The sequence below is a fragment of the Manis pentadactyla genome, chromosome 2 (genome assembly GCF_030020395.1).
Source record: "Manis pentadactyla isolate mManPen7 chromosome 2, mManPen7.hap1, whole genome shotgun sequence".
NCBI classification, from domain to species: Eukaryota; Metazoa; Chordata; class Mammalia; order Pholidota; family Manidae; genus Manis; species Manis pentadactyla.
The window spans coordinates 127,952,251-128,024,339 of record NC_080020.1 but is presented as its reverse complement, the minus strand read 5'-3'; the positions used below and the strand labels follow the sequence as shown (position 1 = coordinate 128,024,339).

Below are 72,089 nucleotides of genomic sequence, written 5' to 3'. Positions count from 1 at the left end.
ACATGAATGTTACCTTATTTGGAAAAAAGGGACTTGGCATATATATTGACTTATGGATCTTGAGCTGGGGTACCCATCCTAGATTAACCCAGTAGGCTCTTATAAAGGACACATGTATGAGAGATGCACCAAGGAGAAGGCCACGTGGAGATGCAGACAGAGGTAGTGATGTGGCCACAAGCCGGGGGCTGCTGACAGCCACCAGAAACTGGAAGAGGCAAAGAATAGAGCCTCCAGGGAGTGCTGCCCTGCCAACACCTTGGTTTTGGACTTCTGGCTTCCAGAGCTGAGAGAGAAAACACATTTTTGTTGCTTTAACGCCATCAAATCTGTGGTAATTTGTTAAGGTAGCCACAGAAAACTAATAGAGTCTCCAGTATTCTGAGACAATATTCAAGACAGTTCCTATGGGTGCTAGCGAGTCACGTTCCCACATTCAATGTTATTTCCCAACTGTCAACATCCCACTGCACCTTTTCAATCACCGATCGCTATTTGTGATTCTAAGTTTTGCGTTTTATTTGTCCACTTACGGGCTATGTCTAGAATTGGAGGCTTCTGTTTCTCTACGAATCAACAGAAAATAAATTGGTTTACTTCCAATTCACAAATTTTGGAGCCACAGCCTGGAAAACTTGTTATTGAATAGCTGGATGTCTTAAAAAGAAGTATGAATCCTGTGGAGGTATTTCAGAGTAATTAATTTCGATTACACTCTTGCAGCAGTTAGGGTACGGTCTGGAGCTAGACTTCCCGGGTTGGAATCCAGCTTTTCTAATTTAATAACCTTAAAGCACTCCCTTGGGGTAAGGACATCAAGACAGTGCTCCTACAGGTGACCCTGAAAATAGGTGTTAAGCAGAATTACATGTTCTAGGAGCGTTCAGTATACTCATAAAGCTAATATTGTGGTTTATTTTGTTGCTAGCTGTATTTGGCAGGGAGTGTAAGGACAGATGCCCTCTCTTACTAAACAAGCCACACTCTCTCAGTTCCTCATTCTTTGCAGTACTTCTCAAATTTATTCCATTATTTCAATTGAAGGGCTGATTAAGGTTAATCTCATTTAGGTGGTTACTGCTTCATGCTTACACTATTTTAAATATTCATAGAACCCATCCCCATATGACTGATTTTTTTCCCTCCAGCAGAATTTTAGTCACAGCACTGCAGTTCCCATCAATGGAATCCCCATCATCTACAGCAGTGGCCTGAGGCTCTTTTGAATCTTCACACAATCAGTGGGAAAAAAATTAATAGGCCATATAAATAATATGCGAATACAACTGTATTCATACTTACGTGATAAAATACACGACTACAGAAAATCTTAAAAGGCGAGTTTAAACTGAAATAGGAAGTGTTTTTAGATGTCCTGTTGGTCACGGTGCCTGATCCTGTCATTAGCTGCCATCTAAAGACATGCTTTATACTTAGGGTGAGGTTCTTCTTGAATAATAGTCACAAACCCTCATGACAGTGCATCATTTAAAACTTTGTCTAGCTTCGTCTCAGAGGTGACTTGGCTCTTGTTGCTTTTACCTCATGCTGAAGTGCAGGTGTATTTGCTGTCACTTTCTTGTTGCTTGTCTGTGCTTCCTTTATTGGTACCATGTTCAAGGTGCCATTTCTTTCCAAGAATCTTTTTAAGCCACTCGGTCATTTTCTGAGGGTTAATTAAGCTAAAACATGAGCCACCTGGGCTGCAAAACGTCATAATAAATAGGCAGCAGAGAAATGGGGAGGGGACCCTTCTGCCACCCACACCACTTTGGAATAAGTTCACACACTCATTGGCCATCTGAAATACAGGCTGAGTGAGGACCTTAATGTCCATTTCTATATATAATGTTGACAAAAGAGAAGACCCAGTGTGTTCTTGCTGCCTCCCAGTTTGTGCCCCTGCAGGGTGGACATGCATCTCTAGGGGGATCAATGTCTATACATAAAGTTCAAACTTCTTAGCCAGGCTTCCTAGACCCTCCAGCACCTGGTCTGCATGGGCCTTTCCTGGCCCACTGGTTGGTTGGACGGCTCCTACAGGATCCAAACAGGACGTATGCAGTTAGTCTTCAGTCTGAAGGGATTGCTCACTGTCCCCCATAGCACCTTACTTTTGCCTCCAAGGAGTCCGGAGACTGCCCTGCCCATGTTCAAGTACATGGTTCTATCTTTCCAAGAAAGCTGCTGTTGTCTGAATTTCCTTCCAACTTCCAACATCCTCCTGGGTAGGTAACATCCTTTTTGGGTCCCATGTACTGCTCCTGCTTAGTTTTAACTCTCATTCTGTTGGGGTCTGCAAAAGTCTGAATATGCCTATTCTGCCTTTATTTTGTTGAATAGATCGGCTGGGTATAGAGTCCGAGACTGAGAACAATTTTCCACTACAAGTTGAAAAGATTTATCCTCTTACCTCTAGTGTATATATTCCACTCCCTGATTCCATTTGTTTGCTTCCTCTCTGGGAGGATCTAGCACCTTGCCTTTTATCTCTGACATTTCAAGACCTTTACATTCATTGTGCTAGGCACTCAGTGTACCCTTTTCACCTGGAGGCTTATGGACCTCAGGTCTGGGGAAAAGGCTTTTCTATAATCTCTTTGATAATTTCTTCCTTTCTGTTCTCCTTTTGGAATTTCAGAAATTTTGGACTTTTTGTTTTGAACCTCTTTCTTTCCTATTTTCCATTACTTCGTATTTTTGTTTTACTTTCTAGGACTTGTTCTATGTTACGTTCTAACTCTGTTGAAATTTATATCTTGTTATCATATTTTAATTCCCAAGAAATCTCTCTTCCTTTCTGATACTAGTTTTGTATCTATCTTTCTTCTCTTATTTTATGAATAAACTTTCTTCTCTACCAGCTCAGTGGGCACACACACACACACACACACACACACACACACACACACACACACACAAATCCTGTTCCTGCATCGTCTCTATTTCCTCTGGAGTCATTCCTACCAGTCCCCTCTAATTCATGTTGCAAGTTTTCTTAAATACCTGATAATCCTTGGCTGTCCTTTTATAATTCAGATTAAGATGCTTGAAAGGAATTAGCAAGCTCTCTGTGTGAGCAGAGCTGTGGACAAGTGGGCTTCACAGCAGATGCCAAACTAAAATTTTGGCCTTTTTGTAGTGACCCATTTCTCTAGAGCAGCCTCCAATCTCTTGTTGGGGAGTATTTTCCTGGCTGTGGCCTTCCGGCATCAGGTTCCCAGAAGTGGGTTGGATAGTTTACCATCATTAAGCTTTCAGTTAACCACCCTATTTTCAAACCCCCTACCTAATCCTATCTCTGTGCTCATCAGTAACTGTTAGATTGGCGCCTCTTTCCTAGGGCCCATTTCCAGCCAAGGGTTGGGGGCCAGAGAGCATGGAGGTGGCTGTCTGTATTGAGCTACTGAGAGAGAATATGCAGGTCTGTTCATTCTACATGGAAGCTTTCAGCCCATGCCCTGCACGGTCCCGTGGCCTTTGGGTATCTTCTGACTCCAAGTCCTTGACTTTTGAAGGTTCTGGAGGGCAGACCGGCTTTCAAACCCTCCTGGAAGAAAAAAAAGGTTTACAGTTTAAACCCACTTTCTTTTTCATTAAAGGAGTCAACTGAAGAAGTATTTTGTGAATTTTCTGCTGGGGTGGCATCTGTGGTGCTTGATCGAGCTGGGCTGAAAGAGTAAGCAGGAACCACAGATCAGAATCGACCTCACTCAGGAAGTGCGCTGTTCACAGGCAAACATTCAGAACACTAAGTTGTCACCCATGTTTAAAGAAATTTGTATTTTGGGGGACATTAGAATGCATTCATGTAGAAACATTAGGCAGATGTAAAAATAATGCTAATTTGGCACCAGATGGCTTGCTTTGTTGCTTGCCCTAGGACAGGTAGGCGCCAAGAACTATTGTAAGTAGAGGGAACAAAATTATTTAATGGGATGGTATTTAAAAACTAGGCTATCTTAGGTTAAATAATTTCTTTCATTTCTTGTATTTAGCAGTCAAAGATACGTGCCTCTTTATTGAATTCTAAATCTCATTTTCAATCTCTCAGTGATGCCAACACCTTGTAATGCAAATTAGATAAAACGTAAATGTGTTTTTAGCATGAACATGGTAGGTAAAATGCATAAATCAATTATATTACTAACATTTTCCATTGCTTAATTAATGCCACTCACAGGGCTAAGTATTTTATAAGTGTTAGTTCACTTTTCTTACATACACCATATGAGATATGGTGTCAGTCAACTTAGACTAAGTCAGTCATGCGGCAGTAAATAATAGCTCCCAGATCTCAGAGGTTTATAACAACAGATGTTTATTTCTCACCCACACATGTGCGTTATAGGGCTGCATAACTGGGAACCCAAAAGGTGGAGGAGTACCTGGGTGGAAATTGCTAGTTTCAGGTGAATGGGTAGGGCGGGTGGTTCTTAAAACTTCTGTTCAGAAGGGATGTGTCACTTTTCCCCTTGATTCAATGGCCAGAGCAAGACATGTGGTCACTTCTGACCTCAATGGGTCAGGGAGGTTTTATTCTATTTCACAGAGGGGCATCTTAGGTCACCTGGCCAGCTTTTTGTATCAGTGGGTGGGGAGATACAATCCTCCACCAGGGAAGGCAGGAAATATTTTGATAATACAATCTACCATAGACAAAACAAAACCCACAAAACAAAACAAAAACACAGTGTCAAGGAGTTAATTATACAGAAATGTTCGAATCAAATCCTGTATACCACTTTTTTAAAAAAAGAATTAGTTTTCACTTGTATGTTATTATTCCAGGGCGTAGTTGGGAAAGAAAAACAAAATGTTAAGATGTTATCTAAGAAGAGTAGCACCAAGACATTTTCTTACAAAAGGGCCAATCTAATGTTATTTAAACAAATGAAATTCAGGTTCAAAAATCTAGATTTTGATGCTTAGGTGGTCTCAAAGAGGATCTTGTTTCACTTTGGAGATTCTCCAGTGTTTCCCATTCGTTCGTGTGGCAGCGAAACTTGCCAAATGTAAGATATAGTTGAGAGGCAATAAGTGCTATGGTTTTAAAGGGAAGTAACTTTAAGAGGAAATAATTTTACATTATCAGAAGAATTATCTTAATCTCCTGGGTTCCTAGCCAGTCTTTGCATTGTATTTCCTTTCTCATGGTTGCATGAAGTCTTGTCTGTCACAAAACAGGTGAGTAAATACACATCCCAATGGTGTAACTTGTTTTCTAGTTTATTATAATGTTCAGTAAAAGTAACCACTTATCTGGGATTAACATTTATTACACTTTAGAAATTAGCCAACCCAGGAGGCCCTGTGTTTTCTTGAACGAGCCTGCCACCTGGTGGTTATCTGGAAAACCAGAGTTGGCAAAACTAGTGCTCTGAGTACTTGATATAAATGTAAAATTATATAAATATAACATTCAATTAAATATCTTTATGTATTGAAATAAATATTTTCTTCAATAAATATTTTTTGAGCACCTCATGCATACCAAGCATTGTTCCAGGTAGTCAGCTTACAACAACAGAGAATGAGGTGGACAAGAATCCCCACCAGCATAGGGGCTGGTGTATAGAAGTTAAAATTTGGAAATGTGGTCCACCTGCATAAGCTACTAACCTGATATCTTACCCACAGTGTGCCGCATCTTCTCTATATGCTATATGAGAGCGATATATCCCTGCTCCTATAAAGGTCAGCTCTTTCCTTTTCTGTTCTTTGGATCCAAACACCTTTTGCTTTCTCAAGGACTCCAGGACTTGGCATCTATAATTATCTCTTCCTCCTACATTCTCAAAAGCTTCCTCCCCCTGGAACATCTCCTTCAACATATACACTTGCTCCAATGGCTTCCATTAAAAAAAAATTCTTTCCTTAATCCCAAATTCTCTCTAGCTAATACTGCATTTCTCTGCTTCCCATAATTATAAACTTTTCAACTTTTGTTTTTATCATTCATGCCCACAAGAACCCCATCTGCCTGGTTTATTGTTAAATACCCAACACTCAGGAATAGTTTCTGGCACTGAGTAGGTGCTTGATAAAAATATTTAGTTTGCATATGAATTCATACTGCAAAGTGGTGGTGCCCACCTGGCCCTGGTCTATGGGCACTCTAATCTGCTGTTTGGAAAACTGAAAAAGGGCACTAAATTGATGAGAATCATGCTTAGCACTTGGGAAGAATCTTTAAACCTGTGGCTTCCCAGTTTGTAAAATGAGGGGTTGGTCTACATTGGGGGTGACAACTACATATTGGCCTTGGGGTGAGATCTCATTGGCAGTGGTATCTTGGTTACAGTATCACAAAGAACTTTTGGCCACAGAAAGAATGCTGTGATTGTAGCAATGCCCCCCCTAGATGTGGGAAGTGGTGCTACTTATGATTCCTGGTCCAAATATGGTTTCCTCTGGCTCTAAACATGAGTGTTTTAACAGAATCTCAAAACATTGCTGTTTGAACTGCATTTTAGATTTGAACTAGACTTAAACCTTTGAACAGTTCTCAGCATTTAATCAGAGTAAGAATTAGTTAACTCAGACTCAAAATTATGAATGACAATCTCAACGAATGAATCTGAGAGTAATGGAAATGGATCTGCATCTATTTATTTCACTGGAGTTCATTGGCTAGCCTGTATCACAACGGAAAAGTATTTCATTGTGGAAGGTTTAAAAACGTTCCTTTCAGATAAATGACCTGCACTGAGTCTGGTATTTATTATGCTTAATATCTTATTTCCCTCTCGGATGTGTCTCTGCTTTTCTTCTAGTTAGCTGCCTTTATTTGCTTTCTTTTCCTCCATTTCGCTTCTCCACAAGAAGATGATGCCAGACTAGACTGACAAATATTTCAAGCTATATTTCAATTACTGGGACAATAAATGTGCACTGAATGCAATTAAAATAAAGTAAACCTCACAAGGGAGCCCAAGCCCCTTTTAATTGAAATGAGGATTAAATGTAAATTTTCATCATCGATGGGTCAGTCATAAAGGTTTTGAGTCGATGAAAAAAACGTCTGAATGGACTTTAAGATTTAAAAGAGTGTATAGAGTTTATCTTAGTGAAAATAAAATGATTTGAGAGTATAGAAGTCACATGACATTCTGTATATAGCATGTTAAAGATTTAGAGAGCTGTTTTATTGCTTGTGTTTCTTGCCCCAGAGTAATTTCTTAAGGCAAATAAAATAATGCATGTAAAAAGAATTTGAATTTTTGAAAGGAAGCTTCAAATTCACTTTATTATAGTCTAGGTGTGATTTTAGCAGGAAGAAATTACTAATGCTCTAGATCAGGGATGGGCAAACTGTAGTACTTTGTCAAAGCTGAACTGCTGTTTGTTTTTGTAGATACAGTTTTATTGGACCACAGCCAAGTCTATTTGTTTCTATGGCTGCTTTCCTGTGACAGTCGCAGAGTCCAGCAGTGGCACCAGAAACCTTATGGCTTGCAAAACATAGTCACTATTTGGCCCTTTCAGAAAAAATTTGGTGACACCTATTCTAGATTATAAGCTTCTCCATTATACTGTATACTTTTTAAGGCTGGGCCTCTATGTTTAACCTTGGTTTTTAATTTCTCTGAAAAGTATCAGTATCAGTAGATGATTGGTTAAGAACAACTTTAAGAAATAGGATGTAAAATATAAATTAATGCACTGGGTGGTCTTTTAAAACTTTTATATCAAGTAGTTGCATGCATCCCTTAGGCCAACCCTATATTTCTCAGCCCTTGGAGAAAGATGTGTGCCCTCTGCTTCTCTCTCCTCAGCCAGGTTCTTGAGCATGCCCTGCCTCAGAAGGGAGCTCTGCAGGACTTGGGGTCCATCACCTTCCAGTCTGGATCATGACCCAGTGCTCCTCAAGGGCTACTTATGGCACCTCTGAGTCCATCCAGCTGGGTTATAGGGAACAACTGCCCTCAGAATTTCTGGCCTAGGCTGCCTCTTGCATCCTCAGTGCTTCTGACCTCTGGGAATTCCAGCTGACAATCTGCGGGTCCTTGGGCAGATTTTAAGCAGCTGCCAACAAGATCTGGGGGTGTCTGTTGCCAGACTCCATGGCACCCCTTCGGGCAGAAATTTGGCAGCCCTTCACCTGGCCAAAATACGAGTTTAAAAGAAGAAGAAGGAAAAATATTTAAAATACAAACATTTCTTATGATTTTTCTGAAAGCACAATACTTGAGAAGTCAATTTTTGCCCTGCAGTGTTTGTTTAAAGTTCACACCAAAATGTCTGGTGTTTAGTGAGAAGGAGCTAAGGGTTGGTGGCGGTTCCTATAGGAGTCTGGGGTTCCCAGGTTGAAACCTCTGCTGGAGACTCAAGGAGAGAGGGAGCAGCAGAGCCGGGGGGTGGGGGTGAATGTGTATTTTGACTTGACTTTGCTCCCCCAGCGGATATTGTGCATAGTCCACAGAGAGGCTTCCTGCTTCTTCCCTCCGCCCTCTACTCACCCTGCATTCCAGCACAATGTTACCTGTCTGGACCACATTATTTTTATGTTCCCATAAAAATACTTCAGCCCATAGCAACATGATTTATTATAATATTTATGCAGTTCATGCGGTTGCCAGTTGATATCACGAATGGCCTCAGGAAGAGATTTCTATATCTCCAGTGAAAATCATTGAGAAATTGTCCTTTATGAAATTCAGTATTCTTAACATAAAGGAACACATTTGTTGCATTCTTCTTATAGTGATTACTTAGAAGATTTGTCCCTCTGGACACACGAGAAACATTTTTTTTTCTTAGATGATAGTTACCAAGCTATATAATATTTTGACTTTTTTCTTCTTGACTGCCAGGAAGCTTAGAGCTAAATTCATTGTGCAAACTTAGTTACATGCTGTGTTCGGGTTTTCTTTATAACTGTCTGCACCCTCCCACCCTCTCTGATTCAGTACTTAACTCCTGCTTTTTCACCCCTTCTTTAGTGGCAGTCCTATTGGTAGTGTTACAAAACCGGCTTCTTTCGGACACATTTTCTGAGTGTGTTTAAATAATTGGTTATGGGATTTAAATACATTTTCTTATATAATCCTCAGAACAATCCAGTAAAGTTGGGAATATTCCTGTTTTCCAGATGAAAAGACTAAGACTAAAAGAGATGAAGGACTGTGCTCAAACTCATAAAGCCAGCTAGCAGAGACGAAGTTAGGATTTGAAACTATTACTACTTAAAAACCAAACTTCATATAAATCAAGTATAAAAATCAAACGACTATCCATATTTGACCTGATTGTTCATAGTTCATAATGCATGATCAAAACCGAAAGTTTCTGTGATGACTGCCCTTGTACTGTTCACCATGTAAGAACTTATTCACTATGTAAGAATTTGTTCACCATGTAAGAACTTGTTAGTTGCGCTTCAGAAGATCGGAGACTGATGAGAATTAGGCTTGGGGTGGATTAATGATTGTGCATCGAGTACCCTGTACAGAATTTTATTGTTGTTAACTGTTAACAACCATTTGATCAATAAATATGAGAGATGCCCTCTCAAAAAAAAAAAAAAAAAAGGATAAACAACGGTCTAGCATTTTAGGGATATTTACTATTTAAAAAAGTCTCATTATAAATGACATCTATCTATATATTTGTCAGGCCCCGTTTGATTTGCAATCAGAAATATTTTGTATACAGGCTATCTATACAACTGTGCATACTTAGAAAAATAATAAAACTGATTTTTTTTATTAAAAAAAAAAAAAACCAAGCTTGTCCACTCAGCCACTAAGATGTACTCTCTCTCCTAGTCATATTTCAGTGAGGTTCAACAGATGTCAGAGAGAACTGGTCAGAAGGACCGAATCAAGTCCCAACTGAAAAAGTGATTGAAAGGATGAATAGTTAGAAGACTTTTATCAATAGTATTGATATTAACCCTTCCATAGGAGATGAGACCATTATATCAGATGAATTAACATGGGGGAAGCAAATGTAATCCTGTCGTGATTGAATATACGTGACTTAAAACCATTTTGCACCTATGAAAAGTTGCAAAATATATTGGTGTTGGAGCTCTGGAGAAACAAGTTCTCTTAGGTTCTTTTGGTTGCACTGAATTTGGTTAAACTTATTGGAGGGTAAAACCCATAAGCACCAACATAATGTTGATTGATGGATTCCATTTCTAGAAACTTAAACTGAGGAAATATTTCAAAAGACAAGGACTACGTGTTTAAAGCTGTCATAGCAGTATTATTAGGAATGAAAAACAGAAAGGTAATTGGCTTTCAATAAAAGATAAAATGTTAAAGTGATTTTGAATCAGCAGCAATGCTGTATATTAGATCATTCAAATATATAAGGAAGACAGATAAAACACTATGAGGAAGAGATCTTTGCATATGATATGGGTCCACCAAAGCAAAAAGTAAGTTAATACATGGATGGTGTAGTAGGGGCTAACTCTAAAGTCTTCCTGTTCCTGCAATTGCCTCGAAAGCTGGGTGGGGGGTGGTCTTTTGCATTAGAAGTTGACTGGAGTGAGCCATCCAGAGATCTGGTCCATCAGCTATCAGGGGAGTGCCAAGGCTGTGACCACATTCTTCATCCAATCAAGCCACTAATTTAAAAGTGAAGCAGCAGACAGAAGTAGAGTGTTAAACCTCGTAGTGCAGGGAAAGTAACGAGAAGGCAGTCTCCACATAATGATTTCTCAGCCCAGGGCAGGCCTTCTTGACCAAAGTAATGAATGGTCATTGCAAACACACTCCTTCAACATAGAACTTTATAACATGGTATTAGAAAGCTGAGCAACCCTGCACCCCACCTCTGAAATGACACCAATTTCCAGTGAGAGCTACAGGTAAAATCCTGCAGACACTTTCCCATGTGCTATTTATAGCATAATGGGACAATACTAGATGGACTGCTGAGCAACTTGGTTTAGGCAGCTAAGAAGTTGTTTGTGACATCTCTCCATGTTTGATTTTGATCATAGATGGCATCTGGTTCCCCTTACAACTACTGACACAACAGCTATTTTGTTTGTGGATATCCTCAACTGCTTATGCCAGCTTTTAACCTGATTCATTTTAAGTCTTGGCTCTCTCCTTTCTTACCATCTTATTTTTTTTGTTTGGAAAGAAATCATTCTGAGGTTCCTGGGCTTGAGAAACAGCAGGGTATGGCATCTGTTTGGGAGTCTTAGGGAGTCTCCAAGCAGCAGAGTTCTGTAGATGTTGCAATTTGGGCATTATCTGCCCTGGAGAAGTAGGCAAAGCTGCATCCCTTAATTCATTTATAGCAAAAACGTACGTCCTCTGCATTCTGTTTGGCAGCTTCCTTTTGCACTTACTGATTTATTTTGGGCACTATTCCATGCATGGGAATTAAAGAAAAACACCTTAACTACCAGGAGGGGCTGAGCTGAGGGTAGAAGTGGGGGTAATAGGAATGGGGCAGGACTGAAGGCTCATGCTATTTGACATGGGAATCTCTCCCTTCTCATTTATTCACAAGTGGAGCCAAGTGAATAATTGTTCTACAACATTCTTCATGCCACTGTAAAGTAACCTGTTCTTTGAAGGGTTTAATGGGTGATCAGGGGGGAAGGGCAGCCAAAGAATTAAGGTCTGTTTTCCCAAGACTGGATCCCTCTGCTCTAATCCCCTGCCCTATGTCTGCAGAACAGGTGGGCACCACCTGGAGAAAGTCCTTGCCAGTGAGTGAGGCAGATGCTCTTCATCATTGGTCTGATGTATTTTCTAAGGAGGAAATGCTAGTGAGTAGAAAAAGCACTTTGGGACTGAAAGGATCGATGGGGAAATCTACTGAAGGGGGTAAAAGGGGGTTGGGCACAAGAACTGTTGAGGCAAGGCATAAGATTTGTTTTTTATCTGCCCTTTATCTTGGACAAAAATGTTCCTAGTGTAGTGCCAAGGCCAGGATGCTTCTTCCATTTAAAGGCCAGTGCTTCATAGTACACCCACGTTTGCTCAGGTTTCCAGCTATCCTTTTACAGTATGCAAGGAGGTAAAGTGAAATAGGGAACCCAGGTTAAGCTGTTTTCTTCCAGTTACTCAGCAAGTAGTAACAGAGAGCGGAATTCAAAATTCCTCATGTTAATTTTTGGCATCACTCTTGAGTGGCTGCCCAGATTTGTGTGTGTCTAGGAAGGCTGTCAATGGCGGGCTCGGGGCGCATCGCAGGCCCTTGCTAGAAGAAAAGCCTCTCCTGAAATTCTGTGCCTCCAAATGTGCTGCCTGCCAGAGACACCAGGCCCCACAGTGAGAACGATACCTCTGCAGCATGCGCTCTTAGCAAGGGCACGTCTTTACCAACATCGTGTTTTTTAAACCCAGGTTTCACAACCTCGTCATCGTTGACATTTTGGGCTGGATAACTAACTGTTATGCAGCTTTTCTGTGCGCTATGTGGTATGTTTAGCAGCAACGCGGAACTTTACCCAGTGGATGCTGGTAGCAATTGCCCCACCTTATACTCCCTGAAATGCTACCAGATCCTGCCAAACGTCCTCTGGGGAGCCAAAGAGCCTCTGCTTGGGCGCCTGTGGCTGAAACAAAGGAAGTCCTCTCACTTGGCTCTGTGCAGGGTGAGGTTCTAATGAGGGGTAGAAGGGAGAAAGACGAAGTCAATACACCGATTTCAATATTTTCCTTTGATTAAAAATCATAACTATATTTCAAGGATATGCACTCTCATATGGGATATCTGCTGTCTGGCCTTAGCTTGCAATGTGTAGGTAAGATCTTGTGAGTGAATTCCAGCAACTCAGTCCTCCACTCAAGATTGTACAGCTGAACTGATCAAATTCTCTACCTGGGCCTGAGGGTCTGGGTTATGAATTCACTGGTCTTGAAACAGAGGCTAGCCAAAAAGATGCCAGGTAAAGGTGGCTGGTGGCACTACTGTCACCATGCTTTGGTTTCATTCATGTTACTCTGCATCTTTTACTTGGGACTTTGATCCTCTTTTACTATTTAGAAGGAAAGAATGGGGGCCTGAGGCAGATGCCAGGCCTTGGTGAGTGGTGTGGGGGTGAGGTTTGGAAGTGAGATTCAGTCTGTATAAGAATCTAGTGCAGACATCTCAACTGACACAATAGATATGATTTGAAAAGCTGGACACAAACTGATGTTTTTGTAAACTGACTAATAATTTAGGTGACCCTGAGTGTGTTATACTGAGAACAATTCAATGGCAAATCCTTTAGCAAAAATCAGTAGTCATTGTATAATTTAACTTTTTGATAAACATTTTTATAATGCAGTTTATCCTTCACTGAAGCAAATTATGTAGGCTATTGAAAATGACAATGGAATTCATTTTATAATCCAGGAAGTCCAGCTTTGTTTATTAAAAATGTATTCATTCCACTTGGAGAATAAAGTAGCTTTTATTTTCATGAGTATAGTATTGGAAGGTAATTAAATTTGTCATAAATTGCACCTTTCACATATGCTTCCAAGTCTATTAGTCTGTAATCTAAATGGTTAGTGACTGTCTCAGTAGTTAATGTTAACAATTTTCTTAAGTCCAGAGCTCCAAATACTTATTAATTCCCTAAGTGTGTGCTTTAAAATTTTTTTCAAGAGCATGCACCTTAAAATGTTAAGATGTTAGGTGAGCAACTAAAAATGAGCCTGAAACGTCACCAAATTTGATTTCATATAGTAATGTATCAAAATGTAACATTTTGACTACCATTTGATGAATACAGATTATGGAAAAGCTTCCATTCTTATGATTAAAGCGCTAACAGTTAGTTACATTATTATTTCATTAAGTAAGAATTCCTTTAAAAGATCTTTTCAGGGAACAACTAAAATTGGGACCCACAGTCTCACTGATACAAGCTTTTTTCTCCTGTTTCTATGGTAACCTGTGATCTGTATTCCAATCACACCTTCCAAAGGGCTTGTTTTCCCCATCATAAAAATTTAGTTGGAAATGCTGAAGGTACCAAATATAATTTTTATATTGTCTTTTTTTTTTTGAAAAATTGGAAAAAGAAAAATTAGAAGACAACATCCAGAAGCTCATCATGCAAACACAATAGGAACATGTACTTACTAATTTTAAAATGACTTGCCAGCTTACAAGGTCACAGGGTTAAAGACTGAATGTTAAATGAGAGAACTTCTCAGATACCCTAACAAATACAGTCAGTAAATGTCCTGAGCATAGAATTGCAAATGCTCCTCTAATTTGATAGGGTGACACCTTAGAAATTTGCTCACAAGGATTTAAAATGTTACAGACCAGAGTTTTCAACACAATTTTGGGCCGGGATTTTGCCTTGCAGAGGCATTTGGTGGTCTGGAAACGTTTTTGGTTGTCACAACTGGTGGTATGTGGTGGTGGTGGTGGTGGTGGTGGTGGTGGTGGTGGTGGTGGTGGTGTGTGTGTGTGTGTGTGTGTGTGTGTGTGTGTATGTTCATGGATGTACTACTGGTAACCAGTGGGTACAGCAAGCAATGACAGTAAACATACTACAGTGCATGGAAGCCCCTGCCTTCCAACAGAAAAATACCCCAAAACAGGAGGTTGAGAACCCCTGCATTTAGCCTCATAAGTGCTGGGCTAGAAGGAGGGACATATCGAGTATATTAAATTATTGAACATTTTATGTTCAAATAAATAAAGTGATTTGGAGGCAACCCCTTATGGCCCTTTGGTTAAAATGTGAACATTTCCAGCCTGCATGTGTTTTGTCTAATTTGATGTCACCGCATAGAAGCCGCAAATACCTGTTCAGGCGACTAGTCAAATGTTTCCACTACAAAACTCCTAGCTTAGTATTGTGTTGACAATGCCGCCCCATTTAATTTAAATACAGTTAAGTTCCGATACCTTTATTTTCCTGTTAACCGAAAATGGACTTACCTTTCTTCAGTGGAATGCGGATGCACTTGCCTTTGACGTCTGGCTCCCTAATTTGGTTATATTTTGTCACCCCGACTTTGAAGGATAATCCTACCCCCGAATCCACGCCCAGGTCCTGAAGGCAAATCCATCCAGGAGGAAAACCTGCAGCTCGACCGTTTTCTTTGCTCGGTTGAAGGCGAGCACGAAAGCAATCCGAACAGCCAGAGGGCGCCAACATGCCGCAAATAAAAGTTCCAAAGGTTCCGGCGGGTTTTGCGGGGAGATGAAATCGGCTTTTGTCTCAAGGAAAGAGCTACCGTTGGAAGCGGTGTCCTGTTATGTTACTTTCTCGGATTTGTTTCTTGCCCACAGATAAGCAAGGTGAACACACCTCCTCACTCTGGTGATTATTTTGTGTCTCGGTGTTAAGGCGGCGGCCGCCCGGACGCACCCACACGCCCCGATGGCAGCGGGTTTGACCGGTGCGCTCCGGAGCAGCACGTGCGGGGGCCCTTGGCCAAGCCGGCCTTCGGACAACGGACTGCCTCCGTTAAGCACGACCTCGAAAACCCGACGGCTCCGTTTGTCGGTCTGGTGTCTTCCCTCCTTCCTCCCTCAAGTCCCGCATCCTCGCAGGGGCGACGCCGCGCGCTCGGCCGCAGCACCTGGGCCGTCGCCCTCGCCCAAAGCCGCAGCCTTAGCGGCCGAGGAGCCGCCTGCTGAGCGCCTCATCTGCTGGGGCGTCGCCCAGACGTGCCTGCCGTCCGAGGCCACCCTCACTCCCGCGGACTCGGGTCCTGATGGGCGTAGGGGAGTCACCAGGTCACCCCCAGCCTCCCTGTCCGGGGATCGGAAGCTCAGCCGAACGTCGCGAAAAGGACAGGACTGGGTGCTGAGACGGTAGCAGGTGGCAGGGGGCGTCACTCATCACCTCGCAGGCAGCGCCTTAAGTCTGCGCGAGCGCCTGAGCACTTCTTAGGCAACCGTTCCAAATAAAAGAAGGGGCGGAGGGGGGGGCAAAGGCGCGAGGTCGGGGAGGAGGTAGGAATGAGGAGGGAGTAGGGAAGCCGGCCTGGAGGGCCCGTGAAGAGACGCCGGAGGCGCCCAGGGTTGGAGGGGTGGGAGGGGAGGTGGGAAGGGGGACGGCCGGGAAGGAGGGGCAGGGCGGTGGGGGAGCCGGGAGGAGCCGGGCGGGGCGCCGGGGTGGAGGGAGGGAGGGGGGCGGGAGGAGGCTGGGCGGGCGGACGCGCCGGGGGAGGGCGCTGGGCAGGAAGGGGAGGGGGAGCGCGAGCGCGAGAAATGCAGCGGCTGCAGCGGCGGCGGCAGTAGCGGCGGCGGCGACGGCGGCGGCGGCAGCGCTCCAGCTCGTTCCTCGCTCCGGGCTCCGCCGTCGAGCTGGGCAGAGAGCCTCCGCCAGCGGCCAGGCACCCGGCCGGACGACGCCAGCGACCCGGGCCCTCGGCGGCACTGTGCTCTCCAGGGGCGGCGCAGCACCCGGAGCCGGTAAGGAGGCGCGCCCGGTGGTCTCGCCGCCACCGCCGACCCGAGGCGCGCAGCCCGGGGACCTCCATTCCCAAGTGCGCCCGCCCCACCCCGAGGCTCTTTGTTCTCGCGCCGCGCCGCAGCCGGGGGCCGAGGGGCGGTGCGGGTCCGGTTGGACGGCGTGGGACTGGGGGTATCCCCATGCGGGCTTCGTTGCATTTAGGGTTCCTGGGCTGATGGGGGACCCCGAGGCGGGTGGCTTCAGCTCACAGGGTGGGGAGGGTGGGGGGGGGCTTTGATGAGTCCATCGGACTTGAGGGGTATGTATGGGGGGACGCAGCTAGTTAAGGAGGAAATTGCCAAAGACGACCCCCCCCCAAATGCTCGAGGAGACGGTTTTGTGGGGTAGAAGGGAGTGTCTGTGTCACCGGGACCGTTCACAGCTGGCAAGGAAGCGCCTGGGCTGAGGGGCGCAGCAGCAGAGATGCAGGGTGGGGGTGGGGTGGTGCGGGAGTAAGGGGAGAAGGAAGGGGAATCTGGTGCGGAAGGAGGTGGCTTTTCGGTTTAGCAAACGGGCTTTCCTTGACCCGTGGGACTCCTTCCCTTGGCTCGGGGTGACCAAGGAAGACGAAGTTCACATAACGTTCCTCCAGAATCACATCTGAGCGGATCAAAACCCCAGCCTTGGACGTGGCTGAATTGCCTTCTAACCTGTAGGCTGCCTCTCAGCATTTCTATTTTTTTTTTTTAAGTCTTGTCTTCCAAGACCGCGGCCCCCGCGGGAGGGCGTGAGCTTGAACCTGACGGCGCGCGGCTCCTTACGGCGCAGCCCTGCCGTGAGCCAGGGTCGTGGTCAGCAGGTTTAGCCTGAAGCGTTCACGCTGAAATTCGACGCCGGGCTCTTGTCCCTCCTCCTCCCTTCCTCTCCCTCCCGCCCCGTACCCCCGCCCCGAAAACTAAAGATCGCAGAATCCGTGGATCCGCTGGCACACAGCTTGGTTGCAAACCGCATTCTTTTCATGAATATTCATCGAACGCTTAGCTGGGCTCGCTCCTTATCTGTTTCCCCAGAGACATTTCCGCCTTAAAACGAACTCTGTGGACAGCCTTTGCCCGTGCGTTTCCACCCTGCTGAAATTGTGCCGCTCACACGGGTGCATTTTTAGTACCTTCAACAGGGTGGACACACCTCGGTCTCCCGAGAGGCCTAGGCTAGCACGTGTGGGGCGGTTTAAAATCAAACGCTAACATCGAGGCGGCCTTCCTGCTGTAGGGGTGGGATCAGCCTCTTCGGGATTACAGCCTGGCTAACAGATCCTAAGCACTACTGGCGAAATGAATGAATCCGGTCTGTAATTACCTATTCCTTTGTCTCGGCCTCGCGCATGCGCCCCAGAGCAGGGTGTGGAGGGCCCCGGCAGCCCCATCTGATCTCTCCATCACCCACCCACCCACTCCCTTCCGAACCCGAGGAACAAAGGCGTTTGCCCTAAATGTTGCGTGAAAGGCTGGGTTGCAAATGACAGTTTTTCCCCCTGTGTTTGCGCTTCTTCTTTTTTAGGCGATCTCTCATCTTTTGCCTTAAGTGACTTCAATTGATGAGAAATTAGATAATAACCTTGATAATGCAAGCAAGCTGTGGATGAAATATTTTTATAATCGAGCACTGTTTTCCTTTCTACTACTGTCCATTGTTCTGTTTCCTGTGACATACTGCACTGCAGTAATGGTGATTTTCTTAATTTGCATCAATTAACCGTTTGACAGGTTTTTGCTGCTGGTCATTTGATTAAGGGACCTTGGTCTCAAAACTGACCGTGGGTATTGCTCCTAGTGTCACTACTTGGAAAAAATTAAGACATTCTGGCATTTATAGGAACAAGATGGCCTACCAAACAGAGCGGAGAAAATGGTTACCTTGTCAGGATCCTAACCCTGTCTGTTTTGTCTTGATTCCTGACTGTTTCATTAGGAATCCCAAATTGTCAACCCCGTGGAGATGGAAATTCACTGATAGGGGAGGAAGAAGGCAGCGGGGGCTGCTGCTGGGTGAAGATGGTGGATTAAGGTTACATTGTGTTTTCTGCCTCTGGTAATATCTGTTAAAGCCATGGTACATAAACCTCTGATGGCTGATTTTCTTTCCAGTGATGTATTATCCAGGTTATGGTCCTTTAGATTTCTTTTTGGGCTACTTTGTTCCACCATCCAAAAGGAGACTTAACTGTGTATGTGAAATAGGAGCTGAATACTATAGTTTTAATGGTACATTATGCTCAAACGAATTTTATGCTTAAGTATTCTTGGCACATTCTGGTAGAACACGTGGCAGGGAAATGGGCATCATCTCTTTCATTTGTTTTAATAAAAACTTGATAATTGACCTAGTTGAAGATATTAGGACCTATACCTGGTAGGGTAGCCACCTGGTACCCTCACTATTCCTTAGTATTGAGTGGTTATTGTGGTTTAGAAGGCTGTACATATTTTTTCCCTTTTCTTCTAGGTTATGTTTTTGAGGCAGAGGGTAAGTTGGAATATAGGCCAAATTTAGTGGCATATATATATATATATATATATATATATATATATATATACATATAGACATATATATATATATATGTATATATATCTATACCCCAAGTTCAATGAGTCTTAGATTTTTGAGCAAGATAATTTTTTAATTGAATTAAAAAAAATGGCCTTAGTCTTTTCTCCAGCTAGCTTTTTTGGCAAGTCTTAGCAGGTGGAGAAAAGGAGCTAATTGGGCCTTTTGACAGAATGCGCCAACAGTGACTATATCGACCAAGGCACGTCTGTTCTTAACTGCTGCTCATGTTTTTACTTTGGCATGCAGAAGAGAATCTTCTTTTCTGCCAGACCATCCTAATTTGAACATCCAGGATCTTTAAAGGCTTTGGCTCTTTATCCTTGGAGGCAGGCATCTTTATGATCTTCCCGGATTTATCAGAACAAACCATCTTATCATCTGAGATGAGTTGTGTTCTGTTTTAGTTTTTGTGTTTTTTTAAAAAACTTCGCATTGAAAACAACTTAAAAGCCATTTTTATTTCATGATGAGGATAAGTGGAGTACGATTAACTTGCATTCTGGGGGAGATTTGGTCATATATGTACACATGCTATTAAATAAAATCTTATTAATGATATGAAACCAGTGGGTATAAATATTTTATAGTGCTTGACATTGGTCTTTGGAAAATCATCAATCTTCTGTCTAAATATGTTTGTAAAAGGGGGAACCTAGCTAGTGTACTAAGAAACTCTTTTCTAATTTCTCAGTGTACGCTTAAAACAAATGAGTGGCATGGAACATCTTAAATTAAGTCATTCATTTATAAGCTTGAAAATTCACATGAAGCACCACCAAACTTTAAAATCTGTAATAAATAATGCTTACTAAATAAAAGATTTATAAAATTGTTCTGTCTGTGTGATCTTTTGTAAAGTTTTCTTTTGAAAAGTAATTTCAAAAGGCCTGTCAACTATTGTTTATCAAAAGCAATTGTCTTCAGTGTCTGATTCTGTTCAAAGAAACGCTCTGATTTGTGTAGGCCTTTATCTTTCTTACATGTATTTTTTAACCTACTCATTTTATACCCTCTCTTTCAAAAGATTAACATCTTAATGACTGTTTTAGCTGGTAAACTGGTAACCAGGTAACTGCAGAGGAAAAGCCAAATATATAGACAAGTTGAAGTTCTTGGGGAAAATGGTTGTAGAATTTGTCATCAAATTTTCTCAACTCACCTGATTCTTTTCATTTATTCTGTCTCTTAAGACTTTGGATAACTCAAATGCATCATGAACTTTTACTCTTTGGCTTAATTATGGTGGATGGATATCAGGAAATAACTTTGAGGGTGGGAACAATCAGAATTTTATTTTTAAAGAGAAAATAACCTAGATGTGTTTTGGGGAGGTTTCCTAGGGCATAGTGGAAACAAACTGGGTTTGAAAAATCTCCAGACACTGAGTAGGCTACTTTGGGCAAATGACTTCAAACTTCTTTGAATCTCACTTTATTCAACTGTAAAATTGGGAAAATGATTCCTTTTTTCAGGCTATAATAAAGATCATATGTATGTCTATAAAGTGCATATATACTGTGGCTGGCCCATAGGGGCTCCTTGACCTCTGAGTCTGAATTTTCAACCCAGTGTTACTGATGTCACTAATTAATTTCTGTATATTGAGCTGTATTTTTCTTCCATGCTGATTAATCAGGATCTGAGGGTTTTGGTGTGTTCAGTCAGAAATAGGATATTTCAATTCCAAAGAAGCTCAAATATATTTCCTAACTACTGTCCTCCTGTACATATACCTATTTTAAATTCTGTGAGACATTGTATCATTGTATAAGAATTTTCCCAAAAGTGGATTGAATGAAGCCAGGATGGCCACCCTCACTGACTTTTCCATGGCTACTTTATGTAACTCAAGAGATGGGCATGTAAGTTCTCTTGAGAAAACAGTGATAGTCTTAAAACCACAGGAGTTCCCAGCCTGTCAAAGGAAGACTTATGTTAAGTACCATTCCCTCCACCACAATTAAGATAGAAATCTAGTTAGGTGTCATGTGAGAAGAATCATCCAGTGAACTTTATCAAAAGTGAAAGGTGGTCATACAGAATTATCCTTCCTGGGAGATAGTTAAATGGTAATTTTGAGAAGACACAGGCCTAAAAAGCAGTGTAGTTAAACAGCATTCTCTTTTTCCCTCTGGAAGTTAAAATGGGGTGAAATGGGACACAGAGAAAGGTTCATAGTGTGTCTTCTTCTGCACCAAAGGATTTAAGGAATATAGTCAGGCTTCCCAAAGGCAGTAGATGTTTTTGAACAAAGACAGGGAAAGCAGGATTTTTTTACTAGCCAGGGCCATTGGTGACAGAAGGTTGTCATGGAGCAGGCTTAGAAGTCTAGGAATAAATTCCTGAAAGCTTTAGAGATTTACAAAAGGCAGTCACCTGTAAGCACAACAGGGATGCAGGGCACAGGGAACATTTCAAGATAATAAGAAAGGTGGTGTTCAGTGGGGAAGAAAACATTTACAATATTTCCTCCTTATCACTTAAACATCTTATGAACTTGTTTTGACCTGATTTTTTTTGTTGTTCATTATGTATGAAGGAGGAAGGACTGGGCTTCATTGGTTTGCTTTTTGAACTCTTTGAAATACATATTTTAGCTGTAGTTTGTACATTTCTCAGGGAGTAGGATCTTTGGAGATCATGATTTGGAGGGCTGGGTGTAGTGAAGTTGGACTTTGGAGCCAAATTCATTGAGTTAATAAGAATCTCTAGGCATTTATTAGCTATGTGACTTTCGGCAAGTTGCTCAGCTTCTCTGTGCCTCAGTCCTCATCTATAAAATGGGAGTTACCATACAGAGTTATTGGGTTTTGAAATGGCCACTTAGGACAATGCCTTATACATATTCTATGTACTTTATAATAATGCACATTCCCCATAAAGAGGTGAGAAGACCAGCTTTCTTTACTTCATCCTCTACATCCATAGCTATTCAAATGCTCATTTCAAAGAGGTCATCATTGCAAGACAGGCCAGTGGTAGTGCCTAGGACAGGAGCTGGTAGGATGTTGAAGTCTGGTTTAGAAAAATCCTACAGGTATAGCTATAGTGTCTTGAATATGTTGTGAGGACCCTTGTACTCCTTTAGAAGTCCAAAGTGGATAGATTAGTACAACCTTAGCCTTCTTACTGTATTGGTACTACAATGGAAAAAAATTGTGGAAGTCTTTGGAACTTTAGAGACCTTCAGAGAAAGACTCCCTATTTTGATTATGTTTCTTGAGATCTGGACTCAACTGGGTGACCTGGGGTGTAATTCATTCACATTCCTGGAATTGCTTGACTTTGTTGTGTCCTAAATGAAGATGCATTCATTAGCATTGGAGAGGGTGTCTTAGTACTAGTTCTAAGATTGATATAAACCCTACCAATTTAAATTCTAAGGACATGCATATTATACTCAGTCACTTTCTCACAGCCTCGCCACCCCCTCGGGTAAAACTGAGGCTTGTATGCTTGAATGTGAAGGTGTACCCATTGGCAAAATCTTGGAGGTAATTATCTCCACTGTAATTGGAGGTTGTAGTTGGTAGCCTTTTAAAAACAAAAAAGTTTTTTGGAATTTCAGGTAATCCCAAAATAGATTAGTCCCGGAATCAGTTAGAACCTTTCAGGCATTTAATTCAGGGATCTGCCCAAGTGATTTCTTTTTGGCCTTCTGGACACTGGCTTTTGCTGTTGAGTGAAGGTAGTAAAGGTATTCTTATTTTGGTTAAACTGTTTTTTCTTTAAACAGGGTGTTGAATCTTGCGGATTCAGGAAGGAAATTATGTTTTACTTATGTCTCAGGTATTCACAGTAGGAAAGAGGTTTTGGATATGGTGATTGTATCTTCTTAAAAATTTCCTTCATCATAAATTTTTTAAAATCAGAATAGTTAAGAGTTGGAATTGGATGTATTTCATATGCTTCAACTGAACTTTATCCCCTCAAATTCCAAGATGAATCTTACCTGTAAATAAATGAAAAGTAAGGAGTTAAATAGTGTACATAAGATCCTAGAGCTAATAAAAAGTGACAGAATTTGATTCCAGCTCTGATGGTCCTTTTCTGTGTGCCAGTACTATACTGAACTTCCCATAATCCTCAGCAGTTTGTCTTATGTAATAGAGACAGTTGAGGATAAAGTGGATAGCCTTCTAACATATTATCATTTTCAGTATTCATTTAGAGATTTTTGCTAAATTCTCCAGTGAAAAATGATCACAGAAGAGGTATAGTGTAGAGTAAGTATTTAATCAGTTAAATGCATTAACTGATCTGTAGGTTAGAAGTGCTTCTTGTCAGTGTGATTATGGCTAATATCCCTAAGTTGTCCCTCTTTTAGTATGATGGCGCTCTTCATAAGGCCTGGAGATGAATGTGGATTTGGTTTGGCCCCTTCACTTTCTTTATTACACTTCACAAGTGGGAGTCATCACTCAAATGCCTTACCTGTAATTCCAGTTTTGGAGATATTAACCAGAGATACTAGTTGACCCCCTTCCAGCAACATAGTTAGGGTTGCCTGATAAGAAATAAACCAAGTACTAAATTTATTTGATAACCTATTTTTATTCTGCCTTCATACAGGATTCATTTCCAGAAAGTCAGTGGCTGCTTGCTTTTAAATCCTGTGCTAACTGTATAGCCTCTGTCCTTCGTAAAATACTTGTGTCATCATAACAAGGTTTGAAAATTTTTGACTAAAACACCTATTTTGGAACTTAAAAGGATCTTAGAAAAGTTAGTTGCTTACTCAAGGCCCCATGAGCTGGGTACTAGCTGAGTGGAAGGAAATCTGGGTGATTTCCCAATAAAGCCTTACTCCTGCTGACCCTCCCGTTTGTCTAATGAGTCAAGTTCTTACTCAATGTCTGCAAGCTAACAAAAAAGTTCTTAGCGTTCTTTTACCCTGGTACCATTTTTTGAAAATGCCGTCCTAATCCTGTGTGTGCCTTCCTGCTAACCCTCTCCCCGTTCCTGCAGAAAGAACCTCTTCTGCTTTTTGATCAAATTTGTGTGTCCAGCCCCAGTTACTACCTGCCCCTGCTTCATCGATGTGCCACCTTCCCTTCTCAACTTACCTCTCTTTGCTTCTTACATTATAGGCATGTGATTTCCTGTATATGGCAAAGAATTTATGGCAGATATTGAAACAACTTTGCTCATAAAACTAAATTTCACTGTCTTGTCTTTGTTTTCTTCCTAACATGAAAGTGGTGCACTGGTGGGGTGCTGCATACGGAGGGTACGCATTTGAGAAGAAAACCTGTTGGGTTTAGAGTAATTTGAGGTTTGGTGAACAAGAGGAACCTCGTCTAGCATTTTGTCCTAGAAATACTCAGGGATCTTTTGGATAATCCAGAGTGTGAGGTGTTTTGTAGAGGTGAAGAAGGATGGACGGCAGCTTTTATGCCGATTACTAGGGTCCTCTGGCTTATGGGTTTGAGAGCTGCATAAAATACAAGGTTTATTCTTTTCTCTTTAGAGTTATCGTTTATGGTATTTGGACCAATTTAGAGAATTTAAAAAAGCTGTCAGTTTCTGAAGTAGTCATTAAAGTTATGGAACTTAAATACTTAAGTGGTCAAAACACTTTATAAAGCTGAATATTCAGGTGTTTGAAACTGATCTTAATAATGTAAACTTCTATAAGCATTTGCATGTGGAGAGGCTGGTAAGTTTAGTTTTAGATGAGATACAGTTTAATTTCATACTTAAAATGGTCTATTTAGACATTTCAATACATGGAGAATAACCTTTGAAGGTTTACATTTTTCTAGGAAACCTGCAATAAATAAGTGACTTCACAGTTTTTAGAATGCATTTACTTACTTACTGCAGGTTCAGAAATGGATATATTCCTTTAGAAATTATATAAATATATAAACCCAAATAAGACCTCTTTTTTAAGTTTATGAAGAAATAGATGTTAAAGAGAACAGCTTTTCCTGGTCGAGCTTTCTAAATTACGCATTTCCTTGATTGCTTGGTAAAGTGATTTTGAAAAGACCCACATCATTTATCTGTTGACAGCTGTTCAAAACACCGTTACCAAGTTAAATAGTAACAAGATCTAATTGGGAAAATACACCCTAGCAACCATGTAGTAACGGTGAGAAGATCCCAATTTGCTGAGGATATACAGAAGAAAGGTCTCTAGAATTGTCGGGACATCCTAGAGTACTGTCTTAAGCTCTCTGAGCTTGTCTTGGACGCTGTAGGGATATTTTCTGGCTTTGACCTTTACAGATGTTCTCAGCTGTTTCAGTATAGGATAACAGCATCTGCATTTGCCTTAGGCATTTTTAAGATGATTGCGGAAAAGGAAAATCTAGAGAAATCAGTGATTTACAGGTGGGGAGTTTTGAGATGACTTTGTCCCCTCCTCTCTGTCTTATATTTCATCAGGAAGGCAAGGTGTGGTTATACGACCCCATGCGTATTTACTAAAGACATTAATATGATTAAATAAGGTGTTTTGAAATCTTCTCTGAATGACTCATTTTCCAAAGAAAAAACAAAAAGAGTCTCAGTTAACAGTTGGTGGTGACAATAGCTCCTGGGGCTTCCATGATCACCCAACCTCAGTGAATACCGCCTTATTGACAGGAGGCTTATATGGCACTAGGGTTTCCTCAGTAGCCCTGGTGATCTTTTGTTGAGACCACAAGCTTTGAATTCCCAGGGCTCACCCAACTGGACTTTAGAAATGTAGTTCCAGAACTTTCAGTGTTTGGTTTTTGGGCAAATAGTAACAAGTGTTTGTAGCGCCGTTCTCCGGAAGGTTGTTAATACAAGATTGATAATGATTTTCTAGTATGTTTTTCTGTATGTGACTCACATCTGAATGCTACTCTTCTCCCTCGTCCAAGCCAATGTTGACTAGTGAAGAGTCTCCTTGAAGGTTTTATTGCTGTAAGAGACAAAAGCATTCATACCTCACTCCACGCTCCACCCTTTCAATCCTAACTGGTTGTGTTTTCACTGTCCAGAGAGCTTAGCTTTGATTTTATCTATAGGAAAGTCTCTTGGGTGGGTGGTTGCCCTAGGAGACTTCTGCCTCCATGCAGAGAGAAGGACCTACCCAGTGGAATCATAACACATGATTTCACTAAGGTAAGACTTGTGGTTTCAAATGGATAAGCTCTTGATGGCAAAGGAGCTCTATTAATATTTCTAAGATACTAGGTTTAATTTACTACTAACTCTGAATGTAGAGAATGTAACAAAAAGTAAATGTTTAAAAGAGTGAATTTAAAAGTCAATGGCTTCACATCTCTTCCTCTCACCCAAAGTACCATGTTAACTGGCCCTTCCTTCTTATAAACATATCACTTTGTTCCATTCTAAATTGTAATGCTGTCAATAGTAACACATTCTTGGACTGTATCCTTGCTTCCAGCAACAAATACAAGAAGGTGAAGGGGAGAAGTGGTTGGAGGGAGCCTGTGGCAAATTAGGACAATGTTCTCATGCTACCTCTGATTTTCTTTACACCAAGAGCTGGTACTTGGGGGCACTTTGCTGTATTAGCCCCTGTTGCCTGGGGATGCTACCGAAGGAGGGATCCTTTGTCATTTCTGTCATGAGGTAGCCAAGAATCTCAGATAAAGGGCAAAGAAGTCCAGAATGATGTAATACTGCAAAAAATGTTGCTGCTGTTTCTAAGTTGAGTGAAAAAAAACTCAAGCCAGCTTTGAGTTGGGCATCATGCCTGTTGGAAAAGGGTATAAATGGGTGAAATATGTCTACCAAACCCAATTCAAACTCTTAGGGTATTTAGATAGTCGTTCATATTAGCAGCACAGAGTGTGGCCAGCTAGCAGGCCCTGACACGTTAGCAATTGTTTGCATAGTTTACCTGGTAGAGAAAATACCTAACTGCTAGAACAAATGTTTTAGAACACAAATAGGCACTGTGGTTAGTGTGAAGCTTAATTGGCTGGGGACACACTTCCATTTAAATCTGATTCTGATAACACAATGAACTGCTGCCCTACCTAATTAAACAGCCCAATCTTGAGAGAGGGAGAGGCATTTGTGAGCAACAGCATTTCTTGTTAAACATTGAGCCGATAAAACCCTTCTGAGAAGGAGGAAATGGTTGTACTTGAGGGAAGTTTCAGGATGGTAATTTTGCAGCCTTGTTTCTGGATGGGAAGAGGGGAACACCATTCCTTTCTGTTTCTAGGAGTGTCCAGATTCCCCTTGTGTGGCAGGATTTCTGGTAAGTACAATATAGTAAGCAAAACTTCATTGTTCCAGGCCAGCAGCCAGTGATCTCGATTCTGAACCCCTCTGCTCTCGCTGTTTGCAGGGGAGGAAAGGAGGATAAAGTGCGAGAGGAAGAAGGGAAGGCCAGGAGAGGGTGGCCAGATGACCTTGAAGTAATAGAAGTAGAAGGAGGCTCCAGTGCTTTGTTCCTGTCCTGGTGGGCTAGGCCTGCCATACCAAGGACCACAGACTGGGTGACCTAAACAGCAGACATTTGTGGGGGCTACAACTCTAAAAGCAAGCTGTTCGCAGGTTTGGTTTCTTCTGAGGTGTCTGTCCTTGGCTTGCAGATGGCCGCCTAACTTGCAGTGTCCTCACAGGGTCTTGTGGCTGTGTGCTCACACCCCTGGCATCTCTTCCACTATGCCTGAATCTCTTTTTATAAGGAAACCCATCCTATTGGTTTAATGCCCACCCTGATGGCCTCATTTTAACTTAATCATTGCTTTTTAAAAGCCCTATTTCCAAATATGGTCACATTTTGAGGTACTGGAGGGTAGGCATTCAATATGAATCTGGGGGGTGCGGATACAAAAAGCCCATAACAATTCATGTTTCATAATAGTAAAGGTAGTTTACAGTGAAGAATCCTGTGCAAAATTGCCTCATTTGTCCCTGCTGCCAAGAAGAGCATGGAGATAACAACATTTGGGCCCCTAGTGTAATCCTTAGACATCCATGTGGGGCAAGCATAAGTGTCTCATTTGACATATGAGATACAGAGAAGTTAATTTCCCCAAGATTCACATTACTGGAAAAGGTAAAGCCTGGCATGGGCTTCAAAATAATGTGAATGTGGCTGCATTGTTCAGGGCGTATGCAGGTGCCCTTCCCTCTCTTGTGCTCGTGATGACATGGGTACATGGAAGAGGCCCCAGGATCCTTCTCAACACGATGTTCTAGGTAGTCACTACCAATAATAGGCATTAACACTTGGTGAAGCCATTTTTCACTCTAGCACTCTGTTACCATGTACTAGCACTCTGTTATCCCTTTGCCTGGAGGCTTTCCGTTTGGTTTTCCATATACCCAGATATTATACACGCTTGAATACAGGAAAAGAGAAGGATTTAGTGCACATGGTGTAAGGAACTAGCTAGTCTTGAGTACACTAGTTACTCTGGGAAAGCCCATTTTAAATCTCATACCAGTAGTGGCAATGGTAGAGAGTCCTTATTGTAGACAGAAGATTCAGCCAGATGCATAGTCCTGTTCTAGCATCAGTGGCAGGGGCCAGCAAAGAAGGCATAGGGTTCACCATGCAGACTCTTTGCATTGGGCCAGGTTGTTTTGGATGGAGATGTTATGTTGAAGACACCAGAAGATGGGCTCTAATAAAAGAAGCATGGTAAGAGTGGCCAGAGTTTGGGTGGAAAGTTTTCAATATAGTGGGACACTAGGGAGGGGAAAGTAAGAAGTGCTAGAAATCATGGGAAGGCCTGGATGACTGAAAAAAATCAAGGCTAATGGATTTTGGGGCCTTTCCAAGCAATAAAACAAGTAGTGATACTTAAGGGATTTTTTGAGGGACATTCTTAATAAATGTGGATATGGGTATATGTTTATTCTGTACACTTTTGGGAGGCTTTTTAAAAAAAGAAACAAGTTCACAACTTTAGAGGATGCCCTCTCAAGTGATATCAGACATTGTCAGTTTTGTTTCAAATTTCAGGTCGAGTCATGTTAACTATGACTATAAAAATATCTCATTAATCCACAGTGAAAGTGAACATAACAGTTCAATTTTACTACACCAGATAAACCACTAGCCCTAAAATAACTGCAAGTTAGTACTGTTTAATACTGTCTATCAAATATTTCATGGGCAAATTTCCTGCTTAAAATGTGATGTGAGTCCCTATAGCATTTTTATTTTGACTCTTTAATTCATGCCACATCTATTTTCAAGCCAGTGTCCGTGGTCTTTTTGTGCTCACTTTTTGATCAAGCACCTTCTTCCATTTGTTCTGGGAGAGTGGGCTCTTCCTCCTAAAAAAAGCTTTGAAGTCTGCCCTGTAACTGTGTCTCACATGTGTCTATTTCCCTCTGCTTTAAGCCATGAACCTGGTCGAGGTTTCTATCCCTCTCCTTGATTACTGCCCTAAAATGCTTCTAAATCGAAGTGAGGCATTCCTCTGCCTAAAGCTTCACATCATGACTCTGATACCCTTAAAATAAAGTAACAAAGTCCTTTGGGCTCTGCAAGTTCCTGCACATTCATCTGCTGTTTCCCTCTTCAACTCTTTTTATCCTTATTCTCCCCCACCCTCTGTTCTCCCAGTTCTCCAAGTTTTCCTACAGTTCCTTTTGCCCAGAATATTCTTTTTCCCACTGTCCAGGTATTCCTTAGCTTCAATGTCACTTTCTCAGAGTCTCTTTTCCTGACTGTCCCCATGTTTCACATAGCACTTGGCATTTTTGTCTCTGTATTCCTCAAAACTGATGTGATTATGTCTCTGCTTCTCTAGACAAAAAGCACTGGAGGCAGGGATGTGTTGGTTTCATTGACCCCTAACCGTGCTTTACTACAGTGTTGGTACATGCCAAGCTCTAGATATTTGTGCCATGTCAAAGTGCCTGGTGTACATTCTACTCAGGGAGGGCATACACCTTCTGAAAGCCACCTTTGGCCGCTGAAATGACTTCCATTTATGGACACTACATTTCACCTCAGTTGTACTTACTATGAAGATGAATATCTGATGAACTCCAATTAGCTTAATTATTCTGTTTCCAGGCAGTAACCCTACTGGTAATGGTTCTACAGACCTGAGACATTACAAGTAATTAGCACTAATGGCTCGTGCATCTAAGCTTCCTCCCAAGGTAGAATCTCCAAGGAATAATGAAATAGTGTATTATTTGTGAGAGACAAATAGTGTTAGACTGTTGGATCTTTTCAGAGATAAGCCACAGAGTGAAAGCTGGGGCTGATTCCAGTTACATTCCTCATGCCTTCCTCCAGGTCACTGAACATGGGTCTGCTCTGGATCAGTCATTATTGAGCAACTTAACCAGTATATTTTTGTAACAGCCTTTGTGAAGTCAGGTATATTAGGCTCCCAGATGACCATGTGGTTTTAAATCTTTACACATGAGTTGATGATAAACCTAACCTAGTAAAACTGAATTTAGCCCTGGTTCTGTGCCATGACCACTTACTCTGAATTGTGAGATCCTCCAGACCAGGACCTTGGTTCGTTCCTTTTGGATATCAGTTTCTAGAATAGAACCTGTGGTCCAGTAAAGGGCTGAATGCACAGAAGGGCATGTTTCATGGCCATTTGATATCATGGTATACAAATAAGGCATATTCCAGAATGTTGCCTTTTGCTGTACGTTCACATCCAGGATCCAGCTTGTAATGAGTCTTCAGCAAACATCACTGTTTTTAGGGGGTGGAGGTCAGGGAGTGTGGGGTGGGAGGTGTGGAGGAATACAATAAAGACAACATGTATGATTTACACCCCCCCCACTGTGTTTCCATGTATTCCTTGATGGTCAGCATTCAACTATGGGCTTAGTTTGAACGAAGATCATTAGACATAAAATATTCTTGTATTTACATCTCTTACAGGTACGTAGCTAGTTTTCTAAAGCCCATTCTTATCGATGGACGTACTAAATAAAAAAAAGTGTGTAGTTTTTTACGATGATATCAAACTGATTTCTAAAGGAACCTGTAATTAAAAATTAATGCAAGCTTCCAGTAAACAAGACTCTCCTGGCATTACGGTTTATTCATCCTAAATCAGTTCTAGATACTGATATTTTATTTGCAAAATTGTGATTTTAATGGATTTCTTCTTGATCTGTTGAAAGTGTAGTTATAGTTGAGGTGATTGAAGGGTCTCTATATTGTTTACATCTGTGAGATGAGTTGGGATATAAGACATTCCTGTACCATCTACGTGATATTTATAACATAAACAGTTGCTGTTTTTAATATTAAATCAATACCTGCTTTAACACGTTCTCATTGTAAATGAATACAGTTTATGAAATAGCCAGTGGCATTCTCTGGGGTGTGACTCCCTTAGTTCCCCTCTTCCAAACACCCCCTCCTTCCTGACATACAGAATGCCACTTACCTATGGACCAAAATGAGTTAGCTCTCAGGCAAAGGGAGAGCACGGCCCTTGGTCCATAGGGTCAAGTTACTGATTCCAATTGGGTAGTAAATTAGAAGGGGCAGTTCTAGCTCTTCGTGGTTATTTTTAATCTCACGCAATATTTAGCGTCCCTAACTCACCATGTTGCCTGCTGAGTTCTCACATACCAAACATTGAGTTTTACTTGGAACCCTTGGCCGAGGTGATAGGTTATATACTTGGAATGTGTAATTAGCTGGAATGATATGGTTATCGATGACTGGGCAGCAATTTATGACACAAATGAGTAACTGGATGACTGATACGTCTTTAGATGTGTATTTCCGAGCACTTTTACTAGATGATACTTTCCTTTATTTTTTTAAAACCCTCTAGTGTGACTTGCTAGTGAAGATGTCATTTTGGTCTTGCAACTGGGGAATGCATACAGGAAAGCTGCTGTGGGTGGCTGCAGTAAGGACACCCAGGGCATGAGTGGTATTGATGGTTTAGATTCCGCTGTGTCCGAACTCCGAATGAGGATTCCGCTGTGTCTGAACTCCGAACTCAGAATGAGGAAACATTCTGCATGGGCCTCAGTCTTCTGCTCTAATGGGTACATCACTCCGCTCCAGTTGCGTGAAGATTGTTCTCTTCCTGTGCTATAAATATGTCATTAGAGTGATGTATACTTCGGCATTTGCAGCCATAAATATAACAAAATTTTTCCATATTTAAAAGTACAGTTAACTGCTTTTTTGATGAATTCATCCTTTATTTAAACATTACTGACATTTGAAAGCATATTTCTAAGACTAAGAGTTTTAAAAGCAGTCCAATGAGCAACTGATGTGAGTTTTTTCCACTGTCAAATGCAATGTGGGAAAAATACAAACTGTATCAAAATATTGCAGAATAATGTTTGTCCATTGAATGGGCTGGAAGATGTAAAGACCTGCTTGCTTCCTTTTAGGAGCTTACAGTTGGTGAAGGCAAGCAAATAAACCAGGAACTACAGTGAGATGAGTGTTGGTCCATAGATACGTGGCAGAGAGATACTGGCCAGCAGATAACATTAAGTTAGCTGCTTGGGTCGCTCATTACCTATGTCCTTTTATCTATTCTGCTGTCTGTCGATCCATCTCTTTCCCTTTTTACTAAGCCTTGTGAGATATTCCAAGTTCAATCAGCTGTTACTTAAGGAGTTTTATATAAGTATCACTTGAGAATATGGAATTCAGGATTAATTTAATTTAAAGGTCTTAATCGCTAGATAGAAAAGACATAACATTTCCATCAGAACCAAAGTATTTTGGGATTAGAAATGGAAGGAAAAGCCTTTCAAGAATCATTTTTTCTTAAAACACAGTAAAAATATGCTTTAGATCTTGAGCAGCAGCCCTCCAGTACCGGAAGGACTTTGTGAACCATCCCCAGTGGGTGTCCCCTTATGCCAGCCTAAGGGCGTTAGTACAGCCTACTCTGTGTGAGGAGCAAGAGGGTGGGATTGCTGTTGCCCCAGTCTTCAAGATTCTAAGAAGAGCTTGTAGTGGTTTTCAGGATCCTTCAAATCTTTATTCTAGGAAGTTACTCCTTGAATCCAAGGAGCAAGTGGTGGTTATCCTTTGTTCCAAAAAGATGTAATCTCTAGGAATACAAGTTGGGGTTGCATGGAAATGAGTCTAAATTACATGTAACAACATACCATGAAAGGGGCTGTCTGTATGCAAAGAAAACATTTTATTTTGGTAAAACGTTCTTTGGAAAATGTTAATTCCAGGGTTTCTTTGGTAAGTTTGCAGTGCTAAAGTGGGTAACATTATCCCTTCATTGATGTTTTGTCACAGGAATTATATTTTCCTCCATTTCTAGTTCTTTTTTGCCCTAGAGCACTGGTTTCTCAGGACTCCTAAATTGCAAGTAGCTACAGAGGTAGCCGGGACTCTTGAACTTGATTTTTTTTTTTTTTGGTACATCTCAACAAACTTAGGCAAGGTTAGTAACCAATGTCTTATCGTTCCTCTAGCCTTCCTCTACCAGTCGGATTTGTACTGTCTGTCAGCTGTAATGGCGGATTGACAAATGGTTATTTCTCAGCTTCACGTGGAGACTCCTTGGATATGGGAGCTTTGTCTCCTTGGCCCTTATTTTTCCTGGAACTTCAGGCAGTGGTTGGCTCAGAGTAATTCCTCAATGTGAATCAATGTGTTTGTTTTTTGAGATTATTCTGCTTTGGGGGGAAAAAGCAAAATTGACTTATTTTTACATGTATTTAAACCAGTGCACATGTCTGTGTGGATCTTGGGCAGATCATTCAGAGAGCTGGTTTCCTGCCTGATAAGTGGGAATTAAAATGTTTCCACTGTGTGGGTGTTCTCTCCTAACTAAATGACTTATGAATATATATGAGAGTGTGTCTAAAGAGTTTAGTTTTCATGTTACTGTTTTAGAAAACCAAATATTTTAATAAGAATTAAAGATTTATATTAAGTCCTCAAAGACCCTGATATCTACAAGTGGAGCAGTTCAATAATGCACACTTTTGATTAGATTCTTAAGAAAAAGTTATTAATCATCTTGATGTAAATACATCACAGTTCTGCATATCAAAAAAGCTACTTGTGCTCCTGTGTAATTCCCCTGAAATTCTCAAAAGCTGGAATTTTTCTGTGTATCAGGAAAGCTTGTTAATGGAATCTTCCAGGCCACGGTGCAGTAAACAAGCAAGGATTCTTTGTGGAGGTGTTCTAAGGAAGACTGATAAGGCTCTCTGATTGGAGACATGAAGAACCCTTTTTGAGCTCATCTGGAATGCTTTTCTGATTAAAACAGACTAAAGATCTGTTTTAACATTAGTGAACAAGGATAGTATTCGTTTTGAAGAGGGAAACCTGCCGCAGTCTGTGGTTGAAGTGTTCAAATGAGTATTCTGTAACCTGCTCTTGCTTTCTAAAGTCAGTACTGTGGCGCCAAACCAGTACAAAATAACATGTGTGAGGAGCCGGTGTAATTATACAAATGCTTATTTGGGGATTATTGTCTTTTCACTTTGGAACTTCTGCTGACACCGTATTTAGCTAGTGACTTGAAATATTTTGGGGAATTAAACCTATTGTCTAGGTGCCTTTCCATTTTTTTCTTTATTTAATTTGTCTGTTTTTTTCAGAACAGCACTGGACTTTTCCTTCCCCTTAAAAATCTTCCCAGATCCATCTGGTCCTGCTCAGCGTCTCAGCCTTCTCTTATACAGGAAAAGTGGTCACTGTGTTGAACCAACTCAATTTACATAGCTGGCGCTGAGAGTTTTTATTGAAATCAAAATAAAACTTCAAAGAAACTGAGGAAGCCTGAACCCCTCCCATCTCTTCCCTTCAACTAACACCTCCCGATGTTTATCTTGGGAATAATTCGTGTTTATTTGATGAAATGTGTAGTTAAGTGTTAATGGAGATTAATGTCAGGCTTCAGAACGGCATGCTGAAACCTTCAATATTCTGTGTTGAGCATTTGATACTCTGTGGTTGTGGGTTTGTATGGCATCCATGACAGCTAGAAGCAACAGTGCTTGCCTGGGCCCCCAGATAGTCTCAGCTGAATGTACTGAAATGTAGCCACAGCCATGTCACATCTGAATTTGCCCTGGCTTTACCTCTTCATCTCCTGCCACTTCTTTCTGCCTCTTGCCAGCTTGTTTGTCATCCTATTTTGCAGCACCATGAACTGTTCCTAATTTCTGATAAATATCTGAAGTGTGGCACACATCATAAGGCTGTTTGAACATGACCCATTAGGAATTGTATTTCAATATTGATAGTCAATGACTTTTCAAAGAGTACCTGGAAATTTCTTTTTGAGTGTAAACGATAAAGCTCCTGCTTTCTATTCACCTTTAGTCATCTTTGGTGAACTTCTAAAGTTTTCTTTCCCTTCAAATGAGGACTACTCAGCTCTGATAAATGTCTAGGAAAGGAGGATAGTCTCAGTGCCTGCTCAGTTTAGCCTCGGAAGGAGCCAGTGGAGATGGCCTCCGCCAATGGAATGAATGTATCAATGTGTTGGGGAATAAAGCCACACAACTCTTAATGTTTATCTGAATAACCACCAATCAGCCCTATACTAAATAGTACACGCAGCTTTTAGCTCTTCAGAAAGAACACATGTATGAAAAGTAAAAAGAAAACACTAAGCCATTTTTATTAAAGTCACCAATTCAGGATCCAAGTAAAACAGGTTAATGTTAGTAGGTGTAATAGAAGGGTGTATATATGGTGATAGCTGTTGATCCCACACTCACTCAGGGATCTAGGCCCCCGTGGCCTGAAGGCTGTGTTTAGATAGCTCAGGCCATTGATCTGTAATTACAGCTTTGTTTATCTTCCTTCCAGGGTCTTGCAAAGTAAGGCTGATTCTAATTAGGACCCAGTTAGGAATTCAGATACATGGGCATATTTGCATCTGATCATGTCCTTTTATGGTTGAAAACACAAGCTTCAAATAGTGAGGCAAAACTCTTGTAATCTGGATTCCCCGCAAATCTGTGAATTTGTACTCAGTCAAACTCCTCTTTTTACTGGTCGTCTCCGTGGTTGTGATGAAGTCTTTGGAAGTGTTGCCCCCGCAGGGTGGTGGTGTTTGCTTGTCCTTTTTCAGTCTGTCATCCTGTGGTAGGAACCATTAGTGGAGATATAATTTCAACTCTACCAAATAAAAATCCTGGATTGTTGTGATTTAGACTCTGAGTTGATTACATAAAGGCATTATTTACAGGGAAGGTGAAGCTATGCAAAGATTAATTTCTTAAATGGTATTTTACAGCAATTCATAATCTGTTTTAATTATAATATTGCAAAATAAAACCTTTTAGTCTACTCAACACAGGCTTACTGTGTGCCAGGCAAGCAGTCTTCCAAGCCTTACAAAGATGGGCATGTTAGGGCACAGCCACCTGATGATGTAGGTAGGATTCTGCTCTCATCCCCTTGTACAAATGAGGCAACTTTGGCACAGAAGTAACGGATCCTGTAGCCCATATGACTCAGCCCTTCTTGGGTCCACGTTCTATGCTCTTAACTTGCCAGAAGTGTTCCCAGTCAGTAAAAAAAAAAAAACTTACCTTGTCGCTTCTACTTTGGGAAACTTTTTTTTTTTCTTTAAGGAAGTGTCATACATCAGCTGCATTTGTTAGAAATGAATGAGATTCTGAGGGTTTCATAGGTTCCAGGACTGGAGTGGAGCCAGTGTATACAGTGGCCACTGCCTGTGTGTCCCTGAGGGCCACCAGTGCCCCAGACACCCCCCCACTCCCTGACTGCACTGGGCAGGAGTCAGGCTTGTGGGTTAGTTCACCAAAGCAAGTTGGGGCCTCCAGACCCCCTCACTGACTGACTGACAGCTGCAGGATTTGGGAACAAGGCTGCCAAACTAGCGTGAAAAGTTCGTGTTTTCTGAGACTCAAAACACAAGCTTTGTTAAAAGATTAAGTCAGGGGACTCTTGATTGAGGTATCAAACTGTACTGTGGTCTTCCCACAAAATTCAAGGTGTGTTGCATTTTAAGTGTAAGAAGTGATCTTGAAAAAAATGTCTCCCTTTCACTCACCATTCTTTATGCTTCCCTGAGTGGGGGGGAAGGTATTATCTTGCTAGGCTGCTCCATAAGGTAAGCAGGCCTTCTTGATGCACTGTTAATAGTTTTGCACTTTTGACTACAGTGAATTTGTAGTTCCTTTTTTCTTTTAACATTCGCCTTCTTGATTACATTTTACCGATGACTCCGTTAATAAAAATGCAAGGAAAGGAAGAAGTTTTTGTATACATCCATATCTGCAGTAGATGAGGGTGAGAATTATCCTGTGGTTTTGTCTTTTTCTCTTAATAGACTTTGTAAATGTACAGCAAACTTGAGCAGAAGGCACAGGAATTCCCATAGGCCCCCTGCTTCCATGTGCAGTCACTCCCACCCCCACTGTTACCAATAGTCCCCACCAAACTGGTACATGTGTTGTAGTCCATGAACCTGCATTGACAATTGGAGTTGACATTAGAGTCACACTTGGCATTGTACATTCTTTGGGTTTGGACTGATTTATAATGACAATATGCACCATTGTATTATTCTAACTTTGTCTCTTAATAGGCTCAAGTTAGGACTTCTCATTTAATTTAAGGGGGAGTGATCTATGAATGAATTTGTTTGTTATTATGACTCAATAATATGCTTTAAAATCTTGTTTAGACAGTAAAAAATGATTAATGTTATTTGTAATAATGCATGGTTGCTCAATGTATTCATGTTCCTATGGAGTGGAAGTTTAGGGAAAAAAACTCAGTTAAGAGAAAAAGGTGAACATCTTTTCCTTTCTAGAAGGAATGTTTTTGGGAGAATGGCATGTCTTTAAATAAATCAGTACATACTTATAAAATGACATTTTTATAAGCCCTCCCATTGCCAGAGGTTTGTGCCTTTCCTAAAATCTGGGTATGAGAGCAGGGAAAGGGAACATTCTGGAACACCTGTGCATACTGCCTCCACCAGCTCCATGTGATAGTTGATGAAGGATGATCATGATAGATCCATTGGGGCTTAAATCTTTGTTCCATACCTTATTTATATCTATCTTGGCTTGGGTCAATTCCTCCCACTCAGCTTCAGTTACTTTTTGTGTCTAATTGGACAAATGATGTCTGCCTCATGTTGTTGAAGGATTAGCCAGGCACGGAGTAACACCTCAAGAAGGGGTGGTAGCTACTGTCATTCCCCTTTCTGCTCTGATCTAGATCTTTGTTTCCTTATAGCATTTATGACAAATTGTAATGATTATTTGTGATTTCTCAAGTTTGTTCAGGACTATGTCTTATTTATGTCTGACTCTTCACTGTCTCCTTTATTAGCCTGTAATGTAAGCTCTAAGCTACCAGCTCCAGCTGTGTCTGTCCGTGGCTGGATTTCCAGCAACCTGCACCTTGTGTGTCCTCAGGGAATATTTATATGTTGCCAGCAGAAAACAAAGCTGTAGAACTGTTGTCAGAATGTTCCATCAGGCACAATTTCTCCAGTACTTTGTGAAATCAGGTAGCTAATTCTTGGGCATACGTCCATAACACTGTAAGGATGTATGCCCAAGTAACTGCTTCTCTTCTGCCCTCCCTTGTAAACTGTAAAACAGGGTTGAAAATTTCTAACTGATATTTTAGGTTCTCAAATACTAGAAGATAACTTTCTTTGGTGGGAATCTATATATTATGTATTTCCAACATATACCTTCTTGATAAGAATATATACGTTATACATTCCTAAGTAGGTGAAAGGTTGGTCTAACATCATGGCTTTTTTTTTTTAAACAACTAATTTAATTCATGCCAGTATAATTGGATTTATGCTTATGAGGTATTTGCTTTAGCTTCAGACTGGATTTGTGTAGTGTCAGTTTTTGTTTGAGGTGCTTTTGGCAGACAGGTAAAAATTGTATTGAACCTCAAATGTGAATCAAGTGTCAGAGTGTTGTCCAGTATCAGGAAAACACATTCTGACTTAGGATCATGAATGTCTGGGGACCTGTGTTCTAGTTAGTAGTGACGCCTGCGGAGCTGGGGGCTGACATTGAAACCTGAGAGTGCTTCCAACTCCCCATTTTAGGAAAGAGGGAACTCACGACAGAGGGCTGTTGAGTTACCCACAGCAAACTCCTATTGTATATACTGTCAGATCCTAAAGTTATATTTTAATCTAAATGGGACTTGATAGGAGTATTAGCACTGAATATATACAGTTGGTTCATGTGCCTTGAAGATGCTATAATTACAGTTTTTAAAGAGAGTGAAATGTCAGCGTTGAAATAAGACATTTTATAGTGGCTAGCAAATAAATTATTCAATTGTTCTTTAAATTAATATTTAAGAATATTTATCGAAATTACTTTTAAATTAAATTTTATTTTTTTTAGAATTATTTTCTGTTTTTTCACATTTCGATAATGGAGTTTATGTTATCATTATCGATACTATTTTGTCTCAGTGGAGCTCTAACATGAACATAGTTTGGTTTCACTATTTGATTGTTAACAGACATTTTACAAATGCTCAATCTAAATGCCACATATATGATATATTTTATGAGCTTCTGAAATTAATGCTAAATACATTTATAATTTTATAGTCCTTTAAATTAGACTCTGATTGGAAAGTCTCATACTTTTTTTTCCCTCCAGGCAGAGAATCTCCTGGGTTTTTACTGTTTGACTCACCTAGAGGAAACTTGCCGGGTTGGGAGAGGGGCAAGGGAGGGCAGAAGAGAAGCAGTTACCATGGGGGAAGAAGCACCTTGGTCAGGGTGGCTCAGGCAGTGCAGGGAAGCCCCAGGGTTCAGACCATGCGTGTGCCAGGCTGACCTTGTGTGCTCACTTTCATGGAGTCAGTGCGGGAACCTGGGGGACAGTGGTGAGTTCCTGAGAAGTTGAATAATACCCATGAAATGTATGGATAGAGACCGAACAGTCAGGAGGACTCTGGAGCGGGAAGGATAGGTGTTTTCTAGAGTTGTTCTGAATTTACTGGAGAAGGCTTCGTGGTAGAGGCCCATCATACGCAAAGGTATTTGGAGGAGGTCTTTCTGCCAGAGGTAATAAGCTTGTCCCAGGTTTGAGGATGGGCTTAGCCCCTTTTGGAGGGCAGTCTTTACTGTGTTGACAAGAAGAACCGAACACTTCTTGTAGAAGATCTTTGGAAAGGTGGGGATTGTAGATCACGGGGACCACAAAAGCCCGGAACACTAGGTTGAAAGCTGAGCCTGTGTAATGGCAGCAGGGAGCAAGTGGTCCTGGTATTTCATCAGAGCATCAGAGCATGAACCCCGACGAATAGAGCCATGGCGAGGTCCCCAAACCTGCAGCCCTTCAATGTGCAGCCTTGGCCGGAGAAAGGTGGAGAAAGAAAAACTCATGTGCCAGGGGCTAAATGACATGCAAGCCAGGCAACTTGAGGGGTGTTTTTAGATTTTGGATGGGTTCCTCATTATTATTTCAAGTATTGCTATTTAATTTGAACTTTGTTAAGTACAACTCATTATTAGAGAAATGGAGCTGTGCTTGGGGTAACTAGACACAGGCATATACAACTATGTGTAACCTAGAGAAGTCTGAAAGAGAGGCCTCATTCCCCAACTGCCCATTTTGACAATTTGTTTTACAAACCCTGCTGTCAAAGCTCTGTTTCAAAATTACGTTTTTGCTCTCTCTGAGCCTTGAGCCTCTGGGGATCTAAACACCGACGGTGACCATTGAAGAGGATCACCGCATCTGTCAGTCACCTTGTATCACCTTATAAAAGTCATTTTGATTTCTAAAAGTGGGGTTCATTTTTGCAAAATCATTTAGGTTTTTGAATGTTGGAGTCTTATTTGGATTAAAGTTGTGAGCATACAAAGTACTGGCCACTGGATCAGCTAGGTTTTTGATCCAGGGGCCCACAGGGAGGAGAAGGGCTCCTTGAACTCTGAATGATGCGAATCCTGACTTCACTGGGATTTCTCATGAATGTTACTGTACCTTCATTCAACTGTTGAATGCCAGACAGTCCAGAGGACGTGTGTTGTGTATATAGGTTTTCGAGACTGATCTGAAGCTGTAACTCTTATCAAAAGTACCAGTGGATGGGAATCAACTTCGATGTGGCCTATGAAGTCCCAGGGCCAGCATGCCAGCCTGCCTTTGATGGCATAACTCCTCGGTCAACTTTAAGAGATTGTGTCTTTCTCACTGTAAGACAGTAGCAGGAATGAAGTACATGAATATGACTGTATAACTCCTCCAGCACGTCCTATGTCCTGGTTTTAACTTAAAAGAATTCATAGACTTCACGTTAACAAGAATCAGGGGCTAAGTGCATTGCAGAGGATTTATATTTGGAAAATATTTGGCATTTTTGTGGTTTCTTTAGCCGCATTTGACTGTTTCCTGGAAAAAGGCATTAGTGATCCAAGACATTGTGAATCTCTTTGCATCCGGCCCACCGTGAACGTTTTAGGCATAGACTGGCCAGTAGCCCTGGGGCCATGAGGATTCTTTGCTCTTGTTTTCTATTGCTTATGATGATATCAGTTCAAACAATTAAATACTCCTGGCCGTTTCATGCTAGTCAACATTCCAGTAAATGTGTTTTAGATGGTTGCCTGTAGTCATACTGTCAGAATTCCCACATCAGCTGTAAGTGTGACCGTCTCTCTGGCACACATGTAAAGGTGACCACTGTTTGTAAACTGTTGTGATAAGAGGACCAAGTCCACAGTCAGTGTCTGTTTCTTAGAGAAAGTGACCAACAAATGTGGTGTGTGGACCAGAGCAGCCTCTGTGGTGACCTTACTTTTGATTTTATGTGAAAAAAATTATGGCGTATTTACTTTAAAAGAAGAGGTTGTATTTTCATCATAGGCTGTTGCTGTGTAAGCTAGATGAGCATTTTGTTTAACTAAAATGTGTATCCAAGCATCAGTGCTTATGTGACATTGATTCTGTAGTGACTATGCTATATGAATTTAAGCAGGGGGATCACTTCGGCAACCATTATAAAATCTGCTTTAGCTCAAATTGGACAGTACTGTGGGGTCTGGTGGTGTGTGGTAATCATTCCCCTGAGGGCAGTTCAGTGTTTATTGTACGATTGAACATTCTCATTGCCTAAACTAGGAGACTGATAAAGTCAAGTTCAGACACTGACCAAGTTCAGTCACCAAAGTATTTTTTCAAACTTGGAAGGAAGGAGGCAGTGTCTTCACTGGACCCTGTGAGCGGCTTGCAGCTGTAGTGTAGCAGGGCGTCATGAAACAGGCCGAGTATGGGTGCCCACATTACGCACGAGGGCACTGGATGACTCTTAACACCAGGAGACCTTGAGGAAAGCACACACGGCAATGTGCTGCTTTCTAGCCTTGAATAAGCACCTTCACTCATTGTTTCAGTTGTCTCAGGGTGCCTTGATCACCTTTTCTTAGTCACATGCCACTGTTTCTGGGTGCTAACATCTTGTAAGTATGGAGGGCTGACTCTGCATCCTGTTAAACATTAAAACACTCACATTCCAATTTAAGTATGGTTTGCATAACTATAAACCTTTGTGTGTTGGGTGGGTGAAGCTTGTTGGCATAACTACTACTGTAAACATTTGTCTTAGTCTGCTCAGGCAGCTCTGACAAGACACCATGGAGTGGGGGGCTTAAACGATATTAATTTTATCTGAATTTTAATTTCGTTCAGCTTTGGGGGTTGAGGTCCAGAATCAAGGCCCCCGCAGATTGAGTGTGTGGTGAGGGCTGGCTTCCTGGTTCCTGAGGACCATCCCTGCTGTCCCCTCACATGGCGGAAGTGACCAAGAGCTCTCTGGGTCTCTTTTACGGGGGTGCTAAACCCAGTCGTCAGGGCTTCACCCTCAAGACCTAACATCTCACAAATGCCCTGCATCCGGATACTGTCACTCATTGGGGGTTAGGTTTCAACATGTGAGTTTGGGGTGGGAGGGCACAGACATTCAGTCTGTAGCAGTCTATAACTTAAGCACTTAACAATTAAAATCCGGAGGTCTTCTATTCGTATTTTGGAGGCACTATTTTATTTCTTTGAGGCCTCACACTTGCAGACCTTCTGGGTGCAGACACCCTTGCCCTGGGCCTGCAGGTACGGCAGGAGGGCAGGAGCTGACCCTGGTACTGCCCGGAATTGCTTTGCCTCTTGGCGGTAGGGCTCACCTGTGTGAGGTCAGTAAACGTTAGTCTTCCAATGGCCTTGTTTTTCACCCAGAAGAAAATTCAGTCAGAGCTGAGAAGCCACATGCTCCTAACCCTGTACAGGCCTGTAGCCCCAAGTCCGAGTTTGTATCTCTGAGTTGCATTCTTTGGGGCCTTCCGGTGGTAGCTCCCTCCTGAGCCGTGGGGCTACCAAAAGCCTAGGTGGATGTGATGAAGTGTCGCAGTTACTAGTTCCACGACACGTTTTCGGTTCTCTTCTGTCAGTGCTGAGGCAGTTTGCCATCACACATTTTTTAACTTACTTAAAAGCACTTGATATACACAGCTTTTTTACCTTCGTGAAACTTCAGTGTAGACTCTATCACGTTCTCTATAAATAGCTTTTTTCATATACTACCGCTTCTGTATCTGCTTACTTTACACCTTCCTATTCTATTGATTTTTCTTCAGCCCACAACTTGGCCTCTCTTTTTTCTTGACCATATCTAAGGCTTCTCATACGAATGTGCCTTTAGGAGTCCCTTTTGTTTTTACTTACTGCTAAGACTTACTCTTGCCAATGCTATGTGGTCCATATATACTAAAATACACCTATTTCAATTTGATGTATGTGTCACTTGAATATAAAAGGTCAGTTTGTTCTTTACAAAAACTTTGTGCTTTATAGAAAAGTGTGCTCTTTGATTAACTTGTCTACTTTAGATTACCTGCATTGACTTTAGAGTAAGTATTAAAAATCAGCCTAATTTTTTGTTACTGTTTTTTAATCGCATCAGCAATATTTTATGTGGTGAATTCATTGAGTAGACTTGGTATTTTCAGTTCATAGTCTGAACACTAATGATTGAGAAATGTATGTGTTTGAGAGATGGTCGTGGTGGGTGGGGAGTCATGTGAAATAATATTTTGCCAAGTGTGTTGAGATATTGTAACTTGATTTTTTTGGTGCTTGAGAAGTGGTTTGGAGAAATACTCTGTTGGAATGAGATTTTACTGCACAGATAGAACAAAAATCCAAAATTATAATGGCTTAAATAAGAGAGAAGTTAAGTTCTCTTTTATGTAAAATTTCAGAGGTGACTTCCAGGCCTGATGGGGCAGGTTAGTGGTCTTATCAAGATACCAGGGTTCCTATCTTTCAGCTTTTCTGTTTTCAGTGTTGATTTCGGTCCTCATGGCGCAAAATGGCTGCTGGAGCCCTAAGCTCTTTCTTCAGAAGCACATACAACACTTTAGGTCATATTTTGTTTGCTAGCATTTAATAGTGGAGTAATGAACAGACTGTAAGTGGAAGACATAAGCAGTTAGATGCAAGAGTAGTGGTGGTGGTGGTCCATAAGACCTTCATATTTTTGACTAGGCAGTGTGGGTGAACGGTGGTTCTTGTCTCTTGGATCAGGAACACATAGGTTTAGGCAGGTGGGAAAGGGAACAGTTAGCTCACACACACTGGGAAATCTTGACTTTGAAGTACCCAAGGGACATGTGTGTTGGGTCAGTGATATACCAGGGTGTGCATGAGTCTGAAGCTCGGGGAGTAAGTCAGTAGGCTGTAGACATCAGACAAAGGAGTCTTCAGTATCCTAGAAGGCTCTTGAAACTGTGAAGTAGGTGGTTCTCCCAGGAAAAGCAAGACAACTGAAAAGATGAGGACTACGTGTGTTGCTCCCATAAGCCTTTGAAGAAGTCATGGGCAGAAGAGGGCAGAAGTCAAGGCTTGAAGATGAGAAAGACAGATCCGGGAACATTGAAGGGGAAGCAAGAGGTGTTTTTTTTTAGCTTCATTTCCACCATTGCATTCTTTGATGTCCAGTTTGATATTAGGGGAGCATCACGAAGATGAGCATTTTGACCTTGGATCCGATGGGAACCGAGTCACTGGTTAGTTATGCTCATCTAAGCCTCTAAGGCATAGGTCAGCAAACTTTTTCTTAAAGCACCAGAGAGTAAATAGTTGAGGCCAGGCATGATGAAATCCGAAGGGCACCACAGACCATGCCGTCTATGCAAGAGCGTTGGCGTCTTTATCTTACTGTTAGAAATCCTCTCTTACATAAAGGTATTATCCCCATTTATGCTTATGAAGAAACAGGCTCACAGAAGGCAGGCGAGACTCTCTGTACTGTGCTGCAGAAAGGGATGTAACCCTGGCTTGGAACCCAGGCAGGTTTTTCGGTTCTGGTCTGGATTTTGTGCTGTAGCACCGTGCCTCCCGAGAGGCTCAGTGACTTTGTCCAAAGCTTTGACCTGATAAGGGCTGTATTGATAATACACCCTACATCTCTCTGCTCTCAGTCAGAATACACAGAGGGAGTGGGGAGAGTTTAAAAAAAAAAATTAAAAAAAAAAAAATCACTTACCTTGTTTCCCAATCTTAAAACATTCCCATGTGACATTCTTCTTTACTGATAATAGGATTGCAAACCAAGAAGAGCCTGATTGATCTTTAATGCATCTTTTTGGATCCGATAGGAACCGAGTCACTGGTTAGTTATGCTCATCTAAGCCTCTAAGGCATAGGTCAGCAAACCTTTTCTTAAAGAACCAGAGAGTAAATAGTTCAGGCTTTGCCAGCCATGCAGTTTCTGTCACAGCTACTCAGCTCTGCTTTTGCAGCCTGAAAACAGCTGCAGTATGTAAATGAATGGGCATGGCTGTGTTCCAATTAAACTTTATTTTCAAAAACAAGCAGGTGGCCCAGTTTGCCAACCCCTGCTCTAGAAGAAAGCTAAATTCTAGAATTTCTGCTTTTGATCCTGCAAGTAAAATCATCTGACAAAATTGGGCAAATGGTTGGTTTTTTTTTTTTCTCATTTCCAGGACTCAAAATATTTAGCTAATTTTGTTTTTAAAATTGACTTATCTCTAAAATGATAGTTTTGGGAGAATAGATAAAGTATGAAATTAGATTCCTCATTTTGTTCTCTATCTTATTTTCTCCTGTAGCGTCTTGATGGAATTCTGAGTTATTAAGGTCCTCCCAAGTCTCTTAAAATCACCCATATCTTTCAAGTCAAGTCCTAAATCTTGGAAAGCCTTGATTACCAAGCTGAGATGTTTGAGTTGCTCTGATACTCTCAGTACCCTCACATCTGTGGGGATTCCAGGTTTGGATCTGTGAATGAGAGAACACTTGGACACTCACGTGATTAGCAAACTTTCACTCATTTTACTCAGCAACCATAAGACCACTTAGTACACTGAGGAGGCTTTAAGGAACAAAAAAATCCTTCAACATTTGTAACTTAATCTGATATTTCTTATTTGTGTTAGCAGATGTACACAGCTATCTTGGAAAATCACCGAAAGTGGAATTTGCACATTGATAATTTTATGGTCTGTTCAAATTACAAATATTCATTTGTACTGGCTTTGAGTTTTTGGTGATTTGGCCTGGATTAGCCTTTTTAAGGGAAGTATCTTGTTCTCATAAAAGAACAAACTAGCTGGATTTTTAGCACTGTTTGTATGCAAATAAGTGCTGATTATGCCAAATAGGCATAATTAATTTGTAAATGAATCATATAAGCAGATTCTTTATTCTTTTCAGTAATTAGTTCTCCCTTATTTGTAATTGAAAAAGCAAATTTTTGCTAAAGTAGTTGTTATTCCTCTTTTGTGTTTATTTAAAATTACCCTTCCCTCCCAGGCAGCGTGCATGCCTTGCAGTCCTACAGATGCACCTGTAGTACGTGCTCCCTGTCACTGCTGTTGAGTACTATGGTGTGTTTGACCTGTGGCTCTCCTCATGGCTTACAGGAAATAAAGTATATCCTTGTGCAAAATGTCTCTTGAAGTTTGAGCGATGGTAGGGGCTGGGAAGACTTGAGTGGGTTTGGGGAATCCTGTGAGTCTATTATAATCACCAATGACAGTCAAATTTCAGTAATTCCAAGTAAAAAGAGACAGTTTTGCCTGATTTAGGATGGTTTGAAGTTTAGCGTAGCCAACTTTCAGAGCTGTGTTGTAAGAAGAATGAGTCTGTGCAAATAAGTGAAGTGAAGTCAGTGATAAAAATGTGCAGTTTGCAAAGTGCAAAGTGCCAGTGTGTTATGAAGAATGTAGTGATAATTTTGAATAACTGTAATTATGTCTCAGGTTTTAATTTGATAAAAATTGCAAAATGCACAAATGAGTCATCACAAAGTGTGAATCACATGATAAGAATCTTTAACTATATACCATATTTGGTACCTACCCCTAAGACATTCTAGGTCTCAGTCAGATAAAAGGGGTCCAATACAAAAATGGAGAGACTAAATCTTAAAGCACCATTAGTGTTGGATATCCTTATTTCATTATATACCACGCTTGACTGCCTATTTCAGTTGACATCAAAGGAAGAAACAATGTTCTGACACTGATCTTTATTTTAATGCATGCTGCCTCTTTTATGAGTGGACTTAAGTAATTTTAATTTACTCTCTGCTTCTTCTTAGCCTTCCAACTGACTAAGGTGTGCCTTTGATTTTTCTTCATGTTACATGATAATTTATTTTAACCAGCAGTGCTTTGATTTGCTTATTTACTTATTTGGGCCCATTGTTCCAAACATTTAAACTGTTTTGGACATGAAAATTGTTCTATATTGGTATTTATTATGTTAGTATTTTAGACACGTGAAACTTTAGAGGTGAAGTAGCTCAGTCCCTTTGTTTATAGAAAAAACCTTGCAGGTCCAGTGACAGTCAGGACAGGTGTACTATAAGCAGGGCTAGAGGCTGCTGTTTTAACACAGCTCCTTTCCTGTGATTCAACTTAATCTTTGTTAGGTCTCATGTTAACGGCATAGTAAAGGAGTCTACCCAATTAATACTTTAATAAAGTTCACTGGGATTTTCCCCATTAAAACCGGCTCATGAGTCATAGCTGGGGTTTACCTTCCAGGCTTTTCTCCTGTAGTCTCCTCACATTTAAGTCATATAGAGCCTGTGGTTCCTGTGCCTGTCAAAGGCTGCTGTCTGTTTTGAAATCTCTTGCCCCATACTGACATCTCCTATCAGTCAGGAAATGTTGTAATTTGTAACCCACTGCTCCTGATGGTGTTGCAGGATAGGGGGCTGTGGTGGTGTAAGGTTGGTGCTGGGAATGAGTAGTAGAAGCCTCAGAATCTTCACTGAGTCTGAGTTCTGCCAACTTGGGTGAGTCAGATGCACGTTGGCATGTTAAATATATCCCTAGCACTTCCACCTTCTGTTTTAAATGGACAATACGTTTGTCTTTGACTTTCTTACTAAGACAGTAAGTGGCTTCCCAAACGTATCTGTCCCAACTTCAGGGTTGCTTAAGACTCATGTCTGTCACTGTACATTTCATTTAGCAATGTCCTCCAGACCGGAGTAGCTTTGCAGACATGGGAACTGGACACCCACATGGAGGAGGCATGGGCTGAGTGCATAGAAGGGGACGCTTGGTGTCAATCAGAACGCATTTGTGCCTGAATAGAGTGGATCCAGAGGCAGCTGTTACTGGCTTCTGAGCATTTTCCCCTTGTTTGTCTGCTACCATCTTGACTTCCTGCTGCCTTGCAACACCCCACTTTTATTTTTAGCAGCTCTCACTTTGGTCCACTTCTCAGACAGTGCCCCCCAAATTTAAAAGGCATCCCGAGAAGAGCCTAGACAGCTGCATTAGGAAGGATTTGGGCCCCTGCCTATGTATGTTCTGTAGCTCCTGGACATTTGTGGCATTTCTGAAATAAATGTGTAGGTGGATTTGAGTGCTCAATACAATCTAATTAAATATATACATTGTTAGTGCACATTGTATAAAGACTAAATATTACATTCCTAAGGCATATGATTCCAGTCATTTATACTGCAAATGAAATAAGCAAGCCTGGGGGTTAAAGGGGGCTTCTTAACACAAGCACCTAGTGGCTGTGGTGAGACTCAAGCCCAAGTTGAATAGATAATTGTTTAAAGATTCAAGTTCACAAAATCATGTACAATGAATAGCATTAGTTCCTTTTCTAAAGAGAGTGACTGGGGTGAATTTTTGTGTGGCTTGAACACCCTGAGAGGGTCTGTGGAGTCACTAAATAGGGGCCTGGTTTTAAGTGCCACATGCTGGGATGGCATTTATGCACTTGGTCAGCAGGCTGAGTACCCATGTGACATTAGAATGGCTTGGAGCAGAATGCCACATTCCCTAGTGGCTCCCTAATTTCAGGAAAACTGCTCAGGGATTCAGGCAAGTCAAGATTTCCTGGACTTGCTTTTTCCAAGCCCATATAGGAAAAAATATAAATAGAGAAGTGGCTGACTTCTTGCCTGAATTTCATGCTTAAAAGGAGGCAGAATATCTGGTAGTTCTTTCTTTTACATTGTGTGTGAATATGTTATTTTATAGCTGTAGAAGGAAAATAAAATATTTCTAAGGAAAACATTTCTTGATCTTTCCATTTTAAAACGATTAATGCTCTGCAAACAGGTGAAATGGGCAGAGAAGAATACTGTGCATGGCCCTTTGCCACAACTTCTCAGTCTGCCTGAAGCAAGTAAGATGGAAATACAGTTGGGAAAGACTCTTTCCAAGGTTGCCTTAAAGCACATTTTAAGGCACATTCTGTTTTCCCTTCTGATGACCCTGAAACGTTTCCTGTATATGCTGGCCTCACTTAGTCATTTGGTGTTTCTGGCTGGCATTCGTGTTTGCTTAGCAGGAGGCATCTGTTCTTATTGTAAGATTTTGCCCATTCAATAACATTCACTTGCTTTTAAAACAAGTGATAACATATATATATTATTATATAATGGATATTGCAGTCTTTAATCTGGGATTTATATGTGAAGTGATTATTATTTTGATTATAATTGAATCAATGTCTATTTGTTTGCCTGTTTTGAATTAAGTAATTTACTCTACCTGTCGTTTATTTAATCTTGAAATTCAAGGTTACTGCCTAGTACATATTAACAGGGCTGACAAATGGATTTAGGCAAATGAAAATGTACTGAATACCTACTGTGTGTCATGTGCTGGACTATATCCTGTTCTGCTAATACTCATTTAATGCTATTACCAACCCTCCCCATTTTTCTTTTGTTGGTGAGGTTGAGTTTGCTGTGGCTAACTTCCCTGCCCAAGTTCACATAGCTGAACTTGGCCTGCTGACACCATTGCCCATATACTTTCTCCCATGGAGTATATTGGATCAAGGCTCAAAACTCATTGGCAAGCCATCAAAGTTCCATTTGAACTAGAAGAGAAACCTGTTTTCTGAAATGTGAACTCTACATAAAAGGGATGCTTCTGAAAACAGTGTTGTCTCACAGGGAGGACTACAAACCTTGAACAACAGTTGAAGCCTCAGATTATGTAAGAAGGGAGTTTACCAAACCCATAGCCACTATGCTGTGTTTCCCCCCACAGTGGCAGAAGTTGCTGGAGTAGCAAGGGACGGCTGAAGGCCCAGTGTAGGCCTGGGGGCCTCTCTGCCACTGATAAAATTACTCTTTGGTCTGGAGCCCTGCTCTTCTATGCAGGCTATTTCTCTGCTGCCCCTGCTGTGGCTACGCAGTGGCACTAAGGAGGGGGCTGGGTGGGAAGGCAGTGGAAGGGGGGTAGGGACGATTGGCTGCTGGGGAGGTCCTGGGAGGGGGAATAAGCCCTGATAATTCTAACGTGTTTGTGGTTCTGGTAGCAAAGAGAACTCAAAAGACAGTGGCATGGTAGTTGGTGAGATCTCATCGAGGACTGACACCACTGTTCTGTCCACCTTACCTCCAGTTTAGGCCCAGCTGGGAGTTTCCCATGCCTGTTTTCAGCTTTCCAACCACCAGTAATCACAGTGGTCTTTGGGAATTCCATATTTCAGTTTTTACAGATGAGGCAAAAGCATTAAGTGACTCAGTGTCACTGTCAACTCCATGTGTATTTCTTGATGAGTGGCCCCCGAGCCATCGGCTTTGGCTTTACCTGCTCAACTTGTTAAATAATAGATTCTCAGGACCCACTCTACACCCACTAATAAACTCTCTGGAGTGAGACCCCTGATTTGCGTTATTAACAAGCTCCTCAGATGATTTCTATATACGCAGATTTCACTACTACTATTTGAGACATTATATTGAAATATCAACAAATGAAAGCAGTTGAGTAACTTGGCTCCAGGACACATCATGAATAAGGGGCAAGTTGGTATTGAATTCTAGTTGTTTCGATTAGAATTAATACGTATTCATTCATCCATTGAAAAGATAAGTATTGAGTTTTTACCACATGGGGTTTGGAGATGAAAGATGTAGTCTTTAGATTTTAGAGTTCCATGGTTAGGCAGAAATACCTGGCAGTTATGTTTTTAAACCCCCAGCACTCTGGGACTCAGACCTTCAGTGTTTTCTCATTGCTCGATGCCTGCCTCCTGAAGTAACCAGGAGATTCAAATTTGAAGAATGCAAAGGCTGGAGGGGAGCGAGAGCATGGACCTCTTGGGGTAGAATGTTCGGTTGAGAAATTTTGAGAGAGATGTTTGGATTTGTGAGTGAGGAGGGGCTGCATTACAATTGACAGTAGATGTTACCCTGTGTTGTTTAAACTTAACATTGTAGTTCCTGCTTGAACACAACACAGCATGTGCCATTCGCCTGTGTATTTAATGCAATTTTTATTCAGCAAACGTTTACTAAACGCCTATTTTTGCTAAACCTGACACCAGGAAAGAAAACTTTTTCTTTAAAAATAAAGGGCATATATAAAGAATTTGAGTGGTTTTTATTGAAAAGGATTAATATATGAAATGGAGACTAAGATACTACATTTGCTATTGGTGTCAGAAAAAGAAAAGACACATTAAAATGTCAATATGTGGAAATTCTCAGTGGTCATAAAAAGGGTGAACCAGCCCTTTATAACTGGAGATAGAAATTACTGGAAGTTAAAATTGCAGTTTTCCTGGTGGAGGGGGGTCTCCTCCATTCTCCTTGGCCACCAGTCTGTCAGGGGTGGGCGACACTGAGCAAGTCTGTGGCTTCAAGCCCGTGATGGCCTGTCTAGTCCACTAAAAAGCAGCAAAAATATCTCAACTGCTAGAAATTTTCCCCCTGTGCTTTGTTTTAATTCTGTCTTGAGGGTTCTAAATTAGTTGTGGTGATAAGACATGATAGTTTCCTGCATCTGTGGAGGAGAGGAATGGTTCAGAAGTGATCTTAGCCGCTTGCATTTGCCAAGCTGGTTGTGGTTCACTTACTAGCTTTATTGACTGAAGGAGCAGGTGATTCATATAAAGTCATGTTTGAATGCTGCAACCAGGGCTTTTGAAAGGACCACTGGTTAAGTGCAAATAAATTATGATGTGAATGCACAGCAGACACTAAAAGCATATTAGACTATTGATGAGAATGAATAATGCATGTTTTCTGATAGCGTTTGCTTCATGTGGCAGGATATTTTAAACAGGAAAAAAAACCACACACTGTGCAAGGTCTGCATTCAACCAACCTTTATATTTAAAGACAAGCTTAACTGTCATCCTCCACTTTTATAGCAGGACCATCAATTCAGAGCTTTATGGTTAAACTTGGAGAATCGATTAGGACATCTAGTTGAAAAGTTGGTTTCTACAAATTGCACCTAATCTAAAGAAAAGTATCTTGTCAAAATGATTGTAGTGGTTTCTGCATTCTCGTCTTTAATTATGTGATGGCTCCTAGTGCCATAGGATTGCCATCATGAATAATCCCTGGAACTTGGCCATTTAATGGAATAGAAACTTAGGTTATAATTTAGCATACTTATTGCTACTGCTAAGTGAAAGTTGAATTTACATATAACAATTTATAGTCAAGGTTATATTAACTCTTTCATCTTGTGTGTAATTTGAAAATAGCATTTTTCAGCGTGTCGTGAATCTGCCATGTTTTTCAAGTACCTGTAGTGCATTAACGACCATAAAACACGATCTTTGCTATCTTTGCTCTGGGACCATCAGATACATGTTTTATAAATCTGAAGAAAGGCTGTCAGTGTTTAAGTGTGACTACATCTATTTTACTACTAGAACTCCCAATAGAATTCAACAGAATATAAAAGGTCTTAGCAATGACAGTACAGATAAATAACCAAAGATGGATGGCTTATCCAAAGAACAAGACTAGATTGCATAATGAGGACAGAGTAAGGGTAGTAAAGGAATTGTTAAGAATTAAGGTCCTTTTTATATTTACATTGAGAATACATGTCTAAGACCAACTGTACATTCCCATCATCTCTTACACCCTTTTCTTAAGCAATGAGTCTATTTGCTTTATGTTTGCACATCAGATTGTTTCACAGTAAGGCCTCTCCAGGTTTAGTGGTCACTATGTTAGTTCTTTACCATTTTAGTTTGATGAAATGTCTGTCCTTGTCTTTCCAGTACTTGAGAAATCCTAAGTGTTGTAATATGAATGAGACTGATAAACGATAAGACAAATGACTGGACAAATAAAGACCTAAAGTACAGAGGTAAATGACTGTTTCAGAGACACATGACTTAACTTTGACTTAACTTTCTGAGTCTTCCAGAGCCTTGCCCTATCAGTCATTTCTCCCTCTTCTACTTTGTTTTTGTTCTTTGTCTTACCCCATCTTCCCATATGTATGGACAGTTCTTTTGCAAGTTTTTGCCTTGCCTTTTGACTTCACTTTACCGGCACTATTTCATGCTGACCGAGATCTCACTTGGTTCCTCATACGTGCATCTAGAGCCCTGCCAAGGAGGACGTGACTTCACACACTCATGCCTGAATCACCCCAGGGTCAGTAATTGACAGCTCATAACCTGGTCACATTGCACAATTTCTGTTATCTTTCTTAACCTTTTTTGCAGCAGCATATAAATCCTTTAAGCTGCTTCCTAAAATTCTCCTATTGATTTCTGAGGCCTATATATATATTTTTTGTTTCTAGCTCTTTAAGAGCTGGTTTTCTGCTTTTTGCCACCTATATACAAACATTCTTTCAGGCCACCTTTATAGATTTCTATTCTGTCATCCCTCCCTCCAGGTAAATGAGTCTTTACTTACCTCCTAAATAAATGTAAATGGAGTTTTCTTATAGTCTTGACTGGACCCTTACTGTTTGTTTGTACTGACATACTTTCCACTTCACCACCTTCATTTATAGAGAGCTTGGCCATCTTTCAAGGCAGTTTATCATGATGGCTAAGAGACCTCACTCAAGAGCCCGAAGGCCTGGGTTCACACCACATCTCCAGATGACTAGTTGTATAATCTTGGGCAAGTTGTTTACCTCCAACATGCCTTAGTTTTCTTGTGCTGAAGTGGAGAATAGTAATAATTCTGTCCTTGTAAGATTGATGAGACAGTTAACCGGTTAATGCACGTAAAGATTAAGTAGTAAGACAGTCCTAAGTAGAGTAAATACTATGTGTTATAGACATTTGATATTTCTACCTTCTTGAATTCCACCTTCTCTCTAAAACTCTACTGATCCAACATTGTCTTCTGAGAAAACTCTTTTTCACTCTCTTCTAGCACTTAATTTACTCTCATTTTAATAGTCTCTGTATGTCCCATCCCTCCTGCTGAACTCGAGTAGGCCTTTTGTGCACGTGTGTCCCCTGTCCTGGCTTACACTTGTTCCCACCTCAAAAAAGGTCTTTTCCCACCAAGATCAAATTTATTTAATGTCTTAAATTTAGTTTTAATTTCTTAAATTTAGTTAAGTTCAGTAATTTCTGAGAATCTGAAGTTCTTGAGGCCACACTGCATGTTGGGTTTGATAAGAAATGCCCAGAAAACATGGAGGACCCTTCTGTAGGGCCAGTCTGGACCTCATGAAGGAGAATAATGGAAGGGTCACTGGTGATTAATCTCTGGTATTGGAGGGCTTTCTGACTTTGTAGATCCAACTCATCTTTATCACTTCAGGAAAATTGGTTAGTAGAAGTGTGTGTGTCTATTTTTTCCAAGTATTTCTTGAACATTTTTATGGTACATTTTTACAATACTGAACTTTTTTGTTGTAATGAGGGAGTAAAGTGTCTTTCATGTTTTCTCTACAGTTTTACTGATGTGTTAAATAGGTTTGCCTTTGAAACTTAGACGTGGGTTGAGAGTTCTTACTATATAGCTCCTTCTCCCCAATGGATGTGTCCCATCACTTAAATGTTGGTGATGTTACAGTTGCTGAGTAGCTTTGATTGAATCCGACACTGAGAACAAACACTCCAAAGTGGAAATTATCATCAGACATTGATAAACCTGATAGCAGATCATTGTGACAAAGCACATCCAGGTAGGAATACCAAAAATACACATAGGCTACATTATCTTGACTTCATTTCCTGTTGTAGAATAAAAGTTTTGACCATCTAAATAAAGAAAAGGGCTAGTCATTTGTTGAAAACAGGAATTGTTGGGCATAACCAAATATTTTAATTCCTTCCTTCTTAGTGAATACAGTTTCTGAGTTTGTTGTGCTTCATTCTTTGTAAATTCTTTCCTTAAGGTAAAGTTTTTTCCCTTTATCTTATCCCAACATTTGCTTTAGCTAGGTTTGACCAGTAACCCAGATTCTTTTGGCCTGAATAATTATAAACCCACCTTAATCTGGTGATGAGTTTATCTACAAATGCCACTCATGAGTCAGTTTATGTTACCTTAAAAAAATCAATAATGGATTGCCTTGTACAGTAGTCCCTCTTTATCCATGGTTTCATTTTCTGAGGTTTCAGTTACTTATTGTCAACCTTCGTCCGGAAGTAGATGACCTCCTTCTGACCTATTGTCAGAGGGTCAGTAGTAGCCCTAGTGCTATGTCCTAATGCCCATGTCATTCACCTCATCACTTAGGCATTTGATTGTGTCACATCATAACAAGAAGGATGAGTATAACACAATACGTTATTTTGAGAGAGAAACGACACTCAACATAACTTATTACAGTGTATTGTTATAATCATTCTATTTAGTTATAAGTTATTAATCTCTTAGGAATTTATAAATTATACTCTTTTACAGGTATGTATATATGTATAGGAAAAAACATATATTTAGGGTCGGTACTGTCTGGTTTCAGGTATCCACTGTGGGTCTTGGAACATAATTCCTTGGATATGGGGGTTACTACTGTGTATAAACCTGTTCAACCTTTGCAGCCCTGAATTCACGGTGATAGTTGCTTGTTCAGCAATACAGTTAATATGCTGCAGCCACATATTTAACTTGGTCAAGGAACACTGATTCATCCTCAATATCCTTGTGAGGCAGATATATTTTTTCCTGATTTTAAGATGGAAAAGGATCCAAAAGGAGACTATTTCTTATCTTGATCACACCGAGAAGCAGCAGTCAAACCAGAAATAACACTCTGGCCTCTGACACGTACTCTTGCATATTTGTGTTGGCTTTTGCCATAGACTTGGAGTCATCTTCTTCACTGTAATCCATTCTCCTGGTTCTTGATGAAATATTAATCCAGATTTGTATTTTCAAAATGGGAGCTTGGCAGTGGGTGGGACCTTTGTGTGGTTCAAACTGTCCTACATAAAAAGTGTCTAGATATCAATTAGTGCAGAAACAGGAGACAAAAGTGGGATAGCATGTGAAGTTGTAAATATAGTAACTTCTGGATCATATGGAGAAATTCTATATTGTGTCAGAAATATATCTATGTTATTTTGCTTTATACTCCAGTTCGTGTATGCCAGTAGTTTTTATTGCCACAGAATCATGTGGTTCATTGACAGAGTAACAAAAATGTAAGAATAGGCTAACAAAAAATGGAGTTGGGAGGAGTCATGGAGTATATGTAATTGTAGAAAGAATTCAGTGCATGTAATACCCATGGTTTTGGGGTAATTAAAGCCTGGAAACTGTGTTATTATGCAAGGTTGCATTCTCTGAAGAGGAGTAATGCTATAATTGGGGCTTGAATCTTTCATCCAAAGACTTGAGCATCACTAACTAATGGATATAACCAACAAAATGCTACTAAAATGAGGATTCAACAATTATAAGTTATCATCTGCATATTAATACCTCTCAAATCAGGTGTGTGGCCTGAAGATAATATTTAATTATCAGTAATTCTTCTTTATTTGGATGACCCAGGTCTCTAGAGGGATACTTCTAGGATGCTTGATGGCATGCTGTTTCCTGGACCTGCCTCAAAGGACTGAAATCTTGAAGTTGGTGATGACAATACTAGTGTTTCTCCTTCTCAAAACACCTTTCGATCCAACATTTTTCCTTTTTTTTTCCCTCACATTTACCCAACCAGACTATTTAGTGTTTTTTTACTTAAAGACTAAAGAAAGGAAACAGTAAATACTAGCTCCCAGAAACCTCACATTTCACTGGAAAGCCACAACAGTTTCCATAATGGCTTAAGTATTCATGAGACTCTCCAGGTACATGGGCTGTGCCTTCCTATGTTTTAAAACACTGGCAGTTTTCTTGACCGAAACCAAAGGCAGTAGGGCTGAGCTATGTGTTTTCATTTGTGAGCAGCCATAAGAATTTAAGAACCTGTCTCAAACGGTGGTATGTCCTAGTTTTGTTTTGTGTAGTTTTTCCATTACAATGAATGTAGAAATGAATTATCCCTTGATTTGGAAACAAAGCAAATTCATGAGAAATTTCTTAGATAAATCTAATCAGGTTCTTAACATATAAGAGAATCCATGAAAAGATTCAGGCCTTCATGAACAAATTGACAATTTTTTTTTCCTTAAAAAAAATGTACCATATTTCTGGGCCCAAATAAAAGACATAACAAAAAAATGGTTTCTCCCAAAGTAAGAGGTAAATTTGATTTGTGATAATTGTGCTTATGTGTTAATAAGCTCTTTAGACTTACTGAAGGAAGGAAAGGGGAGTGAGTCCACAGCTAAAACCTTCATCCTTGACAAAATTTAGACCCTTTTTGTGATACTGGACAATCTTAACCTTTATTCTCAGGAACTTAATCCACTTTCTTTGTAAAAGTCAAGATACTTTGTCATTGTCTTTCCCATGAGAAGATCAACCTAGGTATATATAAAATTGCCCTGCATGTTTTAAATATTGCTTGCCAACTCTTAGGGACAAAGGAGTCTTTGGTTTGGAACTTGAAAAGTTTAGCATTTATTGAGGAATAAGTGAATCTAGCCACTATTTAAATAATTTTAAGTCCAACAAATAAATTTTATTACTTTTAAAATAAATTTAATTAGGCTAAGAAAGCAACCCAATTTGACAGGTGGCAAGGAGGTGGCTTCTAGCAGACAAAATACACTTTGTTGGGAGGCCACACATGGCTAAGTGCTCATCAGTGTTAGTGTCCAGTGAAACAGCTCGATCTTGCTTTAGAAAAAAGGCAAGTTCATTTGCATTGAGCATGTCTTTCTGAAGGATCTGCAAACACCATTCCCAATATTAACTAACTCTGGATGAGGTAGTGAAGATGGTGGTGGCAAGAAAATAATTTCCATATTGTGCAAGTTTAATTATGTTGTTAAGTGTTTTTTTATAAACAGGGAACAGATTGCTTAATTAGTCTTAGATTGCTAACTACTGAATTTATATATTTAAATGATTCTCAAGTGATACAGGGTGGGAAAAGGAAATTGTTTTTATTTGACTTCCCAGGCTTGGTAACCATTTTATGTCACTATCTTTTATCTAACTTAGAAGTTGCTGACTTTTTTTTTTTAATGAGTGTTAGGCAGCTATATTGTTCTAGAAATTTGGACCTACGAACTCCTTCCACTTGGTTTTTCTCAACATTTGTATACAACACTAAACCCAATGTCCTGTTAGTTTGGTAGAATGGTAATAGGCTGTCCACAGATGGACTTGAAGTGTATTTGAAATGATACTTGAAATACTGTTAGCATAAAGGAGCAAATGGTTAGCATTTGACTGTTTTTAGGAAGCACTCCTTCTCGAAGAGATTGGGTACAGGGCAAATGTTGCCAAGCAGAACCACTGGGGTTGGTAGATAACCCATCAAAAGTAAAGGGGAAACAACTGAACATCTTCTATAAACACAATACTGTGAAACAGATTTGCATGAGCAAAGCTAATGAAACTTTTTCGGATAGTCACACCTTTATCTGAGATGTCTTCAGAGATCAGTTACACCCCCACACATTATTTACTGAGCTGACACATTATTTTGAAAAAAACATTTCTTAAATGTAATTGAAAATAACTTTAAAAATCTCCTTTTTGATGACTGTTTGGTTGTGCTTTTACAAATTTTTATTTCTCATTTTGAACAGGTTTCACATAAGCTGAAATTATGTACAGAGAATTCCAATCATAGAAATAAACCAACTGGTTGTCAGTGTAATCTTCAGGGTGCAAGATGGTGTATGTTTTTGTGATAATCATCAGCAAGAGTATAGAACCTAATTGATTGTCTTCGACTGTTTGGGCTGCTGTAATAAAGTACCATAGCCTGGGTGGCTTATGAGCAATGGAAACTTACTTCTCACAGTTCTGGAGGCTGGAATTCCGAGATCAGGATGCCTGCATGATTGGGTTCTGGTGAAGGCCCTTTCTGGGTAGCTGCCCAGCTCTTACTGTGTGCTCTCGTGGTGGAAGGGGCGAAGAGCCCCAAGAGTCCCTTTTATAAGGGCACTAATCCCATTCATGAGGCTCCACCCTCATGACCTAATCAGCTCCCAAGGGCCCCACCCACTGCCTGATACCATCACCTTGAGGGGTTAAGTTTCAGCATGTGAATTTTAGGGGGACACGAACATTTGGACCAGAGCATTGATCATTTTTCTCACACATAGTATTTTGTGTGCTGCCATAAACATTCATAGAAAAAATACGTGTGTGTGTGTGTGTATAATATATATATATATATTTTTTTTTTTTTCCTCAGGAAGAGAATGAATTTTCATATCTCCATTTTACTGAAGAGCAAATTTGAGACCCAGAGTGGAAGGTGATTTGCTCAGTCTTAGAGCAAATTTCTGACAGCTGAGACTAGCACCAGCGCCTGCCATTTAAACTTCATACTGAATCCTAGCTAGGTGGCTTGTTTTTGACACATCTTAAAAGATTTTATAGTTTAACTTTACTAAGTGGTGTTTTGTCCTCTTCACTTAATGAAAGACTAAATTTTAATTCATTAGGCTATGTTGATTGGTTAAAGGCAAGAAAAAAATTTTTAGTGCATATTAGGATGTCTGGATGAGTTGATTTTGTTAGAGTTGGCAAGGGTGGAGGTGGTTTAATGAAATTTCATGATAATTGAGCTTGTACAGAGGTGATTTTGGCCTTGTGTGTCCTGAGGATTGTGTCTGTTAAAATAACAACTTCGATGATTTGAAGGGCTAAGTAAGAAACATCTTCCATTGTTGCCTTACAGACTTCCTGGAGTGAAAGGAACAAAGAATTGGAAGAATTTTATAGAGGAGACTATCTCCGACTATTAAGAGTATCTTGATTACAATGTAACATTTCAACTATTTTTTGTCCTTATTTTCCTAAAGAAAATTTTTATGTAAAGCTTAAACTCTCAATATTAAGGGTCTATTTTTTTTTTTTTTAGATTTTCTATAATGACAACGTATAGGGTCACTTTTTTTTCTTTATAGATTATATATACATAGTATTCAACTTCATACATGAACATTGGCTTATAAATGATTTCCTTTTGTAAGAGAAGAAATACTTGTCAGCTCTGAGACTCAAGAGAATCCTCCAAATATTTGCTTTGGAGAAAAATTAATAACCTAATTTTTAGATCACTTGTTACTTTACTTCATCAATCATCATCTTACCTAGCCTGCCTAGCTAGGAGGTCGGGGTTTTTTATGTGCCTTCCTAGGGTTGACGTTGTTAAAGAAACACACCTTTAGAAGTTTCATGAAAGTTCACACACACTGTCATTCATTAGAGAAAGTCATAGTAAACAAAAGTTGTGTCAGAAATGAGTGGTAGTGTCTGCTAAGATCAGGGTTTGTTATGTCAGTCTCTGGAGGTGGTGGGTATATATTTCCTGGATGAAAACTCTTGAGTTCCCTGATGGAGGGGTGGGCCAATGAGCCCTGGGTGGCGGGCTCCATGACTGCCACTGACCTTTCATTCTCTCCCAGCCTCCCTCCTGTTTCCCCACTACCCATCCCATGTTGCTTTGATCAACAAACAGTGCTAGAATGGAACTTTCCTCTCTTCATCAAAAAGCAGATGTTTAATTCCTCTAGAATATTTGTTTATAGTTAGGGAGATTAATTAACTAGGTAGTGGCTTGGCTTTATAGGGTAGAGGGGGCAATATGTCACAGGACAGGTGTGGGAGATTTAAAACACTGTCTGTTAGTTCCTTAAAAATACTAAGCGATGTGGTACTTTATGAAAGAAAGAAATTCATCTGTGAAAAAGTGAAGAACACAAGGCATTGCCTGCCCTCTAATACCTAATGTTTAATTTCTTAGCTGAGATAAGGTGTAGATCAAGGGTTTTTTGCCTTTCACACACATAATATGAAGCAGTAAATGAGTTCTAACTCAAGAATTTGGATTCTTTTTTCATCCTGATGACTGAAAGGGAATTTTTTCTTGTTTTGCTTGGACCAAGTGATGCAGAGGAAGTGGGAAGATGAAGTATTTCTTCGGTGATCCCTCCAGCTTCAGCTCAGATTGGGAGGAAATAGATTTGATGACAAATCTCCAATTTTTACTTCTGTCTGGAAAATGATTTCTTGGTATAATAGACTGTTATATATATTTAGACTCATAACTTCTTGAGAATCTTATGTACATAAAACATTCAAATCAAAGACATAGACTAATTTTAGTATCGGCAGTATGGAGACAGCATGGTGACAAATAATAACTGAATGAACTTCTTTTCCACATTTTCCTGGTCAGGAGGAGCATGCTTGGTACTTAACATACCAAAATTCTTCTTGATGGCATTTTAAAATATTTTTAAAATACTTTTAATTACAATGCTTCTAATGTTCGATTCTAACACTTGTGTGTGGAAACTATGCTCTGTTATTCTCTTGGGGTTTACAAGCTTAGAATTATCTAAGAATGGCAAAGTTAAATGATGGGGAAAGAAACTAACATTTATTGCAGGCCCATGAAATGTCAAATGTTACTAAAGCCTCACATTAATTTTTCCTAAGTTTGAATTTCTTATTATGCAGGAAATGAAAGGAAAATGAAATTAAGTAACTTGCCCAAGGATTCAGGGCACTTGTACTGTAGGTATGGGGTTTGTGTCAACATCGTATGAGTCTGTGATGATGCAGTGTGCAAAGACTCCATGAAATAATTGTCCAGTGTTTTCCAGATGAAACACAGTGAAGTTCCTCTCTCTGTTGCTGTTGACTATTATTTTCTATGTTAATTTGAAGCCATAAGTCTACAGTTTTGGCGCTTGTGACCATAGAAATCTCTTCTAATTTTAATGGACAACTCCCAAGGTTGCCTTCCTTTGAGATGTTGTGACTAATGGATCAGCTTGAGTGTCGGTCCTTTTATCAGCACAGAGTTTACTTCATTGCATCAGCATTGGCCTGAGCCGCCTTACCGATCCTCTCAAAGGTTAGTGAGTGTCCTGAGTGTCCCAAATGTGGACAAATGCAAAGGAAGTCTTAGCTCTTCTACAGCAGTTTAGATTTAGGTTTAAGTGGCTTCCAGGGTGGATTACTAGTTGCTGTGTTCTTTTTTTTTTAACTTAGAAGTTCCAACTTCCGACTTCTATACCAACTGATTTCTTTCAAATCAGAAGTAATAGAAATAAGAGAAATAATTAAAATATATGCCCCCTATTCTTCTTACTTTCTAATGATCTTGATACTAACTCCGCTGGCAAATGGGGCAAAGGGTCGTTTAGGGGCGGAAACCTAATTTCTGAATTTCTTCATTATCTTGTCAATATTTTGAGTTCTGAGTCACCACAGATCTGCTCCAACCTTTCTTGTGACCAGGGGTGGAGGTTGCCTGGGGCGGGTCACATTCCAGAGTTGAGAGCTGTGTCCAGTTGCCAGCTTCTTAGTGGAGTTCTGGTAGACCTCCATCCAAGATTGTGCTTTCCTGCCTTATCTCATTTTGTTGGACTTGTCCTTTTGCTTATAGCACTGCTCCATGGACTCAACTATTTAGAATTTCCATATGGGTGAAAGGACAATGCTACTGGAATGCTTACTAGCTCATGAGACTATTGAGAAGATGAAATAAAATAACTTCTATGTTTAGGATTAGGATTGTGCCTGACACCCAGGAAACACTATATTTTAAATTGCAATTTTAATCAATGTCTGGGTATAGGCAAGGTTTTCACCCATTTCATCTTGGGAAATGACCAGACTAACTTGCTTTTCCAGGTTTGTAGTAGATTCTCTAAGCCTCCCTCTGATACTTCACTATATAACTAATGTAAGAAAATTAACAAAAAGTAGGGGTGTTTATTAACTTTGTGTTGGAAGTACAGACAGGAATGGAGACAGACTTTCTTATATACAACTAGATTGCATGCATTCATTTTGTATCCAGAAGTGGATCCCAGCTGAGCTTAAAACAGAGTAGAAAGTGGCCCCGCTAACTGTACTCAGAAAACCAATTTTAGTAATGTAGGTTTTAGGTTTGTAAACCAACAGGACTTTAAGCCTTTGGGGATAGCTATATAGAATTTCACGCTCTGCATATCAGAAAGTGGCTTTCCTATATTATTTCACAAGTGCCCACTACATTTACACTTTGCCTTCTGTTATGTCCTAAGTTAGTGTATGGGTTCCTATTACAAAACTGGAGAAGATCCTAAGGCAGGTGTGTCAGGTTTTTTTCTCTCAGCTTTAACCTACTGAACACAAAGTATATCTTGAAATATCAAAGCTGAAGTTATTTTGACATACACTATTCATGCATATGGCTAATTAAAAATTCAATGAGTTACAAATTACAATTTAAAATACCGGTCCAAAAATAGAAATACCATTTGACCCAGGAATTCCACTCCTAGGAATTTACCCTAAGAATGCAGGAGCCCAGTTTCAAAAAGACATATGCACCCCTATGTTTATTGCATCACTGTTTACAATAACCAAGGTATGGAGGCTACCTAAGTGTCCATCAGTAGATGAATGGATAAAGAAGATGTGGTACATGTACACAATGGAATATTATTCAGCCATAAGAAGAAAACAAATCCTACCATTTGCAACAACATGGATGGAGCTAGAGGTTATTGTGCTCAGTGAAATAAGTCAGGTGGAGAAAGGCAAGTACCAAATGATTTCCCTCATCTGTGGAGCATAAGAACAAAGCAAAAACTAAAGGAACAAAACAGCAGCAGACTCACAGAACCCAAGAATGGATTAACAGTTACCAAAGGGAAAGGGACTAGGGAGGGTGGGTGGGAAGGGAGGGAGGAGGGGCACAAGGGGCATTATGATTAGCATGGGGGAGGGGGGCATGGGGAAGGCAGTATAGCACAGAGAAGACAAATAGTGACTCTATATAGCATCTTACTATGCTGATGGACAGTGACTGTAATGGGGAATGTGGTGGGGACTTGATAATGGGGGGAATCTAGTAACTACAATGTCCATTTGATTTTATATTAATGATACCAAAAAAATTACTGGTCCAGTTTGTATCTTTATATTTTCATTGATTGCTTTGTTGATTGCTTATAGGATTAAAGTACATTTAATTGTATTTGTATCATATATGTTTGCTACCACTTCTGAGGGAACAATAACCGAAAATTAAGTCAAGTAGAGCCCATTGGATGTCTAAAGTGGGTTATGACCAAAAGCCACTCTGTTTTTAGATGTGATATGTAAGAGAAATTCTTTCTTTGATAACATAATAGGTCTTCCTTGAGAATAGAACAGTGTTTTAGTCATCTTTCAGTCGATTGCCTTTCTCTTCCCCCCAACGATTTAAAAGCATTCCAGATAGGAAATTAACATACAGAGTGGTGAGACAGATTTTGATTGAAGATTAGCACTGTCCTACCCAACACTGGCTTTTAAATGAGATAGAATGTAGATGACTTCACTGTCATGAATCATGATTCCAAGGAGTGTAATAAATAAACAGCAAATTTTATGTTCTGAATCTATGATACTTAAAAAAAAAAGATGACTGGTCGAAGAGTACTTCATAATTCTTCCAAGGTTGCCCTAACCTTAGAATGGATCCAGGTCAGGTGGTCTCAACCTGTGCTTTATAACCTCCGCTGGATCCAGGGCAAGGCTCTCTCTCTTACTGAACTTAACTTATTTGTGGAGACTAAAGAGATTATTGACATGTGATTCTTCCATGCTTCATCAAGGACAGCAACTGATTTTTTGTGTAAAGAGTAACGTTTCAGTGGGTTCTAAATGATACATGATGCCTTAACAATGCATCTGAAGAAAAAAACAATGTAGTGCCTATTTAATTCTGGCAGTGGTTCTGGACTGAACTTATTATTTATAAATTTATAATTTATTTGAATGAATGCTTTGGTACCAGAGGAGAAAAATTCAAGATTCAAATACAGTCACAGTCTCTAATGCCAGATCCAGAGTATCAGCATCCCGGAAGTTGGAGACATTGAATGACAAAGGCTGTGAATGACCACTGAAGGGGCACATCTAGTTTGAATTCCGATCAGGAAATTGGTAATGAGGAGGGAAACTTGGTGTTACTTTGGAGCTGTTTCTTGTGAGCCAAAAACACCTTGAAAAGCAGTAAATACAAGTTTGACAGACCTAAGTAACTAAACTAGAGACTCTGCTTTTCATTTCTTAGGCAATGATTTTCCTTCAACTGGTCCTATTGAATAACAAGATGGACTAACTCCTACTTGCCTTTGGTCTTTGAAAACATGTGTGCTTATATGAACATTCTATGAATAACGGAGTTTGAACGGAGCTTGGAATTCTTTTTCTAGAGATCTGTGATTTGTGCTTTATTATAGTTGTACCATTTCTCTGGCAAGTATTTTGAAATGACGAAGCCTTTTAGTAGCTGTACTATTAATCTAAGATGGCTGCCATTTGTCCACAAGTGTTCAGTTCTTGGTATTTGGACTGGACCCCAGAGCAGATAAGAAGCAAATACTGCTCCATTTCCCTTCATGATGGGCAAGCTTAGTCCAATCAGTGAGTCTTTGATCCCAGGTCATTATTTGACTTGCTGCAATTTTAACAGAGCTCTTTACTTTTTAACTAATTCAGTTTATTTTTTTATTTTTCATTGTGACAAAATACACCTACATAAAGTTTACCCTGTTATCCATTTGAAAGTGTATGGTAAATAGTGTTCTGAACTTTTTACTTTGTAAAACAGAAGCCTTTTTCGGTTTTTTTTCTCGACAAGTGTCTCCTTTATTTGGGCTGCTGTAACAAATTACCAGAGAATGAATGAGTGGCTTCTAAGTAACACACATTTATTTCTGCTGGTTCTGACTGCTGGGAAGGTGCAGATCCAGGTGTAGGCAGGTCTGGGGTGTGGTGAGGACCTGCTGCCTGACTGGTGGAGGGCTGACTTGTCCCTGTGCCCCCACACGGGGATGGGGGCCAGCTTGCTCCGGTGGGGACTCATAGAGGGCGCTGACTCAGTCCTGGAGGGCCCCACCCCAGACGCCATCACACTGCGGGGTTAGGATCTCAGCCTGGCTGTTTGGGGGCACACGAGACATGCCCTCCAGAGCCCCCAAGTAACCCTCCTTTGTGCTGTGTTGTGTTGTTGCAGAACTCCAAGATGGGAGGCAAGCTGAGCAAGAAGAAGAAGGGCTACAATGTGAACGATGAGAAGGCCAAGGACAAAGACAAGAAGGCTGAGGGCACCGGCACGGAAGAGGAGGGAACCCCGAAGGAGAACGAGACCCAGGCGGCTGCAGAGCCCGCCGAGGTGAAGGACGGCAAGGAGGAGAAGCCTGCGAAGGACGCCCAGGACGCGGCCAACAAGCCCGAAGACAAGGAGGGTGAGAAGGACGCGGCCGCGGCCAAGGAAGAGGCCCCGAAGGCGGAGCCCGAGCCCACGGAGGGCGCCGCTGATGCCAAGCCGGAGCCCCCGCAGGCCGCCGCCCCCGAGCCAGCCACGGGCGACGCCCCCAAGGCTGCAGAGTCCGAGGCGCCCCCTGCGCCCAAGGCCGACGACGAGGGCAAGGAGGGCGGGGAACCCACAAAGACTGAGGCCCCCGCCGCTGCGGCCGCACCGGAGACGACGGGTGACGGGGCCCCGGCGTCAGACTCAAAACCCAGCAGCGCCGAGGCGGCCCCGTCCTGCAAGGAGCCCCCGGCCGCCACGGAAGCCCCCAGTTCCACGGCCAAGGCCGCGGCCCCCGCAGCCCCCGCAGACGAGGTCAAAGCCGCCGAGGCCCCGGCCGCTGAGCAAACCGTGGCCGTGAAGGAGTAGCAAGGACAGCAGTGGAAAAGATGCGCTCACAGCCTGTCTCTCTGTCTCTCTCTGTCTCTCTCTCTCCTATACTAACTTGTTTCAAATTGGAAGTCATGATATGTATTGCCCAAGGAAAGAAAAAAAGGATGTCCCATCGAGGGAGGGAGGGAGGGGGTGGGGAGAATCCAAATAGTATTTTTGTGGGGAAATATCTAATATACCTTCAGTCAACTTTACCAATCAGTCCTGGAGTTTAGAGGTCAATGTCTGAAAGTACAGTACATCTTCCGTACCCGAACTGCTGTTCCATGCACTCCGCCGCTCAGACCCGGGTGTCCTGTCTTCTGCAAGGGGAAGTCGGGAGTGATGCGTTTGATTCCGCCCACAGGGCCTGTGCCAAGGCAATCAGATCTTTATGAGAGCAGTATTTTCTGTGTCTTCTTTTAATTTACAGCCTTACTTATTTTGATATTTTTTTAATGTGGATGAATGCCAACTTTCAGACAGCCCACTTAGCCTGTCCACAGGTATCTCGGTACCAATATTCCATTCTTCCTTCCCAGGTATTTTTGGGAGTAACAAACATTCTCTCGCCCTCCTTAGCCTCCCTAGATTTCTCATGACGAGTTAATGCATGTCCGTGGTTGGGTGCACCTGTAGTTCTGTTTATTGGTCAGTGGAAATGAAAAAAAAAAAAAAAAGTCTGCATTCATTGCAGTTCCAGTTTCTCTCCCATTCTGTGTCTCAGACACCAACACACCACTCATTGGAAAATGGAAAATAAAAATAAAAATAAAAAAAAAGTACAATGGATGCATTGAAATTATATGTAATTGTATAAATGGTGCAACAGTAATAAAGTTAAACAATTAAAAAGAAGTAAAGCAGACTTGGTTTTCTTTTACCACCCCTTCCTCCTCGGTAATTAGCTCAGTCGAGAACCTCTTTCTGGATGTATTTGGATAGAAGTATAAAGCAGTGCTCCCAACTTTTGTGAACATCATCTGTTCAAAAAATTAGCTGGATCAGTGTCAATGAATTATATTGGAAAGGCTAGACTGAACACTTCCTATGTCTATGGATATGCACCCTATAAAAACGGGGTGTGATTAATTTAAAAAAACATTTTTCATAAATCACAGAAAAGGACAAGAAGTAGAGTTGGATCTTAAAGGCTGGGAAGAAAAGAATTAAAGGAACATGTGCATGTAAGTTGTGAAACCATTGGTGACCATGTTATTTTTATCACTTTCTCATGTTCATGATAGAGCCTGGAAAGGTGCCCCAAGTGTTGAGCAGGCAATCAGCAGCAACAGTGTGAAAGCAAATATGGAACTGGACTTACAGTGACTGGACTCCTGTCCTGGTTGTGCCATTAATGACTTGCATGGCTTTTTAGTCTCTTCTAACCTCCAGGCGTCTCTCCCTGTTAAGAGGGCAAAGGCTTTGTGATCTCTGAGGGGAAGACCCCTTCACTTCTGAACTGTTCAGTGGCTCACGCCTATGCCTGGTGGTAGTTTCATAGGATGGAGAGGTATGGCCAACAGATATGATATTACCTCCACCCCTGGATTTCTTCCCCAAAGCTTGCTCAGGTTCCATATATTCTGTGGAGGGTGGGAAGAGGGTGGAGAATTATGCAATCTGTGACTTTTGTGGAGTTGCCAGGCATGCACATCAATTATTTAATGTAAGAAAATAAGGAATATTTCTTGGATCTCTTGGTAGTCATTTGGGTCTTTTCCAATTGGATATTAGGAACCAAATCTCAAATATAAAACACTTAAAAGTGAACTTATCCCTAGCCACTACAAAGATTTCTCATGATTCAATCAGTTACATGGCAGGCTTTTGGAGGGAGTGGGATTGAGTAGTAATCACCCAGAGTAATAAATATGATTTCATACTCTATATAGGACATTTTCTATAGAATTTGTGAAGGGCTCATATACTGGAATGAATTCCCAAAGGGACATTAGCAATACAGTGAATGCCAATGAACCTGATTCTGTTCTTAGGAGTTACACTACACATGGTTAAGTAGAACGGGAGAAAGCCCTCTGCAATTATGTTCTGAGTGGTCTGTAGTCTGTACCACACACCTAAGATGTTACCAGTGAGTAATACTGGGCAAGGAGAAGTGGTGAAACTGAATATTAGGCAAATGTTACCGCTGTTGGATTCAATTGATATGTATGATCACGTTTTGGCACTTTTGGTTCTTGTTTCTACAGTGAAATAAATTTGAATTCTTAATGCTTGAAAGCACAGTGTACACGAAATATGTAAACACACTAACCACCAGCAAGTGTTTTAGGTAAGAAAAACAGCCAAGGAATGTACAGAATATTACCAGTGTGTTCTAGCATACAGAAAATAGTTTGGGGGTGTGGTTGGTGGTAGTGGAGAGGTAACAGATGCAGTGAACCACAGAAGACAATTTATATGGTTACTAAATTAAACACCATGCATTTCTTGCAGATGAATGTGCTTAGGGAAGTAATTTACATATTCACTACATTTTCATCCCCTTACTTTAATTAAAAATTTCACTAAACTTTTGGTGACTAGAGCAACCCAATCAGCCTCCTGTATTAGCATTTATTATTACAAATCATTGTTTAGGAATAAATGAAACTAAGACATTTTTCTCAGTTTATTTGCAGTTTGTGTTGGATACGGTATAAGAGAATTAAGGCCTGAGCTCTTAATGGTTTTTTCTGACTGTTAGAACTGTGTTCAGGTTATTAGAGTATCATAAATGTGATCAGCAAAATATATAAATCAGAATTTTAACCATGGTTCATGACATCTAATTTTACCATAGCTAAGAAAAAGTGAAGATACAGTTTGAAATACTACAATCCTAAATGTAGATATTTTCAGCAGAAAAGGCTGTATGTGTGGGAGTGATTGGCTCAGACAGGAAGGGAACAGTGTTGGGCAATGTTAATTTTAGATTAACCTAGATTGTTTCCTCCTTGTGAACAATCTAAAATGAAGGGAGGACAATACATGGATTCTGCTTAACAGGCAGGTGAGCACTATTTGAGGACTTACCAGGTACTGGGCTCTTTAATTCACATGTATCTGACCTGTCCTCTATGAAGATAGAAGGGTTCCAGGGTCAAACACTGCAAGGAGGAAACTAACACAAATCACAATGAACTTGTCCAAGGTTACCAGCTTTGTGCCTCCACCTTGAAGGTCCTGTCTAGTAGCTGACACTGCCTCTGTGATGGGGATGGACCCACATCTTCGAGACCTGCTGTGTACCAGACATCCAGGGGAGGCCTACCTGACCTTAGCCCTAAGAGAAGACCGCCTGTCCCTGGCTACTAAGGCAGAGGTCACACATGGCCATGATCCAGAAATGCCATTTGCCATTTTTAGGGTGTCTCCTTGTTTTCAGTGGGGCCAAGACCCAGGTCTAGTGTACCATATGGAATTCGTTGTTAGCCCTCTGGTGCTGACAGGATCTAAACATTCTTCAGCTGCTTATGTTGGGTGACTTTAGGTACCAGCAGCTACACAAAGTTTGTTGTCATAAAAGCACCCTGAAACCTCAGTTTTCATTAAATGAAACACCATGTACACTGAAATAGGATCTTCATAGAAATACTCACGCAAGATACCAACGTCCATTGTCAGAGCTGGGTTTCGGGATACCCATCTGCTGTTTTCCCTTTACAGATAAAAGGCTGTGACATACAGCAAATTTTACTTATTTCATTTATAGGGAAAAGTCTACTTAGAACATTGGCTATTTTGGCATTATCCAGCTCTTAGGATTTTTGAAGTTAATCTCCATTCTTTTGATTTTTATTTAGCTTTTCAAGAGTAACAATGTAGTCATGTTTTATCTTTTTTTAAGATGACTGGCTCGTTTATGAAAACTGGATGGTTGGAAGGTAATTTTAGGACTATACCAGACAGCTGTACCACTAGCAGTTGTGGATTAATCAGATAAACTTTTATATGCATCCTTAGAAAAGAAGGCAAAATTTGCATGATTCATAACTGACACAGTTTTTGGTCTCCCGTGTAGTTAATGTGTTAAACATTTTGGCCAGGGACTACTATTTGGCCAGGATGTCAATATTTTTAATCCTCTCAGCTAATGGAAAAGTGGACCTTTCAAGAAGGTATATTCTTTGATTTTTTTAAAAAAAGCTATTACTTATCATGAGCCCAAAGGCTTCATGCCTTGTTAATGATGGAAATTTTGTTAATATATGAAATCTTGAAGTCCAGGAACCATTCATTGGTTTAGTATATTTCTCCAAGTTTTTCTCAGTCTTCATTTTATTGAGATCAATTTTCCTTCTGCAGCTGTGGGCTTCCAGTCACATACATATTTAAGTAAGTTCCTAAAGGAATCATCTTTTTGAAAAAAAGCTAGTAAAAAGAATACTTTGTGTGACTGTACACATTGAAACAAACAAAAAAAATAGCAATATCCTATCTGCCTCATCTCTACTTGGTCTTCATATTTTCCTAAGGTCCAAATGTCATACTTGTTTTCTTTGAAGCTGCTTTTATGCTTCCCCTGAATTTCCCTCTAAGTCCAGGAAAATTCACCTTTAATATCACTCATTTATAAATTAATTGGCCTTTGATAGTATATCCATTTCTTTTGACTTAATCCCTCAGGTCAATGTATTAAATGGTCAAATGACAAAATGATGGAGCCTTATGCATCAGTTTAAGATCATTTAGAAAGCATTCATATTTGCTTTCTTCAGATATGTTTTTGCTTATATATTCCAGCA

At 40.6% G+C, this 72,089-nt stretch overlaps 1 protein-coding gene across 1 annotated transcript; it reads left to right on the top strand.

Moving 5' to 3' along the window:
• Positions 1-16,145: 16,145 nt before the first annotated feature.
• Positions 16,146-68,201, top strand: BASP1 (brain abundant membrane attached signal protein 1). Its single transcript, XM_036896696.2, has 2 exons — positions 16,146-16,353; positions 66,670-68,201. Exon 2 carries the CDS (start codon positions 66,679-66,681, stop codon positions 67,333-67,335), a length of 657 nt encoding a protein of 218 aa, XP_036752591.2. The 5' UTR covers positions 16,146-16,353; positions 66,670-66,678; the 3' UTR covers positions 67,336-68,201.
• The last annotated feature ends 3,888 nt before the right edge of the window (positions 68,202-72,089 follow it).

Coding starts and splice junctions, on each gene's coding strand:
- BASP1 (XM_036896696.2), top strand. CDS start 66,679: ATGGGAGGCAAGCTGAGCAAGAAGAAGAAGGGCTACAATGTGAACGAT.